Consider the following 58736-nt stretch of genomic DNA (forward strand, 5'->3'; position numbering starts at 1 on the left):
GCTAAATCCACAGAAATCTCATTTCTGACACCACTACTATTTCGTATATTTTATTCCTTGCTACCTTTAAGGCTTTCGCTTTATAGGATAATCGTAATCGTGACTATGAGGATGCATGGTGAATTATTGAAATAAAATTATTATTTTGTGTATGTAATTATTAATTTTTATAATTATGTAAGTAAAAGAATAACAACAAACATTGAAATAACCATTTCTTGCAGAGGATTCGAACCTGCGACACCTGACACTTCAGAACGAGCTAAGATAACAATCGAGGAAATTATGCTTCTAAGTAATGTTTTCACCCAAAAACATTGCTTCCATCCGAAATTATCGCATTCCTGCGACATCGTATGTCAATCTCAATCGGCCCTTTGAACAATTATCACAAATTCCTGTAACCAAAATAATAATATATGTGTGAAATATATAATTTTAGGTTGACATTTTTAGGACAGCGGACCCCTTGACCATCCCCATCCCTCTCCTCTCCTTCTCGCCCATGATGTCGAAGGAGGACAAAGAGGACTTTCGTAATCGCTGATATTTAGTGTAAATACAAAATATCACTTGGTAGTTTGCTTTTCCCCAGTGTAAGTGGACACCTTCAGAGTAAGATAGACCCAATTAGGCAACTTAGCTTTTTTCTGTCAATTGAATATGGCAACACTGATCTGTATCCGGTAAGGATCATCGGCAACTGTGGCGGCTAAACAGGCATGGCAATAACCTGCCTCCTCCTCCCACAGTAACAGTCTTTGAAGCGACGCAAAGTCTTTCTTGCATGGGCTCAGGGCCCTTTCCTCATGTTGCCTGAGGAGGGTACCGGAACAGTCCTCCTCTTTGCTTTTCCCGGTGCCAGAAAAAATGTCAGTCTGCAATATTTACTATACAACAATTGTTTATGTATGTAATAATATTTTAAGACAGGTTCTTCAATTCTTTATATTTTGTTGTTACCTGCGGTAACATGCCTCTGGTTACATAGCACCATTAGTGTTCCAAGTCAGAATGTAGACCTATCTAACTAACACTTCCAAAGCTCAGTTAGCGTGGTTAGGTTGCTTGCCTTAAGTTAAATAATACACATATTTCAAATTGAATTTATATGTAAAAAATATTTGAATTTATATTCAAAAAATATTAAATAAGCAATAATTAATAATTGTACCAACAACGTAACGTTCTATTGGACTGTCTCAGCAACATGTTTCTTTTTTAAATAACAATAATATACAGAAAATTTTCTGACAAATTAAGTCTGTTTACATTGCATCTAAAGATATCCGTTTGGTGGTTACGTGGATAGAGGTAGTTCATTCTAAACAACTTTCAGCACATTTTTGCACATAGTTTTTTGGTCACTATCAATTTCACTGACTATGTTGACCTGACGAAGCTACCAGAAAGATGGCAAAATCAACTAAATCAGTTTAAAAATATTTCCAGAGCATATAGGAGATCCTTGTGTGACTTAGATGCTGTTGCTGGAATATTTGTAATAGCTTAGTAGGTACGGTGCCACAAGGGAGCAAACCATGATTTATGTTTTGAGTTTACCCATTTTCTCAGCCATGTTATTACCCACCAAATTCACTCTTAAATCTTCTCTCCCTGTTGCAGCTACTGTGGCTGTTGGAGTGGAAAACATGATAGCACAATGAACTGATAAAAACTGCTCTCTCGTATAAACAAAATTGGCAACACTTTTTAAATTAACCGATTTTGGAGATACATTTAACCCAAAGCAACCTCTCCAATCATTTTAGGATTTGAATTTTATAATTAACTTCTTGGTATGTAGCTTCTCAAGAAATTCAATGAGAGTCCAGCCATGCACAGCTCACAAATCAGAGATGGTAAAAAAAATAATCAAAATTTATATAATTTTGTTTCAAAACCAACAACTATGTTGAGTATCTGGGTAAAATTTATTTTGTGCAGATTTGGCTGCTCATGGCACAAACACTTCAATGCACCATAGGTTAATAGAAAAGTGGGTGGTATGCCTGTAGTAATTTCTGCAAATATACCACATTAGAACTCCATGCTTATTGTAGCACTTTTTCTCACATCAAAAGAAAATCGTAAATAAGTTAGACTTGTACACCACATCAGCTAAATTTATTCAACCTCGGTTCTGATTTCATGGAAGACCAAGCCATTAAAATGCAGAAACAACATACGGATGGTTAAAAGTTTAGATTTACATGCAATAAGAATATCAAACACTAGTTTTGTTAGGTACATAAATATATATACACAAGGTGTGGCTAGAAAAAAAAACTGACTGTTCCTACAAAATCTTTTATTGGTTATTTTGTACAATACGAACATTATCCCCTTCAAAGTACTCCCCTGCACTATCGATACACCATTCCATACGAATCTTCCATTGCTGGTAGCAGTGCTGGAAATCATTTTCTGAAACCTTGTTCATGGCCTCCGTCGCTTTTGTTTTCACAGATTCTATGGTCGTAAATCTGGTTCCTTTCACTGCTGATTTGATGTTTGGGAATAAAAAAAAAAGTCGCACGGAGTGAGATCCGGCAAATAAGGTGGATGTTCTAACACTGGGATCCCATTCTTGGCCAAAAAAGCCTTGACTGACAATGCCGTGTGGCAGGAACATTGTCCTGATGAAAATCCATGACTTGCTTTTCCACAAATCAGGTCGTCATCTTACTCGCTCACGAAGTGTCGTCAGCACAGTAATGTAATAATGTTGATTGGCAGTTTGACCTTCGGGTATCCAATTAACATACACAATCCCATGGATGTCGAATCTCTAGAGAGAGAGAGGAGAGAGAGAGAGAGAGAGAGGGGGGATCTTTCTCTTTCTTTCTCTCTGCTTAGAGAGAGAGAGAGAGAGAGGGAAGGGGGAGAGAGGGGTTCTTTCCTTTTTCCTTGAGAGAGAGAGAGAAAGGAAGAGAGAAGGATAGCACACACACACGGGGGGGGGGGGGGGAGCACCCCGATGCCAGAAGAGAGAGAGAGAGAGACTAGAAGAAGAAGAGAAGGAGAAGAAGAGGAAATAATTCCCTTCCTTTTCTCTCCTTTCCCTGAACTTTTTTTTTTTTTTTTAACAGTATTTGGTTCCCCATGGTTTTCATAGCCTCTGCACTGAAACTTGGTATAATCAGACTCGGCTTCACACAGGCTCCAGAGCTCTCGAGAGTTTTGCAACACATTTTTCCCAAAGCTGATACTTGTGCATAAGCAAGTACAGTATGTCTGAGAAGTCCCTGTACCCCTATTTGCATGTATCCTGTTGGAACAGTGTTGAAAATCTGCCACTATTCAATTGTTGCATGGAACGCTTGCACGATGTATGTCAGTTATTGCACCATGGCTGATGTGGGCAGAGAGTTACATTGCTGAGGAACAGCTGGTGATGTGTGTACGGGTGCACGAAAGACAGTACATATTTATTTATTTACATTATGTTACAATGTAATATGATCTTGCGGCATGGGGACTTTTCGGACACATTATACATGCATACTCCCAGTGATTGATAAGATATAGGGATTTGAATGGATGGCCAGCCCATTCCCCTGATATAATGCCTCTTGATTCTTTGTTTGGCGGCATATGACGTGGTTCAGGAGATGCTTGCAGTATTTGGGAGTATACACCAGTTTCCTTGAATATGGAATGGTGGTCACCAGTTTGAACATCCTTTGGTCTTCCTTCATAGGCCTGTTCGGACACTTCCTAGTCTATGGTTCCTTTCGATAAAATTTGACTTGTGTGCATGTGTGGTGGGGTATGTATAATTATCCCCATGCCTGGCACACTTCCATGGATGTATGGCTCCACACAATCTCTGCCACACGAAGCACATTGTTTATTGCAATGTTCAATCAGTCTGTTTTCTGCAGTGTAAGGGGTCATGAATTGAAATTAAAACAGGAAAAGTGATGCTAGAATTAGTCAGGCCCACAAGAAATGAATTAATCATGGACATTACACACAATAATTTACCACCACAAGTAAATTAATATACAAAAGAACATGCTCTAGTATCCTCGCACATGTTTATTTTGTTCGATTTATTTCAGTGTCTACTCTCACCATCCGCATCGGAACTAGTTTGTTTCGTATGTACGAGAGGGTATCGTAAATTTTTATCATGATCAAGTTATTGAGCCATGTGAATGAAATTTCGCCATTGTAATCACTGGTCCTTGTGAGCATGGTAGTGTAAAAATGTTCTTAGTATATTGTTTACATTTTGACAAGTGGCGGTAGAAGTCGTTAAACTGCAAGATGAAGAGCGATGCTCGCAGAATGATGAAGTTCCTGCATTTGAAGGGTTACAATGGCCAGCAAATTCATGATGAAATGAAGGCTGTCTATTGTGATGATTTCCCGTTATACGATGCTGTTGAGAGGTGAAAGAGGAATTTCCAGTGGCCACATGTTCCTCACGGACGATGCGGCTACAGTGAAGAAAGTGGAGGATCTCCTCCTGGAAGGCCGACAAGTAACCCTCCACATGAACATGCATGCAACTGGTTTTAGTTACGGCAGTGTGTGGAAAATTATTCATGACGAACTTCACATGTCTAAGGTGTCAGCAAGCTGGGTTCCGCAGTTGCTTGACTTCTCTCCAGAAGCAATCTGAGGACTTCTGTAATGATGGGCTGTGGAAGGTCAAGAAACTCGGTGAGAAATGCATGCAATCTGCTCAGTGACTATGTAGAGAAGTCTCAAGGACCACAGCCTCAAAGAAAGCTTGTTTCATTTAGATCATGGTGATAATTAAAACTTTACGATACCCCCTTGTATATTAATATCTTAATGCATCTAAAGTTCTGTAACATGAACCACCAGTGAACTTTAAGAAATATTCACAGAACCTTTAATTTATATTTTAAGACCTTGTTACTAGTGGTTTTCAAGTCTTGTAAGGTATAACGAAATTTATAACTGTTAAAGTGAAAACATTTACTTAGATATCCAATGTCTATTTCTAATGAAAAAAAAACAACACTTTCCTTAAATGTCAAGTTCTTGTTAAAAAAAATGCAAGAAAAGTGTGTCAAGTTGTGTAAACATGAAATTGGCTTGCACATAACCAACTATGCTAACATTTGTTGATTTCTGATAAGTTTTTATATAAAAGAAAAACAATCTTATTCTCTAAAGGCAACATGTTACTTTTTGCATACAAGGGAACATTATTTGTGTGTGGGGGGGGGGGGGTTACTTCCCAACTGCACATAACTGGATTGTGTAATTTCTTCCCAAATGAAAATAAACTGATGGAAAATATAATAGTTACAGTGAAACAATTTATAAATTTTACAAACACCTCATGCAACTAAAATGATATTAGGATTTTAAAGAGTTAATTGGTTCACATTTTACACTATACTCGCATGAAAAAATGTGTAACAAATTTGTGTGTGTTCATGTTATTATACTGTCCAAGTTACAATGATGTACACATACAGAATGACGATGAAGATATTTAGAGAAAAAGTGTAAACTATAGACAAAGTTATCCGTACCTTCAAAATTGCGCAAAAGTATACATGCAACTTAGGTTGCGTGAGTGTCTGTTCATGGGCTGCTGCTAACAAGGCAACAACCCCTGGCAAAACACACAAATAGTAACACTGCAAGGATGTGGGAGCACCAGATCATGGTTCCAATTGTGTAATGATTGTTGCAAGTTGTACAGAAGGATGGAAAAAGGGTATAAATACTGAACAAGATGGTTGAAGCAAGTACGTTCAATGAAACTCATTTGTGCATTGTAAAGACGCGGATAATATTAATTTGTGAGAATTATGGTTAGTAAGCAAAGATACTCAAAAGTCTCAGCTGTCATTTTTTTTTGTTTTTATTTGTTCTTGCATGGAAAATGTATAAAAAAACAGCAAATGGAGAAAGGTGATGAAACACTAAGGAAAAAACCTAACATCTATCTATTGAAAATCTGTAAATAGTAATGCTAGAAGCATACAAGAGCACTATTACAATGCCCAGAGCACCAAACCTGGCTAGCCTTCTTGTAAAAATGGGCTAGACTCTACTTTATGTCCATATTGCCTTTTGGTGGTAACCGATGGGAGTTAACAAAACTGGAGGCTCGTCTTTGTGTCTGCGTAGTGAATGCTTCTTTGCGTTCTCGGTGCGTTGTGCGTGTGTATGGTGCATGAAAAAGAACAGGTTCCAAAAACTTGTAGATAGTGTAAAATACGTTTATCCCCAGTAATAATTTAGTACAGCGTTCAAAACCATGCTTACTCTTTGGGTAAGTACCTTTTCTCTTTACACTTTCTGTTCATGATAGCCCCACTAACCATTTCACGGCTAGCCCCACGAACCATTCACGGGGACGAGGTATGCCTACGATGTTAGGTAATGTTTCATTAGCACTCATTTCACCCCTAAATATGTGCTTCATCGCAAAATTTCCTCAATACATTCAATTAAGCATATCCGGACAACATCGGTTTTTATCGATTTCCTCCTCCAGGTAATTTTTCCTGGAATTTTTTTTTTTTGAATTCCTTAGTGGCCACGGTGGCTCAGTCGGTAATGCATCTGACTACCATGCTAAAGGTCCCGGGTTCAATCCCCGGGAACTTTTTTAACAATGGAAGCGGCCCCGGCACCCACCCAGCTTCGAATAACATGGGTACCTGGGGGAAACCCTGGGGGGTATAGGCGGTCAGGCGTGATGCTGATCACATCACCCCCACTCACGACCGAATCAAGAAAGTGTGGGGCGTTACCTCCACACCCCCTATACGCCTTCATGGGGTTGTGCTATGCACAGGGGAGCACTTTATTTTACTTTTTTTTATACAATAAGCTTTCCAACGATATATGACACGTACTCCTTAGGAAAAGGACGTAGAGTCTTACCTAAAAATGTAGAATACCTGGTGAAGCTAGTATTTAATCATTTATTTAATCACAAACCATTGTTCATGCAGTGTTTGGGGCCAATTAATGACAAGCTGGGCCGGCATTTTGCCCCCACACTATGCAAAACCTTATCTACAAAGAGAATATACTGTTTTCCCCCCCAGTCTTGTAACCCAATCACCGCCACTGACTGAAAGTACACACTTTCCACAAAAATGTGGCATGTTGTGGACCCCAAAACTTCAGAAAAGTATCGAGGACTAAATTGAAACCTAAGTTATTCAAACACCAAATCAATCAATCTTTGTGGGAGGCGGAGCTATTTTGATGTGTGTAATTATAATGCACATGGCCTGTATGATATGGTGTTGAAAAATGTATTTTTCCTTAGGCTGTGTGTATAAGAATTATGCACACCCTGTAGTAACAAAGTAGTTTATCTTCATGTAATATTTATTCTGAAATTCAAAACTTAATCCGTAATCTGAGTAAACAACTACATTATATACAACTGTATTTTGCACATTTATTTAACACAAATCTGGGAGGAAACTCAGAAACCAAGATTGCATGCCTATTTCAGACTAGAGAAACTCGTGCAAGATCTGTACATGCTATCTGCAACTTGTGAATCAATCTGATACACATGGCAGTTAAACGTATAAATTTTTCAGCGAAAAATGCAGGCTCGACCAGGACTGGAACCCGGGTTCTAACCACTGAGCTACCAAGCTGGCCTGGCCTCACCTTTCACTATCGCTGTTTTACCTGTGTGGAATCGTTGCCTTTGAAGCACAGTAGACTTTGATCTTGCCTGGTCCCAGGTTTGAGACCTGGTCGAGTCTGCATTTTTCGGTGAAAAATTTCTACGTAGTACAACTCGTGTGTGTGCCTAATCTACAATAGCAGTTTTAACACCATTAAGCTTTCTTTCCATGATATGAAAACTCAATATGCTGACCAAGGCAGAAATTTATTTTATTATAAAATAATACTACCTGAAGGGGAGTATTTTTGTGTATATATATCGTCCTGTTTTGTACCTTGGGAACGACTTGAGATGATGGACCCCCTCTTCGATTTCCTTCATATTTGGCATACTCACTAATTGAGGCCTGCTAATCAAGAATCTGAAGTTAAAATTTGTCAAGAAATTGCAAAATAAGGCGTTAGTTTTTGGAATGGAAACTATAAATTTTTGCAATTTTTTTTTGTTTCAGAACCAAATATATATATTCCTGATCCTACCACGACACCAAATTTTAACTATGTTTGCCTAACCTAACCACGCGCCAATGGTTCGTGGGGCTAGCGCCAATGGTTCGCAATTTCTAGACGTGACCGACAAATTTTAACTTCAGATTCGTGGTTAGGAGGCCTCAATTAGTGAGTATGTGAAATATGAAGAAATTCGGAGAGGGGTCCGGTCATCTCAAGTCATACCGTTTATTAGGGATGGCACTGATTAATCGGTACCGGCCGATATAGACATATCGGTGTATCGGTAAAATTACCGATTATTTTACCAATCTGATATATCGATAAATACCTTTTAATTTAGTGCAAAATTCTGCCATTTTGTTGTAATTTTTATGGATAATTTACATGCCCTTCTTTCTAAAAAAGTAAATGTCTAAATATTCAACTTCTTTTGCACTGCGGTCACCTCGAAACACACATTTATTAAGTAGATCAATTAACATTTCAGGTTCTTCAAGGCCCATTTCTAATTTTAAATCGGATCGGTAGAATATCGGTTATAGGTATCAGTAAATTTTAGATCGGTACTTTATCGGTATCGGCCCATCCGTACCGTTTATGTTTTATAATAAAATAAATTTCTGCCTTGGTCAGCATATTGAGTTCTTCAATGGCAGTTAAAGTATTGGGTACTACTTTACTATACCGGAGACACTTATCAATGATTTATTTCGCAATTTTTTACATTGCTAACGTACTATTCTGCATTGCGGAACATTTCTTTAGGTGAAATAATTAATTTCTAACGAAAAATACCTAAATTAAAAAAAAAATTAAAAACATTTCACAAAATTTTTTAACCAAAAAAGTTTAATTTTTAACATAAAGAGTAATTATTAAACCATTGACGTTAGCCCCACAAAACATCCACGGGTAGTCCCAAAAACCACTGACGTTAGCCCAAAAATTCATGATAGCCCTACGAACCATCATGGGGACGAGGTATGCCTACTAGGTTAGGTTAGGTCCCATTAGCACTCCTTTCGTTCAATTTAGCATATACGGACAACATCGGTTTTTCTCAATGCCTTTCAGAAAGCAAATGGCGGCAGCAGCAGCAATAGCACGTCGGAAATAGATTTTCGTAGAAAACCACATGCATTCGCATTAAAATGGATCAAAACTACATTCCCGAACATCAACAACGCTACAGAAAATGATTTGCATAAGTACTTTCTCCTGTAAATTTGAAGAAATCCGTCTCCGGTATAGTAAAGTGTTACCAAATATTGAAAAAAATCACCTTTATTTTCTTCACAGGACAATCATAGAACCTTTCCAGCTTTGGAAAACACAAGCAGGATCTAGTAGGCTACAAAATCTTTAGTTGCAATTCTACTAACAACAGAATCTAACAAAGACGATACACAAAGTTCCGAATCTTGAATTTTATACACCTTTTGAACGAGTTTTTTATCTGCATAATCATCCAAATGTGAAATTGCACATTGTTCACCTTCAATATGAGCAGCCACTGCTTTCATTTTTTCTTCGTTGGTGTTACAAATTGTTGCAACCAACAATTCCTTTTCTGAATCCCCGATTCCAAACTTGAGCAGGGACTGTGTTATGTTTTTTGACAACGACAGATTGTACAAAATTTCTGTAAAAACTGATTTGGTTGTTAACTTGTAGTCAAGCTGATTATGCACAGCTTTATTTGCTGCCGCTACAACCTGCAAAGGGTGTATAATGAATGAAGGCTTCATTATGGTACACTCGAGAGTTCCATTCATCACACTTTTCCTAACGTCAGAAGTATTTTGAACGTTTGTAAATAAAGCTAATGTCAGAATGTAGTCATTGCTCAACTTCATTTCAAATTCTGCCATGTCACAAAAGAAACTCAGTACATGAACACTAGAAACTATACTTTAGTTTGGTAACAGAAAAAAATTGGTATCTGTCATGTGTGTTCAAGGCTTCATTCACCACAGAATATAGATGTTTTGATGGGTCTCCTTTGTCGCACAACAGTTTAACTACCTTGTGTTCTGAAGTCAGATGAGGAATGTATACGAGGTTAGGTCAGGTCTGTTAGGTTTAGTTTAATTAGCATAAATACAATGAAAAATTATTATTATTTAGGCTAAGAGAACTAAATCTAGCTATCCTAACCTAACAACGTAGACATTTCGCTTAAAATTAAAATGCCTTCTCCCGTGACGTCAGAACACATGGTTGCTAAAGTGTTGTGCAATAAGTGAAACCCATGTGTTGATGGCGTATAATCTTAGAGTATACTGTGGAGTATAGAAGCCAGTAGAGTGCCACACACGTAAATTTGCCGTTGCGTAGAAACGAATTTTCGTTTCGTCTCCCTTTCTCTTAGCATCACGTGTTCTACCCTGCTCGAAAACCTTCGCTATTGTTGCCATATTCTCATTCCATTCCTGGACACACTCGCGCAAACTTCATTGAAAACAATTGAACAGCGCTCCAGCTCGCGGTTCCCACCGGTCAGCAGGGACGGCAATGTGGCAATATAGCACGGCGTAGTCGTTGCTTCTTTTATGCAGTGCATGTTCATTGGCTAGCTAGTAACTAGTGTTGCCAACTGTAATAATGAAGCACTATTTCTGTCACGGAAGGGGAAAGCAAGTAAAGTGGCGGTGAGTTTTGTTGGATTGGAAGCACCATATTTTTATTTTATACTAAGTATTTGACCGGTTTGACGTTGTGTGCGTGTATTGCGTGTGTGTATGTAAAAGTGTGTGTTTGCTAATGAACGTTAAATTCCATAATGCCTCCAGTTCTGTCGAAGTTGAAATCAAAAACCTTGCATAGCCAAGCTCGGGAAATTCTAAGCAATTCAACTCTGGCTCCGGCAGGTGTTCTTGTAGAAATTGCATAGAGGAGGCTGTCATTTTTGATGCTTAATGCGATACATATTGTTTTCTGTGTTAAAATTGCCATGCTTTGATGGGTGACCAAGTTCATAGCAGGGCCGGCGGAAGGGGAGGGCGAACCGAGCGGCAAAATTTGAAGATAAGAAAAAAATAAGCCTATTGAAAACTGTGATCGAGCGAGATATTCTTTTGCGCTGAATAGTATTGAAATAGCATAAGAAGTCACATTATTTATTTTATATTTTGATGTTTTAGTTAGGAATATATTGATTTTCAATTTTCCGTTGCTGCGTAATGACCGGGGGGGGGGGGTCGAAATAGAGCGGCATCTGCCGCCACCTCCCAGGGAGGCAAAATGACTAGCGCCGGCCCTGGTTCATAACAAAAGAAAAAGCCGCGCAGCTTATCGTCTAGTGGCAGTATATGTACTTGTTATTGTTGTCGAAGCCGGCATCCTTTGTAAATGTACAATAAAGGCAACCGACTGTCGCAGATCTGAGAGAGGAAATAATAATACTGTTTGAGGAGGAGTGTTATGGTGCAGTTGTAGCGGTTTAACACGCTGGCATGTTATTATCTGCCGTTGCAGTTCCATACCAGTGTATACGGGTTTTGGGAGTGAAAAGTTAGAACGCCACCAGTGCATTAATGCAATGAAAAATAATATATATATATTTTTTATTTTGTTTGAAATCACTCAAATAAGGAATCGTATGAAGAAGTCTTCTTTGCAGCATTTTTGGTAATTTTACTTATGTGTTAGTTCATATTTTGCGAATTTTTAGTCCATATGTATGTAGCTACATACAAAGCCACTTGTTAATACATATTAATCCTAGTCCTGGTATAATGCATGACGTTTAAAACTCAACGTTAGATAGACCTGAATTCTCTAATTTTATTGTTGTACGTAACAGCTGTGCATCGGCGCACTGCAGCGATTTTTCTATCTGCTCCATTAGCAACACTGCTTCTTTAGTTGTTTCGCGCATCGCACGGCAGAATTAACTGCGCTGGACTCTACCAAATACAAAATTTGGTCTACAGAGTCTGAATAAGACCTTGCTAGAAGGTCGAAATGTAACGTTTAGTTTAGGTAAATTTCTTATCTCCGGTAAACGGCTGAAATTTGCTAGTTCATTTAATTTCAATATTCGTACTTACGTATTCTTCATTGAGAAACATTGCTGAAGGTGGCATTTAGCTTATTCCAGTATATTTGAAATCTTGTTAAATGACAAAGATATGAAAGAAATTGGGTGGAATGTGACCTACTGTGACGAGTTTCAAAGAACATGAATTAGAATTTATGTTAATTGTGCATGTTTCTTGCCTGTTTTACCCAGTGGCGACACCTGAGAGGGAAATCCTATAGCTAGCCCGAATATGTATTTTGGCCCAAGTTTTGATTGTTTAATTAAGAATTTATCATGGTGCACAGGTATTTTTAACATGGTTCGATTTGTAATTATGTCTGTTAACATATGATTCAGTCTTAGTGACTACTTACTGCGAGTTTTCTGAAGAACGATTGGTAAAAATTTACTATCCTTCGGACACCTCTAATTTTTTCGTTTCGTCAATATTTGACGTTCGTACTTACGTATCTGCTTCGCGGAACATTCCTGAAGGTGTATCAATGTTGTTTTGATTTAATTAATTGCAATTTTTCACATTACCAGTACGTCTTTCTGATAGGCCTTTTCGCTTGCCTGAGACACACTAACCTAACCACGTGCCAATGGTTCATGGGGCTAGCACCAATGGTTCGCAATTATTTCCAATTTCTAGATCCTGATACTAACACGACACCAAATTTTAACTATGTTTCCTAACCTAACAGAACTAATCTAACCACGCGCCAATGGTTCGCAATTATTTCCAAATTCTAGATCCTGACACTAACTCGACACCAAATTTTAACTATGTTTCCTAACCTAACAGAACTAACATATCCACGTGCCAATGGTTCGTGGGGCTAGCTGTTCTCCATCGGAGAATTAATTTTCAACAATTTTTTCACATTACCAGTACGTCTTTCTGATAGGCCTTTTCGCTTGCCTGAGACACACTAACCTAACCATGTGCCAATGGTTCATGGGGCTAGCACCAATGGTTCGCAATTATTTCCAATTTCTAGATCCTGATACTAACACGACACCAAATTTTAACTATGTTTCCTAACCTAACAGAACTAATCTAACCACGCGCCAATGGTTCGCAATTATTTCCAAATTCTAGATCCTGACATTAACTCGACACCAAATTTTAACTATGTTTCCTAACCTAACAGAACTAACATATCCACGTGCCAATGGTTCGTGGGGCTAGCTGTTCTCCATCGGAGAATTAATTTTCAACAAACAACATGAATTTCAGCTATGAAACATTCCCACATCACACAAAACACCTTCCCGATGTTCGACAATGCTACAGGAACTTATTACGGTAAGTAGTTTCATTAAAATTTCGGTAACCACCAAACGTCTCTAATTCTCTTATTTTCGTATTTTTCACATTGATACTTACATATTCTGCATTCGTAAGGATTCTTCTATTTCGCGTTTCGTTTTTTGCAGGCAAATAATCTCAATTTTCGAAATATCGAGTATTTTTATTTTGTTCGCTTTTGCTTGCGTTACATGCGATATGGCGGAGAAATCTTGGTACTAGTTTACTATCCTTCGGACACACTTATTTATTTTTACAGAAGAAACTACTTAAGTTCCTGTAGCATTGTCGAACATCGGGAAAGTGTGATGTGGGAATGTTTCATAGCTGAAATTCATGTTGTTCGTTGAAAATTAATTCTCCGACGGAGAATAGCTAGCCCCACGAACCATTGGCGCGTGGATAGGTTAGTTCTGTTAGGTTAGGAAACATAGAAAAAATTTGGTGTCGTGTTAGTATCAGGATCTAGAAATTGGAAATAATTGCGAACCATTGGCGCTAGCCCCACGAATCATTGGCGCTAGCCCCACAAACCATTGGCGCGTGGTTAGGTTAGTTCTGTTAGGTTAGGAAACATAGTTCAAATTTCATCAAAACAACGTTGATACACCTTCAGGAGTGTTCCGCGAAGCAGATACGTAAGTACGTATGTCAAAAATTGACGAAACGAAAAAATTAGAGGTGTCCGAAGGATAGTATATTTTTACCGTGGGGCTATGTACGAAATCTGTCCGAAGGATAGTAACCAAGTACCGAAATCTTGACGAGCGTAGTCCATGATCAGTGGTTATGCAGTGTTGCACCCTTCTTCATAGAAAAATACCTACTTTCGTGTTACTGATTTTGTATTTTTTCCAGGTTCAAAAACTCCACGAACCATGCACGGCAAGGTTAGGTTAGGAAACATAGTTAAATTTGTTTTTCAAAATTAGAATTTTTTTTTGGGTTCAAAAACCCCACGAACCATTCATAAATAGCCCCACAAACCATTCACGGATAGCCCATAAATAGCCCCACGAACCATTCATAAATAGCCTTAGAGATACTGGGCGAAAGGGGAGGTTATAACCCCCATCAACCTCACATTGAGCACGCCACTGATCCTGTGCACGTCATGTTGTCGCAAGTTCGTAATCAGAAATGATGAACAGTAACTCACGTTTATTTACGTTCTAGAACTGTTACACAGTTACAAAACCGCGTATTTGGAAACACTGGCCGGTTGATACGTCATGAAACGCTCGCAAATATTTGGTTCACGTAGTAGACGGACATCAAGGGAACAGCTTTCGTGCATCAGAGTGACATTAATGTCGAAAATTACATGATTTACCGGCAAAAAAAATTTCAACGAGGTGAAAACAAACATCCAAGACCTTCCTAAAGTATAAATAAAGGCATTTCGGTAAGTACTTTCTCCTGTAAAATTGAAGAAATACGTTTTGGGGATACGAAAATTTTACCGTAGTTTCTTCTGTAAAAATAAATAAATGTGTCCGAAGGATAGTAAACAAGTACCGAACGATTTTTCCCTCCCGTATACTTGCAGTGTCACTGTTTTTATGTTGCAATGCAATATTAAAACGTAAAATATCAAGGCAGGTTTATTTCAATTCACCTGTAAATATAGTTGCCAAACTAAAGTCTTTCAGTCTTTCAAGAACATAATGAATGATTTCAATTTCTAAGTAGATGTATAAAACTGTTCGTCACATCAGCAAATTGTGTGCAATATATGAAATTAAAAGTAGATTGTCTTGCAATGGAAGCTAATATGCCATGTTTTATTCTTCCAGTCTTCTTCATAGCACGGTCGGTTGGTTGCTGTGACCATAAATGTAATGGAAGTTGCATGAAAGATCCTGGAAAATTGCAGTTGGGACAACAAACTTCATCATGTGAGTAATTTATTTTTCATCTCATGTTTTTAATATTGATTTGATTTCCTTTGGGCTGTTGACCGAGTGTACCCTCATGAAAATTGGGTAATTATGCGATATTGCCCGAACACCTCTCACTCATTTATTTCGTTAATTTTAGCATTGATACTTACCTATTCTGCATTGCGGAAGATTCTTTACTGTGAAGTTATGCCTTTTTCCATAAAATAGTGTCAACTTTTCATATTACGAGTCATTATTTGTCTTCCTTGTTCTGCTTGTGTAACAGACAATATGGCGTGCACTCGTCATGGATCATCGTGCGTCGTGCTTGTGTTTTGTCGATTTGGAGTGGGTTTGCAGTGTTTCAACCTTCTTCACAGAAAAATACCTATTTTCGTGTTTATTATGTCATCACAAACCATTGACGGCATTCACGATAGCCCCATTTCCGGCAAGGTTAGGTTAGGTAAGCATAGTTTAAAAAAAAAAAAAGGCATGTTTGGAAACACTGGCAAGACCATGTGACTTTCGACGCTCGCGCAGGTGGCCGCGGTGGCTCAGTCGGTAACGTGTCTGACTATACCTGCCGCAAAATTAGTTTGGTATTGACGCTTGGGAAGCACATGTTGAAATCGGGTCTACGGCACTGCGGGAGGGTGGGTTGCTGGCATGCGAGCCAATCAAAATCTTCCCAGTGCTTCACCCAAACCCTGGTTACCTAGCAACAGAAAACGTTTATCCCGGTGTTGCCGCTTATCGGGCGATTCTTCCGGCGATCAGATTTCATGTTGTTGGGAGAGGACATGTTGTTTGTTTGTTGCATTGCTGTGATATTTTAACCGGTCCGTTGTTTAGTGTTTATTGAATTTAGAGTATTCTTTGTTGTATCTAGCATGTTGTTTTAGTTGTTATTTTTTGTACATAATTTTCTGTGTTCTTGAGTGTGTCGTGAGCTTGTGTGAAGAATGTCAAGCACAGGAGGCAATACTCGAGATGACAATGTACCAAAAAGGCTATGCACTAAAAGAAAAAGGAATTCTTCTCAAAGGACAAATGCGGGAGATGGTTTGTTCTGAGTGCAAATAATTTGAGCAAGAGAAAAACAATGGGGCTCCAATCATTTCTGTAAATAAAGTTCTGGACAGGACTGTTGCTGATTTCGGCGTGTCTAAGAACACTATTGTTACCACAGGGAAAGAAAAATATAATGTGGTAGAAATAAATAAATAAATGCGAGGCTTCAAAATTGGAAACCCCAGGAAAGAAGAGGAATATCAATAAACGCGTGACAAATTTAGATACCTTTCAGCAAGATGCTATTCGTCGCCATATTTACTCTTATTATAATAATATATTATATAATTATAGAAGGAAAGATTATTCCACTGTTGGGAAACTGCGAGTTTCGTTGAAATATTCGGCATTTTTTCAAGGTGGGGAAACATCTTTAACGACAGTCATAAAATATCTGGGATTTTCATACAAAAAAAAAAAATAATGGACGCAAAATAAAGTATGTAGGCATATGGGGATGTGGAGGTAAAGCTCCACACATTCTCGACGTCGACCTAGGCCATATTATGGAGGTGATGTGGTTCACCAACCGCCTTTACCGCAGGTTTGCCCCAGGTACTCACTTGGGCTGAGTCGACCCCGGAGCCGCTCGGGATATTTGAATAAGTTCCACAAACCACCGCGGGTCTCACACGTGAAAGTCAGACGCCCCACCAACTCAGTTGCGGTATAATTGGAAGACGGGCAGACTTTAACGGGGACTTCGGAAAGAAATGATTATTGAAAGTCTATATACAGAATGGATTGAAAAGGTAACCTGTAAACAATGCTCGTTTCGTTAATTCGTTCATGTTGTAAGGGAGATGGAAATGAAGAGAGAAAACAACAACACATTCATCATTGTTGTCATCATTGTTATTCCGTTTTCCTCGAAAAAAATAACACATTTCATCATTGTTCCTTTTCATAACACGTTTTCCTCGACACAGCGTCAGACGGCTGCACTGCGTACCGTACCGTACCGTACCGCACGATATGGCAACACCGTGACGCGTGTTCATTCAGCTCTCAATACCAAACTAATTTTGCGGCAGGATACCATGCTCAAGGTCCCGGGTTCGATCCCCGACCGGTTCAAATCCTGGAACTTTTCTAACGGAAGCGGGCCCGGCGCCCACCCAGCATCGAATAACATGGGTACCTGGGGGAAACCCTGGGGGGTAAAGGCGGTCAGGGGCGTGATGCTGATCACATCACCCCCACTCACGACCGGATCAAGAAAGTGTGGGGCGTTACCCCCACACCCCCTATACGCCTTCATGGCGTGGTGCTAAGCACAGGGGAGAACTTTACCTTTTTTATTTTTACAGAAAATGCAATCCTTACATAAAAAGTGATTATTTCTCGTTCTGCAGCATTCTATGGTGAAGTTTTCAGTTTCCACGAAAGAAAATACCTCGAAGAACTTCGACAATGCTACAGAAAGTGATTTCAGTAAGTAGTCTGTCCTGTAAATTTGAAGAAATCCGTTCGGGCGGTATCGCATATTTACCAAAAATTGCACTGATTTTTTTTATTTTTTATTATTCACTAGAATTTAATATTTTATGCAACATAAAATTTATTTCAAGATGCGGAAATAGAGTTGCCATACATCCTGTTTTTGGACCTAGTGGAATGTGTCCTCTTCATATTTATCTGAATGCTTCATTTGTCCCATTCTGGGCCTTTGTTTTAAGTCAGTTTTATCTTGGCTAAAGTAGTCTCTTGGAAGCTTTTCCAGCTGACGTTTGCATTCTGTAAATGTGACATAGTTAAAATTAAAACCACTAGAGGGTATAGCAGCAAGAATTCTGATTTTATCAATAGATTTTCGTAGAAAATCACATGCATTCGCGTTAAAATAGATCAAAACTACATTCCCCAACTTCAACAACGCTACAGAGAATGATTTGCGTAAGTACTTTCTCCTGTAAATTTGAAGAAATCCGTCTCACCTATAGTAAAGTGTTACCCACTTATGTAAAATTGTTTCGTTCATTGCTGTTAATTTAAAGTTATTTAAGTGAGTTGTTCATATGTTGCAACCATGCCCAACAATCAAGTGAGAACAAGGTAAAGAGGAAAGTATTTATACTTTATTGTAAGAAATGAAGTAAACATATTGTGCTAGACAGTTACATGGTGAGATTTCTTCCTTTTGTAGTGATGTAGAATAAAAACAACCATCACTGCCATCTCCTTCTGCTATAATTTACGCCTTCCCATTCAGTGTTTTCTTGTGAACTGGAAGTAATACACTTATTGGCTGCCATGGCATCCGTACCACGAAACTCTGTTTACACAGTTTTGTATAGTTTCATAGCCCCAGTAATGCAAATAGCAGACCAAATTAATGTGATAGGAGTTCAGTCATAGGGGCGTTCCACGAAAAGTGGTCCTACTGGATGTTAATAACAAAATGAATTAATATGGAAGTTATAGTTTTTAATTGCATTAAGGCTTAGATATTTGTGCATGCATATAATTTACACATTTCACCAATAACGGTTACTTGCGTCTGCAGCTAATATGCTTCACACACAAATGAAGTCAAATTTGCTAGATTTTTAAAGCACCACATGCGTAACACACGTTTGTTAATGCTTTCCATGCGTTACAATTTTGACCTTCAAATTTATTATGAAGGAATAATATTTAGAAAATTACACAGAAATATAATTGTAGCCTATAATGTGCTTAACATCACAGATTTTGTCTCATTGTCGTAGGACTTACCAGAGCTGAGAAAAAAAAGTTGCCGCTGTTGCTTACGAATGGAGAAAATGACGCGCGCCATGATAAAAAAATGCCCGCCATCTTCAAATCGGTGATAGTAAAAATAAAATAAGAGTGGTTCTGAACTGTCAATATATGAGGCTCACACCCCACAAAAAATAAACTTTTTTAAAAATGGTCAAGCAACCAGGTTGTATGAATTCATATGGATTGACCCTGATACAGATATTTATATTACACAGAAAAAGATGGACAATATTCAATCATAGGGTCTACTGTACATTCCACTCCGCGGCCGAAACAATAAAACTCCCCTTTGTTCCCAAAACTTGGGAGCTGTTAACCTTTTACGCAGATGCGGAGGGAATTTGCATAATGACATCAAAGTCACAGATTTCTGTATAAATGGAAGATCGCAACAGGGGCAAGGAAGGTACAGATAAAGAAGCTCCCCTGTGAAGGAACTTTCTAAAGTCTAGAGAAGAGAATCTCCTAAATACTTGCCGCTACTTAAGACTACTTCTTATAAATAAGATGAACAAATGAATGGCTTATTGCAGAAAGGGACCTGAGTCACTTTTGCACAATTCTGAGAAAAACAAGAAAAATCGTATAATATTGAGAGTGTAAGAAAGAAATGTGCCGTTGTTGGCTCAAATATTCAGCATAAAGAAAAGTTAATTTTGAAACCCTCAATGCGCCCCTCTGCAGTATGCTGCTAGAGACAGTGGAGATGAAAAGGTTATGACTCGGGTACCTTTCTGCAATAAAAGTGGAAACTTTGAGAAATAAGACGAGAAATATCCTACAAACGCCCGTTTGTCGTTGCCTCATACGCTAGGTTAGGTTAGGTTATATATAAATTATAGATTCATCAATGAATGACAGTGTACTGCACTTTCTGGACTTTATTGTCGGTGTTTGAAATACAATAATGTACGATAATGTACAATGCAACTGGGAACGTACGTGGCGTAGGAATTACAATTCTTGCACCTTTGGACAGGTAGAAGGTGTGAGACGTCATACCTTTGATGACTTCGGAAACCTTGACAGTACTCTTATGTTCAACATAGTATTCAAAGTAATGATACTTGGAAATCTGAAAATACTGCCTATTCTTGTAGGAACACATGGTAGTTTTCACAGATGCCACATTTTTTTTTTTGTAGACATGAGGCCACCACGTTGCGAAATCAATAAGTTTCACAGTATTTTTACCGCCCGAGCTGTATTACAGATTAGCGTACACAGTTCGTACAACGTATAAATACGGCTAAGTTTATTGCAGAAAAGGACCCGAGTCAGTGACTCAGGTACCTTTCTGCATTAAAGAACACTTTTCACTGTGCATTTTCTTGGCTATATCCTCGTGTGACTGACGTCCTTTCTGCACTAAAAGATGTGTCTGTAACTAGGAAAATAAAAAATACCATTAACTCCGATTCCTCAAAATGTGACCCAGGTCCCTTTCTGCAATAAGCCATTCAAATGTAGTAGCTGCTGTTCATGATCCCTGAATTTATTCATCTAAGTTGTGAGGAAAATAATATCTGCTGTCTGCAAACAAATATCACAAAATAGTTTTACCCAATGTCAAGGGGGCTGACTGTAGTTCCAGGGGGGGCTGAGCCCCCCTGGCCCCTGCCTGGCTACGGGCCTGCACTTCTGTCTCAGTTGAGGTTAGGCACTGTCCAGTGACTATTTTGAGATTTGATTTTAAATAGGTTCATGACATACCTCCATATTTTCAATTACGAGCATCTCAAGGTACTTGATTTTTTAAAAGAAAGGAAGGCAAAATAATGTTTGTATATTTGGGGAAGGGGGGCTTTCTCCTTCCACAGACAGATTAAGGCGGTAGGGGTCACTTTTCCCTGATGATCATAAGGTAATTGTCATGTATCAGACAAGAAAAGAAGGACAATTTACTGTATCCGATTGATTGTACTGTTAGAGGAAATCAGATTCCTACGATTGTGCAGAATTGTTGTTTTGTTTCAGTTATATCTGCTTTACTTTGTAGGGGAATGTACAGTGGGATCCATGAGTATTACCGTGCAAATTGTCCATGACTTACATCCTATGTGTTTCAAAGCGATGGATTTTTATGTATGGTGGTGCAGAAGTTGTCAACACCTTGTTTTGAGTTTTCCTTTAATTTTCGAAGCTCTTATTGGGTTAAATAAAGTGCACGAACATGGTGATGGACAATTTGCATGGTAATTCTCATGGATCCCACTGTACAGGTATTTTTACAGTTACAGCATTGTGATTGCAGATTTTTAAGAATTCTTTTGTTCATCAGGGCATGGACTACAGGTCCGCATTCCATGATGCAGTTGTCTGGGAATATCAAGATGATGAGGATCTTTACAAACTCCCCTGAACCTTACAATCCTGAAGAATGAAACTTCTCATTGATGCAGGTGTGTACAAAGTGGATATTTATTTGGCCTGGTCTTGCTGTTAGTTTACAATGTAGCTGAATAGTTAATCTCTCTTGGAAATTTTAAACTTTGGTGTTTTCTGGTGCAGAAAAACCGTGGTAATGCCGGTCATGCATAAATATGTTTGTGGACTTCACAGTTACTGTTGCCAAGTTTTAACCTCTTAACTGGGTATGACGTAATACTCCGTTCTGGCTCTACTGATTTATAATGGGCATGACGGGATACTACGTTCTCATGTTCTTACTGCTGATATCTGTTGTGTATGACGAGATACTTCGTACAATTACTTTCTTCTTTGTTTCACCAGATGGCTCTGACTTCCAGACTGTTGTAACCGTTAGAGTTAGCGGGAAGCAACGAACACAGCCCGACGTTCAGTTCTATCGCGTATGCAATAATGGCTCAGGCAAATCGGAAGCGACGGCGTGTTTTTCCTGCTGAGGAAATCCGAGATATATTGTAGTTGTAAATCTCGCATATTGTAAAAAGTACAAGAAGGACCAATAAAAGAATAAACAATACCTAAATGGTATGCCATGGAGCACAGAAATATTAACTCAAATATTGGTTTACGAAATTCATCAATTTATCAACAAAAATTCCCAGGGCAGATTGGGCTTTCGATGAGGAAATTACCCAGTTAAGAGGTTAAGGGATCCTGGGTTCAATACCCGGTCGAGGCACATGGCACAGTGGTTCAGATCCCACTTTAAACTGTAGGTCCAGTCTCAATTAGCCTACCTGTGCATAAAGTGGACTTAAAAAACACATTTAAATGTTGCCAACTTTTACATCCTTAAATCGTGCAATGCTTTAAGGAGGTTTCTGTCTTAACAGATGATATTTTTAATGTAGTCCTTTGAAATGCAAATTATTCTTTTATACTAGTTTGGGGGGAAAATTGCTACTTCGCATATTGCCATCTGGGGATCATGGAAGCTAATCTGTCCACTTGTGGGCACCAGTAGCAAATTAACTTGCACCTTCAGCCAACAATAGGAAAGGATGGTGTCTTTTCAAGCAGTAGAAGGGCATGGGCTCCAATGTTCATTTTTGCTGTTTGAGAGACATAGTATGGGATTGTTCCCAGACTTATGTTATTCATGTGTTGCATAGCCAGTTGATATTGTACATCTGCTCATGGTGAAAATGCAATAAAAGTCAGATGGGTACAAAATGTGGTGTTCAGGCTTGGAATTGCAACATAGCTCTTGAGCTGCAGGTGAACAACACAGTTATAATGTAAATCTTTCATAACATTAGTTCAGAAACTATAAATTAACGTTTCAATAGAGAATGATATGGCAAACTTAAAATGGAGGAATGATGTTAGATAATTTTTGTGAGGTTTAGAACACTGGCCCGGGTAGTAGTAGTGTTAAGTATGAGCACAAGGTGCAAACTATGGTGCTGTGCTTTCAACTCAGACTGCGGGATGGCATGTGTTCACAGCCTGTGTATAAGACCAGTGACATCGTGAGGAAATGCGGAGCTACAAGTGAGTAGCATAACCTGGTTCAACGTGCTGACCCCCAAGTCACCCCATTACCTACCTCTAGGTAGGATTGTGTAAGGGAGATACACCAAGGCCCTTCTAATGCTGCTGAGCCATGGGTTAAAAAATACCCTTTTTAGGGTAATGTTACAAAGTTGTGCAATTTGAGTAATGATTGTTTTTGCAGGTGCAAATGTGAACTGTAATTCTCCAGTCTTTGGAACTTCTCTCCATGCTTTTGGTGTGCTGATCCCAACATCGTGATGTCTGATGCTGGTAAATTACCGGCCTCGAAGAAGGATGTGTGTGTAGTTTGTTGCTGCAATATGGAACAAGGGTGAGTTTAGTCACAACTATTGCTATTTCCGGATAGAACATGCTATAATCAGGATGGACAAAGTGCCTCTGGATAATAGCAGGTTCTGTCCAGCCTGTTGGAGTGATGAGGCTTTTCATTAAACTTTACCTTGAGCTGGGGAGGGCAACTGCACATGATTGCATCAAAAATAAAAGTCATTATTGACTAGGGACATTTTGGGAGGGGGGGGGGTCCTAGCTGAGGGTCAGGGTCACCTTTGGTCCAATATATAAAAAACAAAAGTCATATTTGACTTAGATAATTTTTTATTCAGCACCAACCAGTGATTAGCTAATACAATTTTGTTTTGTAATTATTTTTCTTCACCACGAATGGTTCATTTCAATTTGTTAGAGATGGGTGAAAGTAGAAAGCAGAAAGGTGATATGGGCACACCGGTCTTTTAGATTTATCTCTTAGCCTTCATGGCATTTTTAACTTCATGTATTTTTAAATTCCATATCCCATCACCCTCTTTTACCTAATCCTGGATTTTTTACTTATATGACGAAGTATTTTATATACTGAAAAGAGACCTGAAGAAGCGAAGCGTAGTCTGCAACAATTATACTCACTCACATAAGTTTTTTACTTTTTTTTTTTTTTTACTGTAAAAGAATATAATGAGGAAACGCACAGATTTCCAATATGTTCATGGGTGAAAGTATTATTTTCCTGTAGTTTACGGTTATTACAAGCATAAGAAAACAGTTTTTCTTTGTGACATTTCAGGAGAACACACGCTCCTTTCATCAGACATTTATTTTCATTTTGACTAAAGATAAAGTTATAACAATGGTTAGTAATTTTTTAAACAAAAAGAATCCATTATATAATGGATGTCGTCAATGTTACATTGTTGTAATATAGCAACTTAACTGTGAAAAAAGCAGTCTGTTTTATTTTTATTTCAGATTTTTTAAAATTATGAATCCCAAATATCATCATGTAATTCAAATTCATCATTGTTTTCACAAAGTCTCTGGATGTTTTCTGTTACATTAAATTAAAAAATAAAAAATGCTTACTTAATATTTTATTTTCAAAATCCAATGATACAAATGTGTATTAGCCCAAAAAAAATACCATAGACCTTCTCAAATTTATTACAACAGCCAATTACACAAGTTGTTACAGTTATGAATCTTGAGAGGGTTATTTTGTTCAGTGATTGTTTCCTTATAAAAACTCATGGCAGAGTGAGGAAACTTGTTTTAGCGGTATGTTAACAAATGCAATTAAATTCGTAAAATACAATCCAATCCTTATCTTTTCAGAATGCAAGTTCACATGGTCAGAGTTGTCTATGATACTGTGCCAGATGCACTGGGACCTCCCACAGTCTGCTCTTGGATACCTGGAAGAAAGGTCAGCATATTGTTCCAGAATGTTGGACAGATGTAAACTTGTAACTAGCTAATAAAAAAATAAAATACTTGTGTTGGCATTTTACCTTTCCCTTTCAATGATTAATGGAATTTTAGTAAATCATGTTTTCAGTCCAAAAAATCAGATATTTAATTTAATTTAATTTATTAGTGTACTAAAATATAAATGTCATATGGTGATATTTTTTTTTGAAATCCTTATTGTTCGGTTAACAGTTGTAAAAAATATCAAAAATATTGAATAATTTATAACGGAGATATAATTATTTTTCCAAGACCGTGCAGCTCACACTTGGAAGCTCTGAGAATGCAAGAAAGGATGTATCGTTGAAAATTTGAGGGGCTATAAAAATGAAACCAGAAAAGTTAGACAAAAAAAATAAAAAAAATATGTGGTTTCTCACCACCATGGAAGGATTAAATGTTCAAATTTTTATCAAAATCTGAGAGCATAGCTAATATGGTAACATGGTTCATTCTAAAAGTCTAATTTCAGTCCACATGCTATTATTGGGAGATATTACAATTTTATAGCAACAACTACATCAAGGAACAATGTTTAATGAAGAAATATCACACTGGGCTATTCAGTATTTTCAATAGCTGGAAAACATCACTCTCCTGTCAGTAGTTTAGTGCATGTCTCCACACATGCATACATCATCATATAAGATATATTTATTGTAGCGTTCGTTGTTCTCACACAAGTGAGATTCTGATAACCCTCGCTCAAGTGCAGGTGGAAGCAAATTAATATTTAAAATATTATGCCCCCACAATACACCCATGTGTATGAAAAATTATAAAACTTAGTAAGTTTATGCTACATATGATTGTTTCTCTAATGATTTTCTGCAGAGACCTCGGTGACTTTTTGAAGAAGTGGGATGTGACATTTTCATTTGGTGTCAAAGTTGAGGCATTCTTCCCTTCCCTCCAAATAAAATTTTAAGGAAATAATATTTGTTGTTCAATTGTACACACACCCCTCCCCCCTTTAGGGTCCAGTATTCCTAAAAGAAGAACGTCAAAGACAGGAAAAGATTGCAAAATGATGAATGAGTACTAAAAAAAAAAGTACACCTAATCCCCACCCACATTCGAAAATAAAAAAACTATTTGATTTGACTAAGCCAGAGATCCTGGGTTCAAATCTTGGCTTGGCCATAGGTGTTCTTTGTGTGTCCCTTCATCAATTTTATCATATCTTTGCGATTAGCCAAAAGCGAAGTAAAATAAACCAAATCGAGCAATCAATCAATGATTTGATTTCATTTTTGTTACTTAGCGTTGTTTTTTTGTCACATTTGGTTAATTGCGAAGATGATGCGATAAAATTAATGAAAGGACAAACACAAAGAACACCCATACCCAGGTCGGGGTTCGAACCCGGAACTCCTGGTGTCGTAGCATGCTGTGATAACCACTCCACCACGGTTGGTTGATTTGGTGTTTAAAGTACATTTTGTGCACAGAAACAAAACAGGTAGCAAAACACAACACACTTCTTTGTAGTTTCTTCAATGATATTCATTTCACTTTTTGAGTTGCGAGATACATTTTTCATTCAAAATTATTTAATTATTCACTGCAACACACAGGACAAGAATGCACACTCATTACGGGTTTGAATCCTGGCCTGGATTGTTCATATGAGGTCCCTTCATCATATCATCACTCATCCTCATTTTCGCGATAACCAAATGTGGCAGAAAAGCGAAGTAAAATAAACCAAACCAACAACAATATGAACGCACGTTCTCTTACTGAAATAAATACATCTGTATTTATGACTGTTAGAGGCCAAGAGTAGTATATTTAAATAAAACTGCTAAAACAAGTGTGAGAGAGAGCGTGAGAACTATTCGTAATTTAATCATTATATATTCCATATTTGAAAAAGAAAGCAAGCATAACATTATTGTTTGCACATAACACGTTCCCATTTCATAAATAATAAAACTACATCCCATATTATACATACGTACATATTGTACAACGTGTAAAAGGTTGTGTAAATACAGAGAACATAAGTACTGCAGAAAATTTTACCCTAATTTCTTTAGAGGATTTACAAAAAAATCTATGAGAAACAAATCCCCTATCTGTCCTATAGGAGATAGACTGGGGGACCTGAAAGCCTGGGCTTTCAACCACTGCAGCGGGGGGCGAGGGAGGTAGAGGTAGAAATCTTCCTTTTCCTTCGGCAGGCTGTTTCTACCTGAAAACTGGTCAGGTGGAGGAAGAGCGAGCTAGGGTATCCAGCCAGCTTTGCCCGCGGATCTCACCGATGGACGAGAAGCGTGTGGAAAAGAAAGTGTTGCATATGAACTGTGGCTTTAACAAGACAACAAATATTGTGATTTGAATATAATTCGAGATGTGAGATTGACTGAGCTATCTCTGCTAGACTAGCTACTCCTCAGTGCACGTCACTGAGTGTTGCCCCTCAAAAAACACCACTTGAGTTTGAAATTATCGCATTCCTGTATCCCCATTATAATAATTAACGTAAATTATTACGACTGAAATCAAATTATACGTGTGAAAATGCACTTGTATTCATTCAAGGTATTAAATAAGGAAAGAGAAGCTTATGTGGCCTTTCTGGATCTGAGAGCACCTTTTGATACGGTACCAAGAGAACAACTATGGGATGCACTGGTGAAAATTGGAACATACCCACCCATCCCGAGAAGGAGAATGGATGGTGCTTCCCTCCAGTCCTGGTCCCTTTAAAAACCTCCAACTGTTTACTTCCTCCTTCATACCCTGCCAAAATTGGAGGGGGCGGGGGCTTTTTTCAGTGAGGTTTGTCCTCAGTGTTTTGCCATCTTCTGGCTTGAAAGCACGACCATTAAATCTGTCGAATAGGCGGTCCACATTATTGAGAAATGTGGAGGTGGCCAATCCATCGGTTGAATCTATGATATCTGAAAAGATAAATTAGTGGAATTGCTTCTTCAACACATACAATGTACTGTGACACTGTTCAAATTAACTCTTTGATTCGAACATTCTCAGGAAACATGGAACAATATAAAAACCTATTTTGAAATGTATTAAATTAATCCCTTTCAGACCTGATTTTTTTCAATAACGAAAGAAAAGATCTTGCTGAAATGTACCTATAAGAGGTGTCCTGGTTACAAAAACAACATTTATCATATCCGTACATTTTTCGCATGGACATGATCTAATCTAAATCTATGTTAAAATGAAACAAAATGTAGGATATTTACTTTCAATGTCGTCAACTATTCCCGGCATCATTGCTATTTACTCTCTATTTTCTGTCAGTGATACCAGGTGACAATAGCTTACCGATTTCTCAGCAGACGAAATGTACAAAATCATACGGGAAAAAAAATCAAATGCTGAAACATTCCCTATCATGCATTAAAAAAATAATAAAAGTGATGTACATGATCATGTACACCCAACGGCGAAAGAAACAGTAGACGAATTGTCCACCACCATTTTCATTTGGTCTGTATTACACAATGTGATGACAATGAATTGAAATATTAACGTCAATAAGCAGAGAACAATGCCTGTTTCGAACCAACATAGTTTCATTCCTTAAAACAGCACAGAGTGTAGAATAAAAAGGTAATGAAAATAATGGTGGACAATTTGCCTACCATTATCTTTGCCCTTGACTGTACAATGGGTCTCAAGGGGTTAAAGAAGCATAACAAATATGAGTCACAGAATATGTTTAATCATATTTCAGACACCAACAGTAATTAAAATAAGCAATACCTATTATAATAATTAATTTATTTTCACTATATATGCACTTCTATCCTATTAAGAATTGATTCATCATGCCAGTGAAATAATATATTGTTACTGCTGAATATGAAGAAACGAATTAGGCCAAGACATTAACCATCAATGCGAGGAACAAATTTCCTAACACACAGGTGATATAGATCAAACTTGATTAGGATAACAAGGTTATAGGTTATCCTTGATTTTTCGGGGTTATTTTTTCAAAAAGTGGATTTTTCACCCATCTCCATTTTATTTTCATGAAAATTCACTTTCTTAGCTCAATTCTCTGTCAAAGATAACAAAGATTGCTATTTTCATTTGTGGGTCACATGGCCTATGTCTGCACTTGAGAGTAGACTCAAACACCACCAAACAGTTTGAAGATAAAATTTTGGAAAATGCATGTTATAGTGAATAAATATTGTACATTTTATTTCTTATGTATAAAAATAAAGATTTTTGTTTCTGAATCACAAAATGTGTTGAAATTTGCAAAGAAAGGCCACAACTCACATTTTACGCCAAATTTGGGTTCATTTGCAATTTTAAATGCATGAAAAATGTGTTCAGAAGATGGATGCGGTAAACGTGGTTTAAAATTACTTACGTGAAATTTGGAAATTTAAAATCCTATTAATTTCGAAGATCCTCTGTCTTCATTCACTAAGGGTACGGCATCTGAAGCAGAAATGGTACCGCATCGACGGTACCATCTCCGCTCCAGACGCCATACCCTTAATGAATGAAGACAGAGGATCTTCGAAATTAATAGGATTTTAAATTTCCAAATTTCACGTAATATATAAACACTTTCTTGCAACAGTTAACATTTTTTGGCATTTGAGAAAAATAAAAGGACTCTAGCTATTGGTTGTGTGATTGGTGCCAAAGGGTATACACCTTTATGCTTTGTATGCTTTTAAAACCCAGTTACAACCTGCAGTTTAAAAGTTTAAAAAATTGTACTTACTTGAGCTAACCATGGTACTGATGGTGGCTGCCATAGTGTACCTCATGGTCTGAGCTGCAAGGCTCACCTTCATCTTTTGAGGGCCCACAGGATTGATGTGTTTCTCAGACACTCTGCGGAGCATCCTCAGAATATTACCCCTGTCCGCCTCATAAGCGGTTTTAATATGGTTCCACTGCGCTGTACCAGTCCACGACAGTTCATTTAGTTTAACATTACATTTAACTGGATGGTTTAGGAATAGGTTCCTGGTACACTTTAGGAGATGGGGAGGATCATAAATGGTTGCAATTTCCTGTCCATCCAAATGGAATGTAGGGTCGCCCTTTTGCACTTTCAAAAGGTTGAGAGCCCCGATGTTATTGCTTCCCACGTCACACACAGTAGCAACAAGATGCAGGCCAACCTTTGGCATACTCTAAGTACCTCAGTTAAGAGCTGTGATAGCAATAGAGACTTTGTTTGGCTACGACTAAAATAGTAAGCAACAGGTTGCTTCCATTTTCTTTGCAGACCACGGACCATGAAAACCACAGCATGATTAGCAACAAGGCTAGTCCCACTGTTATTTCCAAGTCCTCAAATCCCATAATGTGGTCGGTTTAGAATTGTATTGAAAATGTTCCCTAATTGACATTTCCTCAAAAAGGAGACAACAAAAGCGATCACTTTTCTCCAGACGTCCAACAGAATGGAATAGCATGGCAAACAAGATCTTATTGATACCACAGTGTAAAGGGATACCACTAAGAAAGGAAGGCATGGTTCGGGGTGTCGGTAGTTGGAGATGTTTTTGTAGGAAAGAATAATACTTGGGATTTCTCTTATAAAGAGATAGGGAAAGGATCTTTTCATTTAGTGTGTACCTGCGGCCTTTAGGTTTTCTCTTGCCACACCGCAGATGTGCTGTGAGAAGAGGAATGAGGAAGTACTGGCGAAAGCCGTTCCAACAACAGAACACTGTCTGAGTCTGACAAGCTTTTGGGAGATGCCCTCCTTCTGTGGTTCCTCTTCTTCATCATACTAAAAGCTTTGGTTTTCTTCTTGAGTGATTCATACAACATTCTCTTACGAGGAGTCAACTCTGGCAATGTCATATTCATTCCACTCAAAATAGAACACCTTACCTTCATTCTTGGGAACTCACTGCTTTGCCAAGAGAAGCCGATGATTCACATGAATGAGGAAACGAGGAAGTAGGTGTTTACAGGGTGGACGAAGTGGGAGTTTGTACATGATGGGTGCAAGACGAGCTTTGGGCAGGACAGATTGATGATGGACAGGATTTAGGAGGAGAGGTTGATGGAATGTTTGTGGTGGAACATGACGCAGAAGTTGAGGCTAGTTCTTTGGAATTGGTGGAATAAACATATTTTATTGGGAGGATGACATGTGGTGAGCCAGGAGAAAGAATATGGGAATATGTCTAACGGATGGTGGAGTCAGGGTTTGGGGATGAACGAAAGAAGATGTCTGGGAAGGATTATGAACTGTACGTGGATCTGGTAAATTTGCAGATGGTACTGCTCCTACGCTTAGACGTGTGTTGGTGGAATTTGTGAATTCTGATGGCATGAAATGTAACCCACACAAGAAATATTTGTGTAGTTCACCTGGCTCCTGAGATAACAAGACATCATTTTGACTTGCTACTGCCCATTGGTGAGCTCTGCAAAATTAAAAAAAATGTGAATTAGTATTATGTTACATTACAAACAATGAATGTGTATCATGACTAGACCTTGGATTTTCAGGCTTTAAAAAATGTGTTTCAAGGTTCTTAAAATAGGCTTTAAACATCCTAAAAGAAATTGTGCATTAATTTTTCTCCATAGATGTGAAAAATTGCAACCTTTATTAGCCAAATACCATTGAATGTACTGTATATATATTTACTAATGTGCCCTGAAGTAAATTTTCAGTTTAGCTTGTAGTGTTATTGATTCAAGAAAAGAAAGATCTCATCTGTTCACTTCGATAGTGTTCTTTGGACAACAACCTATCTGGCAGATGGAAGATTATTACTAAATTAAATCTTGAACTTGACAAGGTAAATATGATATTAGATTTTATCATGGTCCTAGAGTGACCACACTGAATTTATAACATTTTGGCCCAAGTTCCTTTGTGTTATTGCGATTTCATCATGTATGCTTTTGTGGTTTGGTTAGGTTAGACAGGTCAGATTTGGTTCTCTTAGCATTACAATAAAGTCGCTACATGCATTCTAAATTGTTTGAAATCAGCATTTAAGTGGAAAATGGGGGAATGCTTTGCAAGATTTTTCTACCTGAAGCAGACACAATTATCAACATCCCTATCTATCCCTATCACTTCGAGCACCGTTTGAAATGTAACTTTGGAGGATCAGTTCTTTAATGCTGTAAAGAGGAATATTTTCCACATTTAGCCAGGAAAATCTTCTACAATGCTTCAAACAAAAATATGTTCATGGTAAACCCATGCCACAAGTTAGTTAATGAGACAGAAAACAACTAATTTTGATGTAGCCCTAATATAAATGTTATACAGAAGTAGCGTTCTGCAGTATCTGATGCATGGAAGTGATTCAAGAGATGCACAATAAAATAAGAATGGGGGAAAACTTGCATTGATAATAACTATTACGTTCTTTATGGATTTGTGTTGTCACATTGATGTGTTATTAGTGTTCTTATCTTGTTCGTTTGGTCATATAAATAAGCGAAACTATTACAAAAGAAAAGTGTCAAGTTTCATTTATGCAATGCAAAATATTAACAAATGGTACTTACCTATCTGAGTCTCTTGGAAATCGGAATGTTTGCTGCGTAGGTGACTCGCAATCCTTCACGGAACAACGGTGCAGTCCTCGGACCATTTCAAATACACTATTGATCGCTATTTTTACAAAGCATACAATGGACACAAACTCATACAAAATGAAAAAAAGAATAACTAGGACACGGACGAATACAGAAATAAAAACCTATACTATCTACTAACTATACAGGGTGTTAATTTTAACTTGACATATCAAAATAGCGGGAGTGATATGCATGTGAGGAAAATTTGGTTCAAACAAACCATGATCCTTGTCGGGGGGAAAGTTAATGGCATACAAATGAGCCCACGCACAGGGCCCCCCTGGGGGGCAGGGGGGGCACGTTGTGTTTTTCAAATAGGAACCCCCGAATTTTGTTTCATTTTGGGATTCGCGAAGTCAAAATAAATAATAATTATGCTTGACATGGGTGCAACAACATGCGAAATAAAAAAGATATGGCCATGTGTATGTTTAGTGGCCGCGGTGGCTCAGTCGGTAACGTGTCTGACTACCATGCTAAAGGTCCCGGGTTCGATCCCCGGCCGGTTCAAATCCGGGAACTTTTCTAACGGTGGAAGCGGCCCCGGCACCTACCCAGCATCGAATAACATGGGTACCTGGGGGAAACCCTGGGGGGTAAAGGCGGCAGTCAGGGGTGTGATGCTGATCACATCACCCCCACTCACGACCGGATCAAAAAAGTGTGCGGCGTTACCCCCACACCCCCTATACGCCTTCATGGCATGGTGCTATGCACAGGGGAACACTTTACCTTTTTACCATGTGTATGTTTGGAAACACTTAAATGTCGTGCACGGAAAAATGGTTAACAGGCCCCCACGAAAATACGAAGAATGGCATGTGCAGAGGAAAATTTCATTGTTGTCGATGGTGTCATTGAAGAGTGGAAGAAGTACCAAAAGAAGAGTGCGGATGGGATAGGGGGAGGGGGCAGCATGCAACGAACAAAGTGGAAATACATCTGCTGGATTAATGCAGATGCCAAGAATATGAGGGAAACAAAATAACGAACTGTGCCTGTGCCAGAAAAGTGAAGGGGTAGGGGATGTAAATCGTGTTTCCAGAACTCACGCGAAGAGTATGTTATCGCCACCGACGTTGTCGGATCAGCTGTGTTATCAGACGCCAGCCACACGTAAGGTACAAACTAGGCCATTTGACCTTGCGCTGAAGTCAGCTCTCTGTGCCCGTGTTTGCTTGGGGAAATAGGTGGTTATTGGGCTTCAGAAGGTTAGTTGATGTGCCCGTGTTCGAAGTGAGTGCAGGGTAAAAGTGCAGGTATACCTAGGACGATGGAGTGTGTATCTGTGGAAGACAGAATTGAAATGATATTCATGTATGGTGAATGTGGACAATGCTGTCACCAAATATGCCAGATGTAATCCGAACAGAGTGCGTTCGCGGTCGACTTTCGCCAGGGTTGTCAAGCAATTTGCAACAGTAGGAAGCGTGTGTCCGCAACAAAGACGGCGTCGAAGAACTGTCACTGGGGAAAATAATGAAATCGCTGTATTAGCTGCAGTGGCGTATGATCCCCATTCCAGCACGCGTAACATAGCTCGCCAGAGTGGGATGTTCCATGTCAGTGTTTGGAACATACTCAAGAGGCACAAGTTTCACCCTTACCATGTGTCCCTGCACCAGGAACTTCATGGTGATGATTTCCGTGCATGGATGGTGTTTTGTGAATGGGCACGTGGACAAATACATTGAAATCCGGCATTCTTTCGGGACTTTCTGTTCTCTGACGAAGCAACATTCACAAACCATGGCCAGGTTAACCGGCACAACATGCACTACTGGAGTGCCGACAACCCACACTGGTTGCGTGAAGTTGAACATCAACGCCCGTGGTCAGTGAACGTATGGTGTGGCATCATGGTGACAAACTCATTGGTCCGTTTTTCATTGACGGTACATTGAATGGGCGAAAGTATCGCAATTTCTTGCAGGACGAACTACCGATATTGCTGGAGGATCTAAGCCTTGCACAGCGACAGGCCATGTGGTATCAGCATGATGGTTGTCCGACGCATTATGCTGCCATAGCTCGGGAAGTATTAATGCACAAGTTCCATCATCGCTGGATCGGACGACGTGGTCCTGTCAATTGGCCGGCTAGATCACGAGACTTTACTGCACCAGATTTCTTTTTGTGGGGTTTTCTTAAAGGAATGGTGTATCAAACTGTACCCACAACGTGCAACGACATGATGCAACGAATATGAAATTCTTGCACACAAATTGATGCCGCCACACTTTTGCGTTGTGAACAGTCATTTCATGCAAGAATAAATAAATGCATCGACGTTCATGGTCACCATTTCGAGCATTTGCTTGGGTAAGGCATGTATGCTCACGCACCACCCCACCCCCACAGGTGAGAGGCAAGGGGACACATGAAACAAGCACCCCACACGTGAGAGGCAAGGGGACTCCGTGAAACAAGCACCCCACAGGTGAGAGGCAAGGAAACTCCCTTGAAACAAGCATCCCACAGGTTCGAGGGTAATAGTATTTGCATTCCATCCTTCCCATCTCCTACACTTTTCTGGCATCCATGAATACGTTTTTGTGTTTCCCTCATCTCCATGCCATCTGCATTAATCCAGCAGATGTATTTCCACTTTGTTCGTTGCATGCTGCCCCCTCCCCTTATCCCCTCCGCACTCTTCTTTTGGTACTTCTTCCACTCTTCAATGACACCATCGACAACAATGAAATTTTCCTCTGCACACGCCATTCTTCGTATTTTCGTGGGGGCCTGTTACCGTTTTTCCATGCACGACATTTACGTGTTTCCAAACATACACATGGCCATATCTTTTTTATTTCGCATGTAAATGAAACAAAATTCAGGGGTTCCTATTTGAAAAACACAACGTGAACCCACTGCCCCCAGGGGAACCCTGTGCGGGGGGGCTCATTTGTACGCCATTAATTTTCCCACCCGACAAGGCTCATGGTTTGTTTGGACCAAATTTTCCTCACATGCATATCACTCCCGCTATTTTCATATGTCAAGTTAAAATTAACACCCTGTATAAATAAGCTCGTAAAAATAAGAGATTTTTGCAACACGAGAATCTTCACATGAAGCAACTACTTTGATTTCACAAAGGAATTTCAGAAAATGGTTTATCACCGATCCTGCCTGCTGTCAGTTGACGATTGCCTGCCATCTAGCGGAAAACCTATAAAATACTTCGCGACTGAAAAGTGCGTAGCTTGGGTGCACTGCCAATAGATGTCGCTAACATCGCTGACATCACGAAGACCACAGCTCACGCTATTAGAGCAAGGAAGAAGAAGTACAGAGACAGTTTGATAGTTGGAATGATGAAATTAGAAGAGCAGGAATGAAATTCAGTGCAAAAAAGAGCGAGGTGCTCCAATAACAAGAAACAGAGCCAGAAATGAACCAAGAATAAAGATGGACCGGGAAAGTTGAGGGTAGAGGAGAGCTTCAAAAGGAATGAGGAGATCCGACAGACAGTGGGTGTGGTGAAGTTTCAGGACAGGATAGATCAGGCACAGATGAGATGGTTCGGACACATGAAGAGGATGCTTGCAGAAAGACTACCAGTAAGAGCTTACAATGCACAAGGAGTGGGAATAAGGCCAAGGGAGAGACCAAGGTATCTGTGGAAAGGGCAGATAGTGGAGAGTGTTAGGAGAAGAGAACCAGATTAAAACACCGTGGAAAGAGAGGAGTGGTGGAAGAGCAGGAAAAAATGGAGAGGCTTGACTTCTATGCCGACTTAGCCAGAAGCAGGAAACTACGAAGGATGATGATGATGTTTTACTGGTTATCTCAACGAAAAACAATCCAAAAACTGCAACAAGAAAGTGATAAATGCCAATAGCCACTTACTGTAGCAGATCTCTACTTGAAAATTGTTCAAAACATGACCTTTTTCTGAGTATTTAATATAAAATTTTTACTGTAACTACCAGCAATACTAAATACACTAAACTGAAGCATATAGTTTGTCCACAACAATTTCTTTTTTACATTTTCCTTGTCCTTTTTATTTCTTTGCTCAAAAACCTACTTTTAGTGAACTGGTACAAAAATGTTGATTTTTCCAGAAAAACAGTAAATTTCCCTGACATTTCAAGATATCCATATAAATAGTGTGCATTTGTTTTGACTCTGTACCAAGATAGCATGTGATTGCAGATGGTGCGGATGTCAGCATTTTCGATCCCTGAAATCTCACTTATTTTTACGTACATAGCTTTAGCATGCAGACAATTCTACAGTGCCCTTTTCGTTTGAGTCGACCACGGTACGGCGGCTAGCTCGGTGAGAAGTAAGATTGCATCTGCCAGCATTTAGGCCCACAGCTGTACGCTGACTTGCCACTGGACACATCAGTGCTTTATTATCCAGACAGCTGGTGCCCTGTTTGCACGTGTTAAGGTGTTAACAAGTGTTGTAGATTGTTTTGTTTTAGTATTACGTATTACTGGTGCTTTTCTAATGCCACGCTATCCATACAATTTGAAATAACGCCTTTTTATGCATGACTCTTACCTCATTACGAATTCTTGTAGGGAAGCAAAAATACGCTTTGCTGTGTGTATAGCACTGTGCTATGAAGCCACATTTAAGGGATGTGGAGGTAGTGCCACGCACATTCTCAATCTGGGTCACTGGAGGTGATCAGTACCAAGCTCCGGCAACCTTTAACCCCCAGTTACCTATGTATTTGAGGCTGGATGAGCCACAGAGCTACTTATACAGAGACAAGGCTGGAAAAATTCTGACTTAAGATCACCCACACGGAAAATGAACCTGGTTTTCCCACATGGCAGTCGGACACTGTACTGACTGGACCACCGTGGCTAGGTACATTGAGTTAAAGATCAGTCACAAATACATTGGAGAATGCAAACACAACAATTCACATAATAAATTACTTACATTTCACTCCCGAATACAGCTGTTGACAGTAGAATATATTCTCTGATTGCTCTCAATGTTCAACAGGTTCTTAGAACATTCCTTGGAGACAAATGCACTCAACAAAGCACTACTATTTGCATTCTGTGATTCTGTAATAAAAGAAAAAAATGTTCAATCATCAAAATATCTAGAAACGAAAAAATTGTAATGTACAATTAACTTAGATAATGTTCACATTTAACCTTCAGGATAAGAAGAAGCTAATATTAATCTTAACATCTTTTAAACACAACAAATAACAGATAAACAAAATATAGTGTTAAAACTATGATCGTAAAAACATACATGTGCAAAAACCACATTGAAAAAGACATCTCTAGAAACAACGTAAATAAAAAAAATATACACTTTCCCATATAATGGAAACAGACATAACAAAATGAGAGAACATTCAACATGTGAGAACTACAAAAATAAAACTTAACAATAAATACAAACACATTACTACTGGCAAAGATAAATAAATACAGATACACACAATGACAGTACAACTACTAAACAACACACATACAGCACAACTATTAAACAACATACACACAGACATTGATTTCTAAAGACAAATCAGACACCCACAGACAAGACACAACTACTAAACAACACAACATTGATTTCTAAGGACAACACAAACACACACACAGACAAGATAGCACAACTACTAAACAACACACACACACACACACACACACACATTGATTTCTAAGGACAACACAAACACCCACTCAGACAAGACAGCACAACTACCAAACAACAAACACAAACATTGATTTCTAAGGAAAACACAGACACACACAGACAAGATAACACAACCTCTAAACAACACACACACACAAACATAAACATTGATTTCTAAGGACAATACAGACAAGACAGCACAACTACTATACAACACACATACAAACATTGATTTCTAAGGACAACACAAAGGCACAGACAGACAAGACAGCACAACTACTACACAACACACACAAACACATTGATTTCTAAGGACAACACAGAAACCCAAAGACAACACAGCACAACAACCAAACAACACACATACAAACACAAACATTGATTTCTAAGGACAACACAAAGACACACAGAGACAAGACAGCACAACAACTAAACAACACACAAACACAAACATTGATTACTAAAGACAACACAAAAAGACACACAGAAATACAACCCTTCAAGAACACGAAAAATCAACAAACATTGCTCTCCAAGAACAAGATACAGCGCAAAAAACACCAAGGCCATCAGACAGCACACATAAAAGAACATGCCTAAAATAAGAACAAAATACAACAACACAGCACAACTATACTCACCTTATCCTGGGATTCTCTGGAGCAGGCTGGAGCAAACAAACAAAAACAACTCTAAACAAACCAGGCAGCACAGCTACTATGGGCACGCACACACACTCACACACAAACACATGCACAGCAAGAGGAGAGGACAAGGGATAGAGAAAGAGAGATATGCAAGATATAGAGGGATAGAACAAAAGAAAAAGGGAGAGAAAAGAGAGAGAAGGAAGTTAGAGAGAGGAAAGAGACAGAGAAAGAAAAGAAAAGAAGAGTTAAATAAAAATTCAACAAAAGGAAAACAAAGACATGTATTTCTAAGAACACACAAACACAATAGACAGCACAACTACATTAAACAACATGCACACAAACACAAACATTGATTTCTAAGCATAAAAAACAACACAAAAGAGAAGAGAACCCAACCAAATGGTAACCAATATGACAACACACACACAAATAAATCACCCTGCAAGAACATGTGCATTTATCAGAATAAAATAAAATGCAAAAAGACACGCAGCAGAATGGATAACACCTGGGATCGTTATGCAATACACACATGCATAAAAATCAACATAGCAAAAACATAAAAACAACAAACAAACATTTAGAAATAAAAACCAATATAGATATGTGCAGTACTTAACAAGTACCTGATTATTGACCTTAAGATATGAAAAAATATAAATATGCTGACCAAGGCAGTAATTTATTTTATTAAAAACATAAACTAAACGTAACGTTTCAACCTTCTAGCAAGGTCTTCATCAGACTCTGTATCAAGTACAAAAGTAACAAGATACACAAAAAGGGCATTATATATACGCAAACATTACTCCCTCCAGACTATTAGAAAGTTGTTAGGAAACTTTCTAGCAGGTGGCTTTCACTTTCCAACTGTACTTTCACCTAAAAGGCTAAACATAATTACTTTCATATAGAATGTGAAGAGATATTCAGTTCGATATTTTTGCCAAAGAAATACAAGATGAAGAAAGAGGGATTTTATTGGAACTTGAAATAGAAGAAGAAGGCAAGTTAAGCTACCTTGATATATTGATGAAAAGGAAGAGAGGAGAAAAAATTGAAAACCGCTTGGCATCAGAAGAAGTGTGCAGCAGGGGTTTTCTGCCACAAAAGAAGTGATGTAAGTGAGGTGACAAAAAGAAATTTCATAAAGAATATGGAGGACAGAATAACGAAAATATGCACGAAGGAATGTGAAAAAGAAGGCAAAATAAATAGCCTATGGAAACAGCTGGAAAAGAATGGCTATGAGAAGCAGGATAGACTAGACATAAACAGAAGAAGGAAGAAAAGAGGAAGGGGGGAATTGGAAGAGAAAGAAAAAGATGAAGAGAAAGAAAAAGAGAGAAGGTTTGGAATAAGGAATATGGGGAAGACCACGGAAAAGATATGCAAAGTGCTTAGAAAAGCGGGCATTAAAATTTACAGGAAGGGAGGAAGAAGCATCTTAGGAATAGCGAAGAATGCAAACAAGAAAAAGGAAAACAGAGAAGAGGAAGAGGAAGGGATTATCTACGAAGTAAAATGTAAAGAATGTCAGTGTGTGTACATAGGAGAAACAAAAAAGAGACTAAAAGATAGGTTGAAACAACATAGGGATGATGTACGACTTAAGAGAAATGCGATATTTAAACACACGAGAGAAACAGGACATGACATAGAGTGGGATGAGGCTAAGCAGATAGGAAGGGAGAAGAGAATGCTAGTGAGAAAATGGAAGGATGCCAAGGAAATAGAGAAGAAAGGTGAAGAAGACACAATGAACTGGAATGGCGGACTGAAGTTAAACAAGGAATGGAAGAAAGTGTAAAAAAAAAGTGGAAAGGACAAGAGAGAAAGAGGAGAGGAGAAGGGAGAAAAATGAAGGAAAAAGAGCGTGAGATATTCAATATGAATATCTCTTCACATTCTATATGAAAGTAATTATGTTTAGCCTTTTAGGTGAAAGTACAGTTGGAAAGTGAAAGCCACCTGCTAGAAAGTTTCCTAACAACTTTCTAATAGTCTGGAGGGAGTAAAGTTTGTGTATAAATAATGCCCTTTTTGTGTATCTTGTTACTTTTGTACTTGATACAGAGTCTGATGGAGACCTTGCTAGAAGGTTGAAACGTTACGTTTAGTTTATGTTTTTAATAAAATAAATTACTGCCTTGGTCAGCATATTTATATTTTTTCATAATCATGGAAACAAGGCTTAATGGTGTTACTTAAGATATGATGTGAACATTATGAATAATAGAGTTAGAAATAAGATTATTATATGTTTAATAGCTTGCATTGTTTTATCATCAATGTAATTACACCCTGTTTAAACTTCTATATCATGAAATTATTTATCCACTTTGTTTTTACTTAATTCATTTATTTGTACAATTAAATTAAATTCAAAATATGATTGAGAGTAAAAATGAAATGAGGATAATTACCCATGGGATTTTTTAAGGTACCATCCCAGCATTTGCCTTTACAGACCAAGGAAAACCCAAGGAAAAAACCTTCGTCAGGATGGCCAGCAATAGGATTTAAACCGGAGATTTATCAATACAAGTCCTAGACTTAAAAATTCACAAATAGTAAAATACAACTAATTACCCAAGAAACATTTAAACAGATGTACTAAAAATTCCCCTTACCTTTCACAATGTAGCTGTAAGAATGGTCTGCAAGGAATATAGGCTTTCTGTTGGGTTCATTCCAAGACTGGATACAAAGAAAACACATTTCCCTTCCGCTTTTAATTTGAAGCTTTTGGGCAAGCTGTAGTCCATTGGTTCAAATTCTGTCCAACATATGAGATCAATCTCTGATTTTGTTTCTAAAAAAAAAAAAAAAAGACAAAAAATGAATAGAAGTGACTACTGGAAGTCCTAAAACAAGTAACGCTGCAGTGAAATAAGATTGGTTGGTTGGTTGATTTGGTGTTTTAAGTCCACTTTATGCACAGTAAGGCTAATCAGGACTGGACCTAGAGTTTAAAGTGTGATCCGAACCACTATGTGCCTCCACCGGGTATCGAACCCAGGACCCCTTGATTACAAGGCAACGATGCTACCACTGCACAATCGGGGAGGCCACACAGTGAAATAAGAAGATAGGCTTCATCTATTAATATTTCTCAAGTTTTATTTTCATATGTATTTCAGCATGTTTCTTATATTTTGTGACACATTAAATATATGACTCCATTTATATAACACGTAAAAATACTTTTTCCTTAAAATACATCACAAATTCATGCCGCATCTTGACTTGTGAGTCACTTGCTCAAACGATATAAGTACTTGTAGTACCGCTACTTTAACTAGGGGCATGCTTATTTCGTTTTTGACGAAAACATGAAATGTGAAATAACACATTGTAATGATAATTTTTCATGTTTCTGAAAGGTGTGAGGTGCATTTTCTGTTACTTCCCACTCAATATAACGACCTCCCATCAAGTGTTGATGTATTTTCCACAGAGTATGCCTTTCGGTCAACCATCAGAACATATGTTGCTAAATAATATTTAATTGTGCTATCTTGAATTATTTATATTAATATTTTATCTTATTTGTTATTTTTATTTTTGTTCTTTTCATTGTTACTGATTTCAGTGTAAAATGGCTACTTGCTGTATCTGAAATTTTCTCAATAAAGAAATAAATAATATACGGACTATCTCATTTCAGACTGTAGGTTTGGTTAGGTTAGAAACATGGTCTGAAATGATGTAACCCATTTTCCTACCATGCTGTCATGAAATGATGTGAAATGAACTCCAAAATGCGAAATAAACTCTTAAACACGAAATTTAGGGTTTATTTATGGACACAACACCTACCGACGTCTGAATTATCCTGTGAGTTATGCTATTCATGGAAAATTTATTCTGTTGTAAATATTTGAGAAACGAAAATAAGACTCCTTTACGCAGGATTAATCTTAATAATCTGATAACTATATAAATGTGCTATGTTTTTGTATTAAGTATAGTTTTTATATCAAATTTAGGTTTATATTCACCATTTTAACACCGAAATGCCATTTCTATACCGCTTTTTATCCCAAAATATGTCATTTTTATACCAAAATCTTGATCTTTTATTCATCATAAATATGTGGCTCCAACTATTACTATTGTTTGAATGTTTCTAGAAAGCAACATAAAAGAAAGAGGATCAAAAGCTTAAATGCAAAATTTACGTAAGTGCATTTGGGCATTTTAAGTGTACATCTAAAAGTTATGCGAGTCCCTCACCTACTCAATTGTGTGCAGTGCCATTAAAAAAGAAATAGAAAGGGTCTAAATTCCAACCAATCATCTTACAGTACAAATGAGGTAAACTTTAACTATATTTACAGAATTTGCATAGCAACAATTTAAAAAATACGGTGTATACTGGATTCAAAACCTATGCTATCTCATCATACCATAGTGTTCGAATGGACAAAAATTAGCTGGAGAAGAGGGGCCTTTCTCATTCATTCTTTGGGATTTTTGTAGAGATGTGACATTGTGATTACAAATAAATACGTCACAAATAATTACGAAAGGATTCCATGCGTTTCACACTATTTTTTTTTAAAAAATGCAGCCTATATTGGGAAACATTTGCGTAGGATATAGGCGTACATGCAAGTACGTGAACTCCATTCTTCTCTCCTTTTAAGTAAATTTTAGAGTAAGACCAAGCTATGGCAGTGAGCCTTGTTACCACGTTTACCTATGAAGAAACTTGCGGTTCAACAGCCAATTAGCCCTCCCCGATGGTGCAGTGGTAGCGTTGTAGCCTTGTAATCAGGGGGTCCCAGGTTTGATACCCGGTGCAGGCACACAGTGGTTGGACCCCACTTTAAACTGTAGGTCCAGTCCCGATTAGCCTTACTGTGCATAAAGTGGACTTAAAACACCAAATCAATCAATCAACAGCCAATTAGGCCTACCATTGCCTCCCTGTTTGGGTAACAAGCAGCAACCTTAGAATCCGTCCCCCCTGAAGCAGCCAGCAGGGAAACAGGATTTTATCAAAATAATCATTCTGCGCTGAGAATGAGGGCTGGGAGATAAGTGTGACCAAGGTATAGGGCCACATATTCATAAAATGCTTCTACTTCTGCCAATCTTTCATTATCAAAATAATGCTTTTCTCAGTATCTATAACAGCCAAATGGCTCACGCTGTGCGGTTGTTTGATGGAAATGTTAATACATGGGCTGAGCTGATGACCCATACTGATGCTGCTTTCCCCCATAAACTTAAATGATCCACTCTGTACATTTAGTTCGAATTGCTGAAATTGTTGGTATGTCAGAGTCTAAGGGTAAACTTTTGTAAAATTAAATTTTGAATTTATGTTCTATTCAATTGAAATTAAATTTTCTCGAAAATTATTCAAGAATAACTATAGAGGATCAACATTATACGGGGTGTAGGAGGGTTGTTAATGAAAGTGGGAATGGAACTTCTGCTCCATGAAGGCTTGTGTCTCTTGTATAAGGAATCACAATTACTTCTAAGCAGGCATTGGAAGGAAAAAAAAGTGGTTATGAGCTTGTGATTCTTCGCATTCACATTATGTTTATCCCGAAAATAAAATGATTCCACATCTATGACCAGTCCTTATACAATCTGCCAGAGACAGTTTTAACTTGTGGAACCAAAGTTGTCTGACAAAGGCCTGCACGTACCACTTATATGTTGACATATTGTTTACATGTTTTAAACATGTGCCATGACCAGGGCCCGGATTTTGATGACCTGAAAATGTTTGAAAAATGACCTTTAAAATTACAACAAAAATCCTGAAAAATGACCAAAAATTTGTACAAAACTCAATCTGCTTATTGAAAATAGTATATACCAGGTGTAGAAGTATGAAACCGGAATTTGTTTGCAAGAAGTAAACGGCTGGTGTTTGCAACTGAGAAACAATATTTTATTCAAAGTAAGCTCCATTGCTAGTTACACATTTCTCCCACCTTTGCGGCAGGTTATGAATGCCACGCCAAAAAAAACGTTCTTCTTTTGAAGCGAACCAGTCCGCGAGCCATGTTCGTACATATTCATATGAATTGAAGCGCTGTTCTGCAAGAGCGTGTCCCAGTGAAGCAAATAGATGATAATCTGAAGGAGCCAAGTCGGGAGAATACGCCGCATGCCCTAGTATCTCCCATTTGAACCCCTAGATCGTTTCCCGGACCCGTTTTGCTGTGTGTGGTGAGGCGTTGTCATGGAGCAGGATGACCTTGTGTTGCCTTGCTTCATATTCCGGCCGTTTGTCACGTAATGCTCGATGTAAATTGATCATTTACTGTAGGTAGCGATCTGCGTTAACAGTTTCATCGGGTTTTAGCTTGCAATTCGTTGTCTTCGAACTTTTTCGGAAGTTTCCCACGTTCCTCGTTCGCAAGTCAAAATCGCCACTTTTGAATTTCTTGAACCACTCGAAACACTGTGTTTTCCCGAGAGCATGTTCGCCGTAAGCTTCGACGAGCATTCGATGCGATTCTGCGGCGGTTTTCTTCAAATGATAACAGAACACCAATGCTGTCCGCAAATCGTAGTTCGTAGGCACAAAACTCGACATGTTCCGGGTGTGCAACACCTTCCTCTGTCTGGCACTCGGGTTACTGTGTTCCGATATAACGTCCTCGGGAGTGGCGGGCAGCAGCTGGCGCTGCTTACGCGATCTTCCGCGCCCTCCATTGCCGGCTAGCACCATCTACCGGCCAATTCCGGTTTCATACTTCTACACCTGGTATATTCCAAGACAAACAATTTAACAATTGCTTCTTCACCTTGGTGTGTTGTACGGACTGTGAATAAGAAACTCGACAATGTTGCATTTCACGATTTTCAGACAGGTTTTGGTAGTTAACAGAGAGTAAGTACCTCAAGATAACATTAAGACAAAACAGATATTGTTGAACTTCTTAAATTTCAGCATGCAATGACACAAAATTTAAAAAATGACCGAAAAATAAAAAAAGGTAAAAAAATGACCAAAAAAATTACACTTCTTCAACCTGAGGAGGGTGTTTAGGATTTCTGTACTAGTTAACAATGTCTACGTTGAACCAGTTAAAAGATGACATGTCATCAAAATCCAGGTCCTGGCAATCCAGCACAAGGGTTAAAAATATGCCACTTGAAGGTCTAATGAGAATTCTTTTGATGAATTCAAGTGTAAAATTAAACCATGCAATTTACACCTCATTTTGAGTTTCAAATATCTAGGAAACATAATTGAAAGAAGTGGAAGAATGGATGAGTAGGTAAACAGAAAAGGACAAATGGGTGGTGGACTATATCATCAAAGTGTTCAAAGATTAATATGGAACAGGGATGTACCTATGAAATGCAAGAAGGTAATATATAACACATACTATGTACCAATAATTACATATGGAGCAGAGACTAGGACAATGACAGAGAGACAAAAGAAAGATGCAGGCAGTGGAGATGAAATTTTTAAAGAGTATATTGGGGAAGACTAGAAGGGATAGAATAAGGAATGAGGAGATCCAACAGACAGTGGGTGTGGTGAAGCTTCAGGACAGGATAGATCAGGCACAGATGAGGTGGTTCGGACACATGAAGAGGATGGATGCAGAAAGACTACCAGTAACAGCTTACAATGCACAAGGAGTGGGAGTAAGGCCAAGGGGGAGACCAAGATGTCTGTAGAAAGAGCAGATAGGAGAAGAGTACAAGATTGGAACACTGTGGAAAGAGAGAGGCGTGGTGGAAGACCAGAAGAAAATGGAGGGGATTGACTACTATGCCGACCCAACCAGAGGCAAACGGCAAAGGATGATTTAATATTGGAAAGTTCACTGCAAGCAGCAGTTAATAATGCACAAAAGCATACGAAAATTACTCTATTATTAGGTTAGATAGAGGTGTGTACAGGGCCGGATTAAGGTGGGTGGTATTGATGTTGCAGCATTAGGCCCATTCCTGAAATAGGCCCACATGAAAACAGACTAAAATTTTCCGAAAGCTGAACAGAAAGCCTCAATTTCGGACGCCTAGACACAGCGTTACTTATTATACAGTTACTATTATTCTTTGCACTGTGACGTAACTATGACTCGTTGTGTTTATTGCTCACCTAAGATTTCAAGTTAATGCTATCAATTTTACGTTAAACAGTTTACTTAGTAATTTAGCTGCTTTTTTTTTTTTTTTTTTTTTTTTTTTTGCAATATCTTGGCGATTGTTGCCACTTTATTATTGTTCGGTAAGTGGGACGTAGTAAATTTTTCACCTTCAAGTTAGTTGTACAGAAAAAAATCGACAGTATGCAGCATCAGGGCCAATTTAGTTTTAATCTGGCCCTGGGTGTGTATGCACATACATAAAAAAAGGGGGGGAATGGACGGAAATTAATTTAAAGGAAACCTATGACTTGACATTTGGTAAAATTTACATCAAAATGCTGAAACAACCAGTAGCAGATGTAAAAATATGGCCTGCATACAATAAAACTCACATATTTCAGGGACTTTACACTGTTTTTTGTCCATAACATATATCACATATCAGCCCCCCAAAATAAAAACAAAAAATAAAAAACTGCCCTGTCTACACTAAGGAAAAAAACACAAAAATTACTACATGCATTAAACTTAACTGAAAGGATAACATATAAACGAAAACCACTGTAAACAAATACATATGTCTTGAAAATTTACAAATTTAAGAACTTTTTAAACTTTAAAAAAAAGTGGAACAATCTGGCTTTTTCATAGTCATGTTTCAATTTGCATGTGCCATTTCACCACTATGATGTTACAGCACAATAAATAGTTCCATACAGGGGTAGAAAAGTGCAGGGTGCCCAGTCACCATGGTACCTGAAAATTTTCACTTCGTGACTGAATTTTAAAATTCATTTCTAAAAATAATTATTTTAATATTTTGAGTTCGCTCATGGAAATTTTCATTTTTTAATTTATTTTTTTTTTTTTTTTTGTAAATAATGAGTAATGTTTGTGTGCTTTCTTGTTTCAAGTGTATCATTAAATCAGAATAATAAACATGCCAATATTTTGCACTGTTGCCAGCCGAATCTCAAAATCTGGAAATGGAAAAAGTTAAGATTAAGTATGGCTTGAAAGTGCTCTTCCCAAATCTATTTGTGGTTACAATGCTTGGGAAAAATTGCCACATTCTTGTAAATTTACATGAACAGAACTTTGGGCAAACACAGAATCTACAACATTCCAGGAACAAGAAAAATGTCAAATATTTTTGATGAAACTCTGTACTTGTCTGTTCCTATCTTCCAATTTTTATCAAGATACAAATTAGGCCTCTGTACACAACTTCCAATGATGAAATATACACTGCAGCCAAAAGTAGAAAGGCACAATTATGCACAAAACAGTTTTCTGGAAATGACATCATGCCATGACTGTCAAGGCGTCACTAAATTTATGCAATGTAAAGCATCAAAATGGATCAATTAAAATAAGAAGAGATGTAATTTTCAAGGGCAAACAATTGGTTACCAGCACCTTCTATACATACATTCCTCATCCTCTTCTTCCCTTGATAAAGTTAAATTGCTTTTAAAACGATATCTAAAGTTTCTGAAGCATGGAAAATTAAATTATAGAGTATGGGGGATTAAAATGAATTCTGAAACTGTGTTGAAGTTGGAAAAGAATTTAGTATATTTTCAAATGTTTCATAATTTTTTAAACAATTGTGGCAGTAAGTTAGAAGCTTGGAGAAACACATTTGTGCAGTTAAAAAGCTTCACTCCGGAGAAATTTGTGGTTTATGGTCATGTCAGATGCAAAGTTCTGGCTGATTTTCCTTAGGCTCAAAGGACTTTTGTGCTTGAGAACAGATGTTACCTGATTATGTGTTGGATGGATATAAGCATGTTATATTAATGCTACGAGCCCAACTTGACCTGCCTAACTTAACAACGAAAGCATTTAGTGGTGTAATACCTGTTCGTCCCCACATATGTGAAGTAGATGACAGTGGCAATCTGTAGCCCATTTAGTTGGCTGCACTTTTTGACTCGCTTTGACTCTCTTTGCACCGAAGCGTCTAGTTCGTTGATTTGGAGTCAAGTAGTGTATTTGGTGTCTGCACTACGTTCTGGATCGGTGTATGGTCACGTGGTGAGTACTAACTAATCAACTGACCATTTAAAGCAGCAGACAGGCATTTGTTGAATCTTCTGAACTTGAGCACTGCTTTCCGTCTAGTTGGTTGAACGTCATTTCCTTGCACCACCCTTACACCAACCTAACACTGGATACACCTGCACTGCACCGAGTGAAAAAGTGCAGCCAACTAGACAGGGCTTGTATCTAAGCCGTCAGTAAACAAATGGTAGCTAACAAAGAAATATTTAGGGGTATACGGAAGGAAAAAAATATTTCTCCAGAAAACGTAGTGACATCTGAAGTATGTGTTAACAGACATAATAGAGTAAAGAATGCCCATGTACATTTATCATTTCAGAATTTAACAATCAGAACATGGGCCAATAACTTTTGTGGCAATTTGAACCATTTGTCATTAATCTCAACTGAAGTCACTTTCACATTATATATTATGAATGACACTTGTAATTTAGGGAGCCTTTGACCCACGGGCTGCATTGTGAAACCCTGCACCCTCGATTTCTAGCACATTTCAATTTTTTTTGTCCAAAATTAAGTTTCTTCTGAGAAAGGGCATTTTTAACTAGCGCGGAAGGAAATTTTTAGAGATCTACGTGCTACGAAACTTACATTTTTGTAATATTAACATTCCTTACCTATGTAACGTCATTATGGTTTTCAGGCCTTCTATTATGGATATATTTTACTTCGACCTGCAGTGTATTGTCGATTTCGAATGTGAATGGAGTGTTTCAACCTTAGGCTTAATTGAAGATGATGGGAGTATTCCCCGATTTGTTTGAAATTTTGTATACTTTCTACATGAGGCCTCCTGAACATGAATCTGACATTAGAATTTCCCGGTGACGTCTGCAACTTGAAAATTTCACGCAAGATTAGGTTAGGTTAAGTTTGGCAAACATACTTCAAATAACACTAAGCTTACACACGTAATATCCAAACAGTGACAGGGACATCAAAACCTCTGATACTTTATCCGGAAAACATATTTGGTTAGTACATTCTCTAGTAAATAAATCAGAGAACACCCCCGTTACCTTCAATTGCTGCCAACCTCATTCACCGAAAAATACCTAATTTCATGGCCGGATTGGAAATTATGCTAATACCTCGTTAGCCCCACAAACCATCGATGTTAGCCCCACAAACCACTGATGTTAGCCCCACAAACCACTGACGTTAGCCCCACAAACCATTGGCGTTAGCCCCACAAACCATTTCCAGTTAGGTTAGGCAAACATAGTAAAAAAAACTTCACGACGCATCCTAGACACATCTTCTTGCGAAAACACGGCGTGGTTTGCAACACTTATTGGGGGTTACATCGGCCAAGTTCCTTTTGTTTTATTGCGATGTCATCATGCTACGAATGCAATTTTTACATGGTTCGATTTCAATGTATGTCTGTTAACACATACTGCGGAGTTTTAGCGATTACTTAAGGTTTTGTTAAATATATGCTTTCGTGGTTAGGTTAGAGGTAACGGTTCTGATTGTTTTATGATTTCTCCTAGCACAAAAACTAATTATCGTAGAATTTTGGAAATCATTGTCACACGAAATTTGAACCTCCCTTAAAGTAATGAGCACTGTTTGGACTCGAAAAAAAGTTATTTATGTTGAAAAAAAAACTTGAAAACTACCTTACGCACTTCTCATGGACAACATATTCTTTTCTTCTGTAAAAAGTAAGGATAAGAGTCTAGTTTACGTCCTTTTCATAAGGAATATGTGTCATATATCGTTGGAAAGGTTATTGTATAAGGAATTCAACAAACTAAATTCCAAGGTGAGGAAAAATTTCCTAGAGGAGAAAATCGAGAAAAACTGATGTTGTCCTGATATGCGTGATTGAACGTACTGAGGACATTTTTCGATGATGCACATATTTAGGGGTGAAATGAGTGCTAATGGAACCTAACCTAACCTAACCTCGTAGGCATACCTCGTTCCCGTGAATGGTTAGTGACAAAGTGTAAAAAGAAAAACTTATTTACCCTACGGATGCCGGAGCGCTGGCCGGCTTTCTGCTAGCACGGTTTTGTAAACGGGCAACAAGGAGTGCAGTGCGCAAGAAGGACGTAAACTAGACTCTAGCCAAAGTAAGAAATCCGTCTCCACTATACGGAACTGTTACTAAATGACGAAATGTGTTTTCCCTATATCAAACAGGTACCATTACTTTTGCTGGTGAAAATAGTCCATGTTACTCTCACCACCTGATGAAAATAGCCCCACAAGGATAGCCCCATATGCTATTCTCACCACCTAGTCAAAATACTTGCAGCCATAAATGTTTCGTTAGAAATCGATCGGGTAACACTTTACTATACCGGAGACGGATTTCTTCAAATTTACAGGAGAAAGTACTTACGCAAATCATTTTCTGTAGTGTTGTTGATGTTCGGGAATGTAGTTTTGATCCATTTTAATGCGAATGCATGTGGTTTTCTACGAAAATCTATTTCCGATGCGCTATTGCTGCTGCCGCCATGATGTGCTAATGGAACCTAACCTAACAGGTCTAACCTAACCTAGTAGGCATACCTCGTCCCCGTGATGGTTCGTGGGGCTATCGTGAATTTTTGGGCTAACGTCAATGGTTTTTGGGGCTACCCGCGGATGGTTTGTGGGAAATAAGGAACAACAGTAAGTACTCGTTAATGTAAGAAATATACATTATTTTCGTTATAAATTCATTATTTCACCTAAAGAAATGTTCCGCAATGCAGAAAAGTACGTTAGCAATGTAAAAAATTGCGAAATAAATCATTGGTAGGTGTCTCCGGTATAGTAAAGTAGTACCATCGGTCGTGTATGTGGTAATTAATTTTACTTCCTTAGCAGGATTAATCATCTTGCATAATAAGTTTTAATGTGCTTACAAATTCAGTAGATGAAATTATTTTGGTCTCTTTCCTAGACTAGGGAGAACGTTAAGTCTTGTGGAAATCGAAATATATAGCCTAAAATATTGTTTGGTACCTCACATACGTATGCATATTTTACTGCATTGTTCTAGCCCTGCGTTAACTATTAGTTATGGACTGCTTAGTTATTTAATTACCTTACTGATGCCTCTCAATTCTTCACTTTTTCGTTTTGTTTGACAGATAAAACGTGTCAAACACCAGCGGCATTACAAAACAAAAGAAAACGTACATTACGTAACACTCTCCATTCCTATTTCAATAATGAGCAATTCTACATGACGAACAAGTCGTTAACATATTCATTCCATCATTCGGAAACATTGGCCGTGTCCGAAAGGTGCAAGACCGTACTTGAAGCGAGCATCCTCCGAGTATGGTCTTGGAGTGCGGTCTTCAAGTCGTGGACTGGAAGTGAAAGTCTTTCGAATTGCACTTCGACTGCAGCACCAAATATGATCAGTAGATAAAGCTGAGTACTCGTTGTTTTCCCCACGTTATAAACACTTGTTTTCACCATGGAAATCACGTTGCATTTTCAAATGTTTGTACACATACACTTCCACACATTAGAAGCACTTTAACCAACAACTTGCTGACGCATAACATATATTTAACCTGTATCGCTGACCTTCTACCTCCGCGATTTTAAACAAACGAACAACGAATGTGGAAATCCCGTGACCGAGTCAGCTTCCATCTGCACTGCGAGATATGCACTTGCGTACTCCTGTACTTAGCGCTTTCGAACTGTACTAGGTGACGTCACTTCCGCCAAAACCGTACTTCGTACCTTTCGGACAGAGCCATAATTTTGTTTTAACGAGAATAGAATTGTATGAATAAAACTAGTTGCCCATCAATCCGTGGCGTCCATGAAGTGGACATTCTAAAAAGCTTGGTACTCAATCGCAAAAAAATGTAATTTCTTAGTTGAGGCGGAAAAAATTGCAAAATATGAGCTTACAATTTGCGCTTTAAAAAGTCACTTATAATTTGTACAACAATTTACAGAACCATTGCAAGTGCCCTCTTGAGTACAGGTGTGCGAGATTACCAAAATTCTTAAAATCTCAATGTTCCGGATTTGAAAAATTCGCCATTTATTGTGAAATTGTAGAAAATTTCACATTATTTCAACCCGAAAATGAGTGTGTTTGCAATTCTGGGATAAAATGCCATTTCCAAGGAATTTCAGATACTGCTAGTGCCGTTGCAGTTTTGTTGTCTCGCAACTCAAAGGTGACGAGAAGGAAATTCCACAAGTAAATGTCCGGTCACTGCCGGGGTTAGCGAGGTGTGATTACGGAATACGTACAGAACAAAAACGGAACGGTAGTGATAGGAAATGGGTCGGATGAGATCAGAGAGGATCGGAGGAGGGAGGGAGAAAGAGGTTCGAGACACTACATGCACGGACGGGGTAAGTTCCATCTTCCCTTCTGTCTTAAGCTGCCGCTGCCTTTCTCAAACGCGAAGATAGCTATTAGGTCTATAAAAGTATTTAATTTTGATCTGGTCGTCCATGCCTCAATCGCAGTCCTTGGAGGGAGGGGGCTTGTGTGAGGACGACGTGTGGGAACCTAAATTATGCTACGTGACAGATACGAGGATCGTAGCAAAGGCCACGCATAAAATAGAGAAGGGGAGAAATCGAGAGGGTGGAGCAAAGCAGTACACGCTGCTGTAAAAGCTGGTAGCTGAAATCGCTTTCTCCCCTCCATGCAATCCTGTTTCCTCGCACGTGTTCATTGGCCGAGTCTTCTCGAGTCACTTGCGCAAAGACTTGCTTTCGTTCGCTGGATCCAGAGATTCCCGGGACATAGTAGGCCTATATCTATCTATATATTCAGCTTGCTATCAAATGGGCCTACTGTGTTAGAGTCCAGCACAGATATTTCTGCCGTGCGATGCGCGAAACAACTAAAGAAGCAGTGTTGCTAATGGAGCAGATAGAAAAATCGCTGCAGTGCGCCGATGCACAGCTGTTACGTACAACAAGGAAATTAGAGAATTCAGGTCTATCTAACGTTGAGTTTTAAACGTCATGCATTATACCAGGACTAGGATTAATATGTACTAACAAGTGGCTTTGTATGTAGCTACATACATATGGACTAAAAATTCGCAAAATATGAACTAACACATACGTAAAATTACCAAAAATGCTGCAAAGAAGACTTCTTCATACGATTCCTTATTTGAGTGATTTCAAACAAAATAAAAAAATATTATTTTTCATTGCATTAATGCACTGGTGGCGTTCAAACTGTTCACTCCCAAAACCCGTATACACTGGTACGGAACTGCAACGGCAGATAACAACATGCCAACGTGTTAAACCGCGACAATTGGACCACAACACTTCTCCTCAAGCAGTATTACTATTTCCTCTCTGTGATCGGCGAAAGTCGGTTGCCTTTGTTCTACATTTACAAACGATGCCGGCTTCCACAACAATAACAAGTACATATACTGCCACTAGACGATAAGCTGCGCGGCTTTTCCTTTTGCTATGAACCAGGGCTGGCGCTAGTCATTTTGCCTCCCTGGGCGGTGGCGGTAGATGCCGCTCCATTTCGAACCCCCCCCCCCCCCGGCCATTACGCAGCAACGGGAAATTGAAAATCAATATATTCCTAAGTAAAACATCAAAATATAAAATAAATAATGAGACTTCTTATGCTATTTCAATACTATTAAGCGCAAAAGAATATCTCGCTCGACCACAATATTCAATAGGCTTATTTTTTTCTTCTCTTCAAATTTTGCCGCCCTGGCCGGTGGCACGGTTCGCCCTCCCCTTCCGCCGGCCCTGCTATGAACTTGGTCACCCATCAAAGCATGGCAATTTTAACACAGAAAACAATATGCATCGCATTAAGCAGCAAAAATGACAGCCTCCTCTTCCTCCACCTAAATCCCATCTTTCGCAGCAAACGTCGCAAACTCTCTTGACTTCCCGCAAAATGTATGTCCACCTGTAATTTGACATGCAATTTTTGCAATGTCGGCACTTCATTTTCACGCAGAGCGTAGTCGTATATGCGCCTACGGATAACGTTTTCATCGAAAGCGTCCACTGACGATTTGGTCGCTGGTCTTTGTCGTTCTTTCCCGGGAGTGTGGAATGATGTGGAGGGGCCTTCTGACATCTCAAGAGATTGTCTTTCGTTCAGGAACTCCAGTCGCAGACGCTGCTCTCTTGCCAAAATGCTGTATTGGGATGCTAACACCTTCACTGGCTTCCTCCTTCATGAACTCGTGCACGTTGCTTAGAATTTCCCGAGCTTGGCTATGCAAGGTTTTTGATTTCAACTTTGACAGAACTGGAGGCATTATGGAATTTAACGTTCATTAACAAACACACACTTTCACATACACACACGCAATACACGCACACAACGTCAAACCGGTAAAATACTTAGTATGAAATAAAAATATGGTGCTTCCAATCCAACAAAACTCACCGTCATTTTACCTGCCTTTCCCCTTCCGTGACAGAAATAGTGCTTCATTATTACAGTTGGCAACACTAGTTACTAGCTAGCCAATGAACATGCACTGCATAAAAGAAGCAACCACTACGCCGTGCTATATTGCCACATTACCGTCCCTGCCGAACGGTGTGAACCGCGAGCTGGAGCGCTATTCAATTGTTTTCAATGATGTTCGCGCGAGTGTGTCCAGGAATGGAATGACAATATGGCAACAATAGCGAAGGTTTTCGAGCAGGGTAGAACACGTGATACTAAGAGAGAGGGAGACGAAACGAAAATTGGTATCTACGCAACGGCAAATTTATGTGTGTTGTACTCTAATTCATGTATGTTGCTACTACTAAAAAGACGTGATCAGTTATGGATATTGAGCTTACCCCCAACTGAGATATGGAGTGATCAAAGCACTACATCGGTTGATTTTCTCTGAATTTTAAGATCAGTGATAAGTACGTCACGGACACTTTTGGGTTGTAACTATTGTTTTGAAAGTAAATGCAATCGTTACAACCCAGAATTGTCCGTGACTGTACAAGTTTCACCCTATTCCCTGAGTGAAGAGAAAACTTCATGTTTCTCTAAATGAGAGTACTTTCGACTAGTAATTGGTTGACAAACATGCACACTTTGAATATCAGCAACTAAATTTTGGATGTAAAATATGCACACTTGTGAGAGTCCTGGCTAAAGCATTTGTAATTGAATCTCAAAACATTAAGGAAAATTATCATAAGCGCTTATCAACTTCACTGATCCACCACACCTAACTTCAGCATCCGGACATCTCCATAAATTTTCAAAACAAAATGAAATCTGAAATTTGAAAATTGAAGTTGAAAATATCATGTAAAATTAATCACATGTGTCACAAACTTAGATTATTGTATTATACTATGTACTTTACACTCGCAAAAGAAGCCATTTCATGCCGTTTGTCGAGTCTCGAGAGTATAAATTGATCTCGCACAGTCTTAGAAGATTAAGCACTTTAATAAGACCAATTACTTGAATATAATTAAAAACTTTGAAATCACGTCTCCCAGACGAAAAATCAAAGTTTTCCCACTTTCTCCCAGCAGAGAACTTTCCAATCCCTTCCCTCCTCTCCTCCCTTTCAGATTTAATTAAACACAAACTTTGGGGAAACTTCACACCCTCATAAATATCTTCCAGATGGCGTTGCTGTCGACGGAAATTGAAGAGAAGAGAGCTCGGCGACAATTCTGTCATGGGCTTATTAAAAATTTCGCGCCAAAGAACGGGACAAACCGAAGTGGGAAAGGGGAAGTTGCGGGAGTATATTTCTTTTCGAATAAGATCAATCGTTTATCTTTCTTCTTTCTCGTAGCAAGTTTTTTTTTTATCACGTAACTGTACGTGGTTCTCTGTGGAAACAAGAAAAAGAGTTTACAAAGAGCATCTGGCACTACTGGGTGGAATGCATGTGTTGGTTGGTGACAAGAGGAGGAGGTTAGCACGCTGGTCCAAGACGGATACATACAGGCGAGTTAATAAGTTACGAGTCTTTCGACAATGGCCGCTTTTATGGAAATTGGAACAATGGCGGAATGTGAAAAAAATATGCAAAGCAAATGGGCATAAGGCATAACGAACAAGGCGTGGGGAGTCGAGTGCACATAAAATTATTTTGGCGGTTATTTTTTTTACAGGTAAAAAAAACAAATTTGCGAATTTACGAGAGAAAAAGTCCAATAACCACTTTGGCGCAGGAGGAAGAAATTGGCGAGACCACCCTGGCAGGGAACGTTTTCATTTATTAGTATTATTCCTAAGTACAGTACTTGAATTTGGAAACTGAATCAAACGAATTGTTACCAATAATTAAATTTTGATTATTACCTAACACTTGTTTTTGGTTGTAAGCATATATTTAGTTCTCTCTTTGCTAACTTCCAAACTTATCTCTTTAGCTGCTTTTAAAAATATTTTAGCATTATTCTTAATTGTATTTAAATCATCACCTAGAAACTCTACATCGTCTGTATATGCTAACAACTGATTCAGACAGTTTAATTTTAGTCCTTCATTAGTTCGTTTTACCTTCCTAGCAACATATTCTAAGGTAAAATTAAAGAGAAATGGAGATAATGCATCTCCCTGTCTTAACCCATCATGAATTGTAAATTTGTCAGACTCGGACATATTAATGCCCACACGAATTTTCCTTTGTGTTTCATTATTGCTACTTTTATCATATTAACAAGCTTCTTAGGTATTCCAAACTCAACTAATACATTACATAATTTATCTTTTTTAACCTAATCATATGCTATTTTAAATAAATGAATAGCTGATGGCAGGGGCGTATCGAGAAATAAAATTTGGGAGGGGTCCAGTCAGGGGGTGCCCATTTCCCATAAGCCCCATAAAGTTTTAAATTAATACAGTATTATAACAGTGATATATATTAAGACAGTGATATATTAATAATACTATCCTATTGAATATTAATAATAATTACAATAATTACTAGACACTCACAAACTGATAAATAGAGTTTTTTACTGCCTGGTACAAAATGCAATATATTGTAACTAGTATTTCACCACTGACAAAAATAAACTTTACGTACTGTACCAAAACACTTTCTCACGGTGGAGTCGACATGGCTGAAGATAGGTCTAAATTTACTAAATGACTGGCAGAGTGAGCACACATTCCTGTTGGGTATTGTTGATGTATTCATGATTACACACCATTAAATCTGCCACCATATCATAACCTTGACTCATGAATCTTTCAGGTCAAGACGAAGTTTGTGACATTGTTCAAGAAGAACTGATGTCAGATTTTCAGTTGACATACGTACAGTATCACTACCCAGTGTGATACATAATAACTTTTTGTGGATATTATTTTCAGAATCCACAAACCATACACACAGAGATTGTTCTGTATCTGCTACATAATGTGTCTCATCGGGAAGTATTATGAATCAACCATACTATTTACAATAGTTTTTTTTTTTGGGGGGGGGGTTAGTCCGGACCCCTGGATACGCCCTTGGCTGATGGACATTTTGATTATATTCCCACTTTTTCTCAAGTGTCTGTCTGATGTGAACAATTTTATGTATAGTTGATCTACATGCCCTTGCCAATAATAATTGATTAATTTTGCGTTTTAAGTCCACTTTATGCACAGTAAGGCTAATCGGGACTGGACCTACAGTTTAAAGTGGGATCCGAGCCACTATGTGCCTCCACTGGGTATCGAACCCGGGAACCCTTGTTTACAAGGCAACGAGCCTATAACTCAAAGGCAATGACACTTAGGGTTATTCACCTAATCTTTAAACGATGCAGTGGCGGAGTAATGATCTCTTATTGGGGGCGGATTATCCTTCCCTTGACCTAAACATCTTGAATTAATTGTAGGTTCGTTGTTTGTTTTAGATCTCCTATAGAGGTGATCGACTGATTTTGGATGACAAGGAAAGATGATAATTTTGAATCTTC

At 38.4% G+C, this 58736-nt stretch overlaps 1 protein-coding gene, 1 long non-coding RNA gene and 1 pseudogene across 6 annotated transcripts; 1 reads left to right on the forward strand and 2 right to left on the reverse strand.

The window, feature by feature from the left end:
* Window positions 1-4519: 4519 nt before the first annotated feature.
* Window positions 4520-10074, reverse strand: LOC145978428 (EKC/KEOPS complex subunit Tprkb pseudogene; annotated as a pseudogene). Its single transcript, XR_014440690.1, has 2 exons — window positions 9395-10074; window positions 4520-4652 (listed from the first exon to the last, which is right to left on the reverse strand). The product of XR_014440690.1 is annotated as an EKC/KEOPS complex subunit Tprkb pseudogene (transcript).
* A 358-nt stretch (window positions 10075-10432) lies between these two features.
* On the forward strand, window positions 10433-24844 carry LOC145978011 (uncharacterized). Of its 2 annotated transcripts, none has more exons than XR_014440646.1 (5): window positions 10433-10763; window positions 15248-15349; window positions 21435-21555; window positions 23262-23411; window positions 24710-24844. It is a non-coding gene; the product is annotated as an uncharacterized LOC145978011 (long non-coding RNA). The 2 variants fall into 2 exon arrangements; XR_014440645.1 differs by lacking the exon at window positions 10433-10763 and adding an exon at window positions 11994-12096.
* Window positions 24499-51969, reverse strand: LOC145978010 (uncharacterized). Of its 3 annotated transcripts, XR_014440643.1 has the most exons (4): window positions 51895-51966; window positions 41328-41509; window positions 37328-37458; window positions 24499-24789 (listed from the first exon to the last, which is right to left on the reverse strand). XR_014440643.1 is itself a non-coding variant. In XM_083110388.1 (3 exons), the coding sequence occupies exons 1-3, from the start codon at window positions 29983-29985 to the stop codon at window positions 24727-24729; spliced, it is 729 nt and encodes a 242-aa protein (XP_082966514.1). In that variant the 5' UTR covers window positions 29986-30071; the 3' UTR covers window positions 24499-24726. The 3 variants fall into 3 exon arrangements, 1 of the variants encoding a protein (XP_082966514.1); XM_083110388.1 differs by lacking the exons at window positions 37328-37458; window positions 41328-41509; window positions 51895-51966 and adding exons at window positions 27503-27753; window positions 29571-30071; XR_014440644.1 differs by lacking the exons at window positions 24499-24789; window positions 37328-37458; window positions 41328-41509 and adding an exon at window positions 31040-31239 and having other exon boundaries at window positions 51895-51969.
* Between the last annotated feature and the right edge of the window lie 6767 nt (window positions 51970-58736).

The sequence above is a fragment of the Lepisma saccharinum genome, chromosome 24 (genome assembly GCF_977018435.1).
Source record: "Lepisma saccharinum chromosome 24, izLepSacc3.1, whole genome shotgun sequence".
Taxonomy (NCBI): domain Eukaryota; kingdom Metazoa; phylum Arthropoda; class Insecta; order Zygentoma; family Lepismatidae; genus Lepisma; species Lepisma saccharinum.

Bases quoted from the DNA above. Each gene is read 5' to 3' on its own strand.
- LOC145978010 (XM_083110388.1), bottom strand. From the start codon at position 29,985: ATGCCAAAGGTTGGCCTGCATCTTGTTGCTACTGTGTGTGACGTGGGA. The intron at 27,754-29,570 runs GTAAGTACAATT...TTATCTTTTCAG, and splicing joins CAGTACCATGGTTAGCTCAA to ATATCATAGATTCAACCGAT. The intron at 24,790-27,502 runs GTATGTTCCAAT...CCTTTCTTCCAG, and splicing joins CTCCTTCTCGGGATGGGTGG to GTATCCAAGAGCAGACTGTG.